This window comes from Arabidopsis lyrata (assembly GCF_000004255.2).
Source record: "Arabidopsis lyrata subsp. lyrata unplaced genomic scaffold ARALYscaffold_4, whole genome shotgun sequence".
In the NCBI taxonomy this organism is placed as follows: Eukaryota; Viridiplantae; Streptophyta; class Magnoliopsida; order Brassicales; family Brassicaceae; genus Arabidopsis; species Arabidopsis lyrata.
In genome coordinates, this window is record NW_003302552.1 from 15593862 (window position 1) to 15661923 (window position 68062).

Consider the following 68062-nt stretch of genomic DNA (forward strand, 5'->3'; position numbering starts at 1 on the left):
GTGTAGACCGTAGACTGTTATCACTAGGATTATTGTCTTAAAAACAATCTAATTATATAACTGAACTCACAAGTTAAGATTCTTTTCCATTTTTTCACTTAGGAGCTTAAACATGCTTGTAATCTTTTTTTTGTCCTTCGTCAAATTATACTTCTCTTGCTTCAAAATATAAGATGTTTTAAAAGTTTTTTTATATATATATTGTAAGATATTTGCTAATTTGTATTCAAATTGCAATAACTATCTCAATTTTGTTTAGTTGTATATGAAATGGGAGTAAGAGAGTTGTATTAATTTAATATTTGATTCTGAAGTACGACAAATTATAATAAAAAAGAAATAGAATCCAGTTTAGTCAAACCGGCTTTAGATATATTCGAGGGGCAAAAACGCAGACACGATTCGTAAACAGTTTCAAAAAAAAAGGAAATGAAAAATAAACAACAACAGGCTTTGGGACCAAGGCAAAGCTTCTTGACTCGTCGTAAACTAGAAGAAAACTAGTTGAGAGGGGCAAAATGGTCAAAACGAGTTTGATTCATGCACAAGAAATCTCCTGCATCGCAGCCAGGTAGGACCCACGTGTGGAAAAATTGGGGTAGAAGTAATGATCTGGTGGTCTTGGGAGCAGTGTAAGAGCAATGATACTACTGAATACTGACCCGTCAATATTATGCCACGTAAACAGTTCTGAAAGGTGGTGGTGATTGTCTGTGGTAACGTCCACTTCGTTACAAAGTTTTCTAGTAGTGCACGTGGGTTTTGACGCGGTTTGTTAGACCGGTTTGACCGTTTGAAAGACTTTTACGTCAAGAGTTTTCTCACTTTTTCATTTCCCTTTTTCTTCGTCACAATTCACAAAAAAAACAAGAAATTTTAAATAATAATAATGTATTAAAAAATCCAAAAACATATTAGCTCCAAGCTAATCGCATATCAAGGAGACACAACGAAACGCAACAATCGCTGCCGTTTAGTAAGCCTACGAGCCTCATTTTTAATCTATGCGAGGCTCTTTCTTCATACTTGTCTAATGAAACTGTAACAAATAGATGATGAGGATTGCATATATGCAAAATGATAAACTTCCTCTATAGAGAGACTAGAGAGGAAGCATAACTACTCATATGTACTCAGCAGAAGCAGAAGAACATGTTGGTTTCCACATTCTCGTGCAGACGTGGAAGCTCTGGAACTTTCCCGTCCTCCGATACATCTTCAAACTTAGCAAATTGAGCTGCTGCAAGATGAGCGTATCGCACTGGAGCCACTGAGCACAAAAGAGAGGACACATTGAATATTGAGTTTGTGTGTTTCTGTCTAGTAAAGAGGAGGATGCATTTTTATTATTAGAAGAGAGTTTGATTAGGGAGTGTTACCAATCGAAGTTGCAGTTGTGCTACGTTGGTTGCTGGAAGGATGATGATTCGAGACAATTAGATCTTAGTGATGGTACAGCTAAGTTAGTTTTTGTAATTGACATTAGAAAGAGAACTTACACATAGGAGAGAGAATGGATGAGATTCTGCAAGTCATCGGGGGAGAAACCAATCTCATCAAGTAATACATGGTAATGAGCCGGTCTTGAAGTTCCCTGAGAGATCGTAGAGGTAAACATTACGTAGAGTATTGTTATAAAGGTGTGAGGAGTGAAGCTTTTGAAAAAATAAACATCAGTTATTTTTGTCTAAACTTACTATTATTCCTGCATGAGCACACATGTAAAAATCGTAGTTTGTCGGGTGTACGATCTTGGTGTCCACAACAGTTCCTGACAAACGGGATTGTTTTTATGATGAAATAGTTCTGGAAAGAAATGGAATCGTAGTGTGACTGGTGAAGAATAAAAGGTATTTTTTTACCTGCAGGAACATTTTCAGGACCCTTAGCTTTAAACAACTTGGTGTGGTGGTTCTTCTGAGCCACAATGACAGTGAATTTTGGCACATCAGATTCACCAAGACGTTGATACGCCTGAGCCATGTAAAAAAGAAGCAAAACTGTTAAATAATATCTTCACTAGAATTTGAATAATAGATTGAAAACAGAATTTGATATAGAAGCCAGAACCAGCCATGGGACTTTGAAACAAGACCTTTATAATTTGGTCCACCTCGATGTTCAAGACTTGGTTGAACTGTGATTCACTCACACCATCCCTATCAAATGCCCAAGGTTTGTTTAAGGACAGAATTTTAGATATTGGAGGTTAGACAACAAAGATAAACAGTAAATGTTTTGTTAGTACCTGAAAATGATAATCTGCTTAGGCTTCCGTGACCTGCTTGTCCGGTAGAACTCTACAAATAATTCGCTGTTCGAAACCAATAATTAAACATAGAGAAGACACTTAAACATCTTGAGTATCATGAGTTGTTGAAATTGATTAAAAAAAATAAAGCTGATAAACTAGGGCTCACATACTTCATAATACCGTTATCTCCTTTCTCAGTGTTCTCGATAGGTTGGAAGAGCGAATCAATCATCTCCAGACGTGGTGACTGAGTTCTTGCAGCTGCCCTATACCTTGAGATTAAGGGCCAGCATTTTGAACCAACAACCTTGTAGCAGAGGTCGAGAGAGGAAACAGATAAAGAATCAGATCCAAAGAAAACCAAAAACAATGAACATACAAAGGACAATACATGTAATCAATACCGCTGCTACTGAAGGAACATCTGCCCGACCTGGAGACCCATGAGATACATCCATACCCAAAATCAAGGTGGGAATTTTGTTTATCAATGGAATGTTGTAAGAGTACTCTATTCCCAACAAAGAATTGATGCCTCCAAGCTATATTAAGACAAGAAAAGAAGTCAATTCACAGAGAAAAACACATAAAAAAAAAAGATATCTCAAGTGTTAGCATGGTTGGTGATATACCTTTGAATTAATCTTCAGAAGTACATTGGTGAGATATTGGTCACTGATCTTGACAGGGCAGATGCATTGTGTGTGGATCCCTTCTTCAGTGAGGCATATCTTCTTCCAGGGACCTTTATAGTTTGCAACGACCAGTTAAATGAGAGAGTTCAAACTTTAATATCCGCAGGAAAAAGGTGAGATGATACCATAGATATCAGAAGTTTTCCGTTCTGGCAGGACACAGAGGATAAAATGAGGAGGATCTGGAAATTTTAGCTTCATCTTTGCAATCATCTTTTCTACCCTTTCAACAGGAGCTGCTTTTTTATACTGTGGATCCTCTTCAACTAGTGCAAAAGGTCGATCAATTTCCTGCGAATTAACAAACCATATTCGGACTTTGTAAATAACCAGACATGAAACACTACATACCATATAAGAAAATTGAGACAGTATCTACGAAACCTACAATGCCTTTCCTCATGCCACAGCTTATAAGCTCACGGGAAATGTGACTACTGTCGCATGGAAAAGAAAAGTTGACAATAGCCCAGTTTTTAATAGCTTTTGGCTCCAGAAGCATCTGTAAAGCAAGAAACAAAGGGCAAAAATATAAGGGAAATATTGGTGCCAGGAAATCTTTGCCGACAATTACCTTGTTGTTAAAGTTCCACCGTCCGTTGCAAGGTTCAAAATCTTCATTCTTGCCAAACTTCAGCTGTATATTACAAAATGGGATAATATGGGACTATCAATTTCCATGGTAACCATAGCCATATCTTTCTATCTGCAAACAAAACATAAATAGGTTTACCATTGGGGGCTTGAGAACCCGGCCTTCAACTTGAGTCATTTGTTTTTCAATGGAGATCCCACATCCAGCCAAAAATGGGTCCTTGTCAAAGCAGTAGGTATGCATTGCCTACAATTCTAGTTAGTAACAGTATCTGCCATCCAAGATAGATAAAACATCATCCAAGGCCAGAAAACTAAGCTCACATCATTGAGTGTCTTAATTCTCTCAAGAGGTTTTTGTCTTGATTTTTCAACAAGTAGAGCTCTTTGCCTTCCGGACAATGCTTTTGTATAACGTTGCAGAGATACAAGATTACAAAACTGCAAGAAAAGGATTAGAAATTCAAACATACACACCTCCAGAAGTGGGACAAGAGACTGCAAAAAAAATAACTAAGGAAAAACTGCTGGAGATGCATACCTCCAGTGGAAGATAGTTGGGGCGATTTGGCTTGCCAACATCAAGGCATGGCAAGTACGCAGAAGAAATAGGTTCTGTGTAAGTTTGCTTGAAATAGTCATACACTGTAATATCTCTAGTCTGTCCTTCACGTTCACCATCTTTAATCTTCATCGAAAACCTGGAAACGGTGAAGAAAGTCAAGCAAAGGCTGAAAGAGAGACAATTTATATTGAAAGTACAATCATGGGGACCATACAGTTGCTGATTGCACGGTTTCTGACTTAGACCTATAATTTTAAATTCCATGTTACGGTGTGTTGCCTTTACCCTCATATGTTTAAGCATTTTCGCAGCCTGCCAAGTTTCAATGAGAAATTCAAAAGCTCAAAACAAAAGCAGCCAGGCATGTTCTCAGTTCTTGCAGTTAAAAGCCAGAACTACCTTAACCCAGTCGATTTGTCGTGGTGTCTCAACACTCTGATTGGCTTTCAGGAATTCAAGAACTGGACCCGGTTCTAAGATTATTGTTGTTGACACATCTGCAAACCATCGGAAAACAAAAACAGTTTTGCAAATTAATAAAACTATCAACAATAAAGACAAGTTTATGAAAGCTGGAGATGAGAAAGGTATACTGAAAAATACCAATGTTAAGCGAGAGTCCTCCATGGGTTGGACGAAAGCTCGAATGGAAACCTCGAATACCTTTTACACCTCCTCCAACTTCCATGGGGTGGCCATCGCTATGGAAAAAAGCCTGCCTGACCAAAAGGCATCCCCTGCATAATCAACAGTTTTCTATAGTAAGTATCTAGCATGGTCACAAAATGCAACATCTATTAAATTTACCAACAAAGTGAAAATATAATGACAAACTTTGTCCATTAGAAAAAAAAAAAAAAAACTTTGTCCATTAGAATGTAGAAAGTATCTTTTCAATGAAAATATATACTGCACAAAGCAAACAGATATAGAAAGTTGCACCTTTCAGCTGCTTGCTGCCTCAGTACAATGTCAAGCACTCTAAGTGCATCCTGAGCACTCTTATCTGCTGTATAAGATCCTCTCTGAGTGACAAGAATAGTCTTCAACGGTATTTTTGCAGCAAAGTGTATCTGAACCTTGTAACTTCTTGGCAAGAAAGAACGTTTTGATCTCTTGCAAGTACCGGAAGGACTACCACCATCAGAGACACTACAATCACTACAAACTTAATATACTGCGTTAGAAAGAACATCAACAAGATCTATCTTGCACACCTTGAAAGGATTGAATATCAATCCAGATAAGATGGACATACCGTTTTGAAAATGAACCTTCCAAGATGACTTGAAAGTCAAAGTTGTTCTGTGGCAGAGGACCAACAGTATATAAAGTCTTCTCTCCATCATATGCCAACCTTTTACCATCAAGGTCAGAAGAGTAAGTCTTGAATAGTTGGTCCATAAGCTTTCTGCTTATTCCTTTCCCATCGACAGCATCACCATTTTCTGAGGTGATACTAACCTGCAAAAAAGGTACAGATATGTCAAACATCTCACACACATACAGACACTGATGAAAGAATGCAGAAAAGTGACTAATCAATCTTACAGTGTACTGGTAAAATACTACATCCGGCTGTCTCACAGAAACATTAAAGTGATTGGTGCACAATTCTATTGGGTTGCCTGTGGTTCCAACCCCACGTCTAGTTGTGATGTCATAATCTCGATGGCTGGGCTTTTCTAGTTCTATACTTATGGGTGACAGTGGCAGAGATGAAGATTTCTCCATCCTTGCAGGGGAAAATAATCTGCAAGAGAGAAAACTGGAGGTTAGTTACAGTGTGGCAAAAACCAGCCAAAAACACAATGCTCAAGGGACTAAGGAAAAAAAAAAAAACACTAAATAAACGAGTGAAAATTCACAAATCATTACATATTACAGCGGACAAGATACCACAGTATCCATAAAACATCCCAGATTCTTATAACTGGGTTAATCCAAGGAAAGAGAAAACAATAAACTATCAAACAGGTGATAAAACAGATCAAAGATGAGTCAAAATCCTTGAAATTTCAAAGGAAACACAATAATGGCTAAAGCCTATATCCTGGATGAACCTAGAAGCAACTCACACCAAGCAGCACTTCGTGGCAGAAGTTGCAACGAAGAATACTAGACCTGGAACTGGTTCTCCCTAGACCCTGATCATCTCACTAATCCTCAGATCACTTTACTCTCTGATTTACTAGGGTTTTTTGTTCATAAACACGAGTAAGAAAGGGTTTTTGTTTGTGAACAGTATCTCGATTTGAGAAAAGAGAAGATAATCGCCATAAACATCTTCAAGAAGAAGACCACTCCCAAAGGTAAAAAAGCTAAAACCTTTACTACCATTTTCGTTCTAAGATTTTAATTCCTGGGCATATCCTGCTAAATCGCGAGGAATGGTATGAATTTATATTGGGGAACAAACTTAATCTGAAAAAAAAATGGCACCTTTAACGCGTTCAAAATTGAGAAACATTACACAAACAAAAACTCATTCAAGTGTATCATACAGTAGCATAACAATACCGTCAAGAGAGAAACCATGCAGCCAAAACCATACAATTATCAGCAGACAAATCATAGCTTCATGCAAATTCTCCGAAAGGAGAGAGAGAAAAAAAACCTAGCTTCGAATCAAGAACAATAACAACAGCGATATCTAGTGAGAATGGCGCACCTTTGAAAGAAGTAAGAAGACGATTTCTAGGGTTCCGACGAATCAAAAGAGAGGGATTTATTTAGCTCATTTCTCTTCTCCGTCACAGTCTCTTTGGGTTTCCCAGAAAAGCAAAAGGAATGGAGGGAACGTTTGGAGTGATGGGGAAATTAAAATATTTCACTTTTCAGTAATCTTTTTTATAGAAACAAAAATTGAGAATTAAAAAAAATTATTAAACCGAAGCCTTCAAAATTAAAGATGAGTTTATAGAAATCCATACTTGTTCTTTATCCGCCTAAAAAACAAGTATTTGTCGTTAGCAAACCGGATAACAAATAATACAAATTTATTACACAAATTTAGAATCAAGTCTTAAAAAAAAATCATTTAACCGGCTTGTTTGATCTATTACTTGTTTTGATACAGAAAGAGTTTTAATAAATTATTGAAGGTATATCTTTATAGTTTATAACTTACAAAAAAACCAAAATCGAAAAGATAAAAAAGATTGTAACTTTGAATGTTTTGAGAATTGTATTGTATGAAATTGATTTTATATTCAAATATTTTAGTTCAAATAGCAAGTATCTTACAAGTAATAAGCTGGATCAAGTTCTTTAGCAAGTAACAAAACATATAAAGTTACTTGCAAATAATCAGATTTTCGACGAATATCAAGTCCAAAAACCAATCACTTGAACGAGGCAAAACGGATTACATATTTTGAAAATCAGTAAGTCCTTGCCTTTGTGTCCAGCACTATTCAAAATCAATATTGGTTGGTTAAGAAATTGCAAGAGACATTTATTTTGGAAGACACGAACCAAGCATCATCGTCATTCGTCAATTAAGTGTGACAATATCACTAACCCATGAAATTTCATTGAACCGGAAACCGGACTATAAATTGAACCGTACCCGGAATTGAAGAAACGTCAGCGAGACGCGCCAAAAGAAGCGCGTAGAGAACAACGTGTAAGTATAGTAACCTCAGAAAAGAACCACCGTGGATCCCACCACACCTCAGCCTCACTCCTCCTCCTTCATCTCCGTCATTACCCCAACCACTCTTTTCTCACAAATTCCGATTTTCTCAAAACACAATCGAAGAGAAAATGGAGGAGATTTCGACGGATCCGCTTGTTCCAGCGGTGAAACCTGACCCGAGGACATCTTCAGTCGGTGAAGGTTATAATCGTAATGAAAATGATGACGGTGGAGACGGTGGTTCTGAGATTGGAGCACCGGATCTGGATAAAGACTTGCTTTGTCCGATTTGTATGCAGATTATTAAAGATGCTTTCCTCACGGCTTGTGGTCATAGTTTCTGCTATATGTGTATCATCACACATCTTAGGAACAAGAGTGATTGTCCCTGTTGTAGCCAACATCTCACCAACAATCAGCTTTACCCTAATTTCTTGCTCGATAAGGTTTCTTTTTCTATTTTTACTCATAAATTTGAGTTTGAATTGTTATTTATATGCTTTTTATGCGAAAGTTTTGGGCTTGTGGTGGCTTAGCTTTTCAATTCAAGTTCGATTGTTGCTCGTTTAAGTCTTAGTTTGTAATCAAGTTCGGTTTTTCTCTTGATTTTTCTGGAATCAAGGAAGCTGCTTAGTCTTTCATCGATGAATCTTAGCATTAGATTTTCTAAGGAGGTTTTGTTTTGTTTTTGCTGTGTAGTATTTTGGTAGGATTCTGCTTATTACAGTTGAAAGGAGCTTACTTTTTTCTCGTCTTACATGAATGCTTATAGGAATGGTTGTATATTGAAACTATCTATCTCTGGAAATGCAGCTTATTATATGAATTATCTGTACCACTTGTGTAGCTATTGAAGAAAACTTCAGCTCGGCAGGTGTCAAAAACTGCATCGCCCTTGGATCAATTTCGGGAAGCACTTCAAAGGGTCGGTTCTTAACAAGCTTTTATGTTCCATTTTTTCTCTTTAAGTTTGCTTTCTTAGATTTATTTTTGGAGTAATAAACAACTCTAAGTCATTTCCTTCAACTTCCTGCGTTCATACTTAGACAGGGTTGTGATGTGTCAATTAAGGAGGTTGATAATCTTCTGTCACTTCTTGCGGAAAGGAAGAGAAAAATGGAACAGGAAGAAGCTGAGAGGAACATGCAGATTCTGTTGGACTTTTTGCATTGTCTAAGGAAGCAAAAAGTTGATGAACTAAATGAGGTTAGTTTGTCTGAATTATGGAGCATCATACCTATTAATAGTTATTCTCGTTGCTCTTCATTCCATTAGCTTCAAAATTTTCCCTGAGCACAGTTGCTGTAAAAGGAAGAAACGAATAGTTAAGGAAGAAACCCATAAACCATGTTTATATCAATAGATCTATCCAACTATTCATGAGACATCCAATCCACGAATGTTAAATATAGAATTCTGGAATTTATGTCTTTTCTATCTTAATGTAGGTGCAAACTGATCTCCAGTATATCAAAGAGGATATAAATGCTGTTGAGAGACATAGAATAGATTTATACCGGGCTAGGGACAGATATTCTGTGAAGTTGCGGATGCTCGGAGATGATCCAAGCACAAGAAATGCATGGCCACATGAGAAGAACCAGAGTGGTTTCAACTCCAATTCTCTGAGCGTAAGAGGAGGAAATTTTTTAGGCAATTATCAAAACAAAAAGGTAGAGGGGAAGGCACAAGGAAGCTCTCATGGGCTACCAAAGAAGGATGCGCTGAGTGGGTCAGATTCGCAAAGTTTAAATCAATCAACTGTCTCAATGGCTAGAAAGAAACGGATCCATGCTCAGGTTTGTTCTTTCTTGTCTACTCAACATCTTTAACATGTCTCTTATGCTGAAATGGTACAAGGACAATGGCATTAAAGTTTCAGATATATCTCTATTAAAGAATAGGCATAATGTACAATTAGGCTCCAGTAATTGTGCTACAATTAGTACCATGCCTAGCCATTCAGCTCTTAGTAATCTGGATTGACAGCTCGAGAAATTGAAAGTGGTTGTGGGTAGAATATGAATCTTCTTACGGAATATATACCTTTGATTAAGGCCCACATTTTTGGTGGTCTGTATAAAAAGTCGATGGGCTTCAGAGAGTGATTGATTTCACATTCTTTACACGTAGAATTTGAAATAGCTTTCTGGACTTTATATCTATTGCTTAGTGATAGTAGCCGCTTCTTGTCTCTCTGGTACTATAGCAACAAAAGTCACTATGTTTTTTAGACACACTAACAGTTCTGTGAATACTATGCAATGACAATTATAGTAGTTTTCTTGAAAAATCCTGCATGGTCCTTTAATCTATCTGTAACTGCTTGTTGATATATACACTAGATTGGCTAATTCTGTTTAAGTGTCTTGTCTTGTAGTTCAATGATCTACAAGAATGTTACCTCCAAAAGCGGCGTCAGTTGGTAGACCAACCAAATAGTAAACAAGAAAATGATAAGAGTGTAGTACGGAGGGAAGGCTATAGCAATGGCCTTGCAGATTTTCAATCTGTGTTGACTACCTTCACTCGCTACAGGTAGAGTAGTGACTGTCCCTTTTCAATTGGTCTAGCCGAACATAAAGAATGTTTTCGAATTTGTTGGATTTTTAATTGCACTCTTTATTCGCAGTCGTCTAAGAGTTATAGCAGAAATCCGGCATGGGGACATATTTCATTCAGCCAACATTGTATCAAGGTGAATTTCTTTTCCTTGTTCCTTTGATCAGATAACAGATGATAAATACCAAAAGAATGTCTTTGAATATATCAAAATATTCCCTTAAGTGATCAAGTTTTGTTTAATGTATTGATAGACTCAATTATTACTATGGATTCATTGCTGTATAATTCTAAGCCAGTGAATGGTATGAAGATAAATCTGCTGACATGGTAGGGAGAAGGTTGTGTAGTCAGCAGGCCACTTAAGGAGAATTTTCTAAAAGATAGAACACTATGTTCTCCTTACCTATGTCGGAACATATAAAAGCTGTTTGCGATCTTTTGTATGAGAGTATCTCTTCTCAATGAAGGGACGAAAGATATTTTTTTCAGTTGCTCCTGGGGTCATTATCTTTTTCTCTCTGTGTGCTTTGATTTATGGTCTTCCATAGTTTACATGCTTTATGCTTTGTCTGGACCTCTAGTTTACCTGTAATTTAATGTACCATCTTACTGATTTTGCTGATGAAGAGGGTGCTGTTTCTTTTCAGCATAGAGTTTGATCGTGATGATGAGCTGTTTGCCACTGCTGGTGTTTCTAGATGTATAAAGGTTTTTGACTTCTCTTCGGTACGTTCATAAATCTTGGAGGGCATTCAGTTACATACTAATTGAATCTTCTTGTCCAACCTTATGCTTTTGTGAAACAGATCATGCATCTCAATTCTAGGAAAGCTTCATTTTTAATAAAACTAAGTTATGCTCTTGGGAAAATGTAGCTTGGATGCAAGTTTGCCATTTTACACTTTAGTATTGTGTAGAAGCATATATATCAAAGCTTCTACATAATCAAATTTTCTGTCTTATCCAGTGGACCACTCTGGACTGATTGATGATCGGCTAGTTACTTTTCAGGTTGTAAATGAACCAGCAGATATGCAGTGTCCGATTGTGGAGATGTCAACTCGGTCTAAACTTAGTTGCTTGAGTTGGAATAAGCATGAGAAAAATCACATAGCAAGCAGTGATTATGAAGGAATAGTAACAGTGTGGGATGTAACTACTAGGCAGGTGAGTACTTTGCCCAAATTATCTAACATCGCGCCTTTAAGATATTCATCTCATGAATTCTGCAACGTATCTTAAATTTTATGTAAACGGTGGCAGAGTCTTATGGAGTATGAAGAGCACGAAAAACGTGCCTGGAGTGTTGACTTTTCACGAACAGAACCATCAATGCTTGTATCTGGTAGTGACGATTGCAAGGTATGTAACTCCATTTTTTTCGTTATCACCTTTCATCTCACACTGGGCTCTGTCTCATATAAAAGAATACTACTTTAAGATATCTTCTAGCTCTTATAAATAACTTGGTCACGGATTTGTCTAATTTCTTTGACAAACTAAAGAGACATATAATGAAACAAAACTGGAGAATCTCCTGCTTGCTCATTAGTACATTGTGTACTCATGACTCTTTTCTACTACCTCTTAAACTTTTCTGTGAGATTTTCTTCCCAACTTTGGGATTGGGCATATGTAGCCCTTCCTACATTGAATGTTTGTTGGTTTCTTAAAATTTCAGCAAAGTTTTTCCCCTTAGTGTATCTGTGGTGGCTATACATTAGGAAACATACGATACTGGACACTTGTAATGTAATAAATCTTACTTCGAAATTCGTAGCTTCATCTGTCCAAGTTGAATTGGATGTTTTAAAAAAACTCTCTAGCTTATTTAGAAAATCATGTTGGATGTGATTTTGACGAAAGGAATCGGTTGTCTTCGCTGGATTTCTAATTCTGACGAAAGCATATTATACCAGTGGGCTCCTTTTAAGTCAACTCATTATTTGTTAATCCTTAACGATGCATTACTGCATCTGTTAAATCATGTCTCATAGATTAGCCAATTGTGCTCTGTGTTTGATCCAGGTTAAAGTTTGGTGCACAAGGCAGGAAGCAAGTGTGCTTAATATTGATATGAAAGCAAACATATGTTGTGTCAAGTACAATCCTGGCTCAAGCAACTACGTTGCGGTATATACTTTTAATCTGACATATATTTGCTAATCATTATTGAGCTACCACTCATGATCAGCATGACACTATCACTCGTCTCTAGATCTAATCTTTAATTAGAAAGAGAGACTTAGACGTTTAAGCCTGTTGACTTATTACAGGTCGGATCAGCTGATCATCACATCCATTATTACGATCTAAGAAATATAAGCCAACCACTTCATGTCTTCAGTGGACACAAGAAAGCAGTGTCCTATGTTAAATTTTTGTCCAACAACGAGCTCGCTTCTGCGTCCACAGATAGCACACTACGCTTATGGGATGTCAAAGACCACTTGCCAGTAAGATTACTGTCCGAGCTAATCTTGCAGATTCTATCAAAAATAAAAACAAGTTTTGACTATGTTGTTCAATATTACTTTTCAGGTTCGAACATTCAGAGGACACACTAACGAGAAGAACTTTGTGGGTCTCACAGTGAATAGCGAGTATCTCGCCTGTGGAAGCGAGACAAACGAAGTATATGTATATCACAAGGTTCCCAAATCTGAAACATCTGCTCTAAACTTTAGCATTTGCCATTCATGATTCACAGATTTTCACTCTCTCGTTGTTCATGATGTGATGCAGGAAATCACGAGACCCGTGACATCGCACAGATTTGGATCACCTGACATGGACGATGCAGAGGAAGAGGCAGGCTCATTCTTTATTAGTGCGGTTTGCTGGAAGAGCGATAGTCCCACAATGTTGACTGCGAATAGTCAAGGAACCATCAAAGTTCTGGTACTTGCCGCGTGATTCTATAAACGTTACAAAAGATTATATAGTTTCTTGAATCAATAAGCAGTAAATTTGCCATCTATGTTATTTAGTGGGAGTTATATAGAGAGGGAAAACAATATGCCAAAAGTAGGGTTCATCATTTGGAAAGCAACTTTGTATTGTTATGCTTGCCTTAAGAAGAATTTGTATCAGAAATGTAGATATACTATCTTACGGTTTCTTAGTTTCTACTTTGTATAATTAAATGTTATAATCAAAATGCAGCGATGTGAATCTATAATGAAAAGTCAAGCCTTGGCTTATATACAAAAGGTCAGACCCATGCAACAAGTCATTAGTATGAGCATGTCATTGAGGAAATTTTTCATTTTATATATAGAGTTAAATCCATTATCCATGAGAATTGACGATTTTGTGTCATGACACTTGACAGATATTATATACACTTTAATTAGTACTTAACACCTCTAAATGAACTCATAAAGATGTGTGATTGTGTGACACATTTTCATAAAATGGTAGTATCAATATTATAATAGTAATCCTTTTATATTTGGATACGCAACTAGGGATGGCATGAAGAAGTGTATATAAAAAGATGCATGCTTTGTGAAGAAGTTAAATCACATGGCCAAACATTTTAGTTTTCGTCTTTTGTTTTCATTCCTAAAAACGTTACATACTTCTTCACTTGGTCATTCTTAGTCATAATAATTAGGTTAGGTGGCTTAATAAAAGAATTGCTATTTACAGGTTTTTCTAAATTCCCTAAGTTACAAGTCATTGACTTTGTAACAACGAAAAAAATACTACTCAGTACTTTGTAACAACGAAAAAAATACTACTCAGTACAAAAGAAGTCAATAACCTCTTTTGAATGGAAAGAACGACTTTTTCGCAACGAGCGGACACATTAATGTGTTTCTTCCCTTTAAGCAACCATAGCCATCAAATCCTAGTTTTCTTTCTATTAAATAACTCCTTTAATACAACATTTCTTGTTTCTTCTTTTTTTTTTTTTTTTTTTTTTTTTGATATAAAACTTCTTTCTCTTTGATAACCACAAAATTCGGGTCCAGACCTTGTTTTCTGTAGATTCGAAATCAGTTTTTAGTCTATTTCCTTTCTTTTTCCAAAAAGGATTGAACTAGTCTTAATTTTTTACGTATTTAACTGATAATTACCTATAATATACATCTCATAAACTCAAAACCACAACTTAATTTTATTGTCATAATTAATCAGAAATTCCATAAACTAATTAGCAAGTCTTATATATGAAAATGAACTGTGGATAAGATGGTATGTATACTTTGTATATATGTTGTTAATTTCTTGAGTTTATATAGTTAACTAAATAGAACACAGAGTATCAAGTCAATGTTGTAAAGAATTAAATATTACTATATTAGCATTTTTATTTTTTAGAATAAAGTAATTAGATGGTCACATAATTGGATTTTTCTTTAGTTATGGTAGGAGGCTAGGAGCATATCGTTTCACGTTAGCCACATCACATATATATTTTCTTTCAAGTTCATATCGTATTAGAAAAAGTTATTTAATACGTTATACGTACATTATATAGGCGGAGTCACGCAAGCATATACCTATGAAATCAAAATGTGATGTATTCTTTATTTTTTTCTTCCTCACTAAACTTAAGCTTACGTCAAGTATAGAAATATTAGTACAACAATTTACTAATAATACTACTATTTATTTTATTTCTCACGAACACGAGTCGTATGAACTTTGAGAAAGAAAAATGGTAATTTCGTAGAGTTTTTTTTATAAACTCTATCGGCTGATCCAGTCAGCTCCGGTAGAAACGCACCAAAGTGCTTCAGAGTGGACTATTCCCCGAAGGGTCACCACACTGTCTGTCCCGAGTTTGGAATGCTTTCCAACTAATGCCAGAAATAGCCAGATCGCCTGTTACTGGACTATCAGGTAAACTGTTTGGACCTTTTGGCCCAAACCCAAACTTTTCGTAGAGTCAATCATAAAGAAAAATGGTAATTACCAAAAATCCGCGATTAATCATAAAAATGGTAATGTATTATTGAGAAAGAAAAAAACTCGGTAATGGATGACTTGGAGCCAACACTTTCACTACGACTTTTGTTTTATGGTATAGCACAAAGTCATATAGAGTCGAGTTTTAATTTAAAATTGTGCGTTAGAGTTTTCAATACGACAAAAGAGAAACAGTATTATACAATTTGTCGAGCTCTTTTTGAACGTTGTTAAATATAAAGTTCCATTAATTTTTTTCCCTTTACTTTTTTTTTTTTTTTTTTTTGAATAACCGCGGGTCTCTCAAAGGCTTCTTAGGCCCAAGGACTAATTCCACGAGGCTAGCAATTCCCCTATGAAACCTGCCAGTGGCCGTGCCTCGAACCCTGGTGGCGGAAATCACAGCTGTGGCGTATATTCTCTTTACTTACCCTTCAATGAATTAGCGTCGTATACTCTATACACATTTTAAGTTTCGATATTAAATATTTTTTTTCATAATATTGTTTCAAGATTTTTCATCAGATATGAAGTTTAGTGTTTGTTAATCGGAAGTTCCAAAGTATTGCCTAGTAGAACCGTCTGTTGTGGTCTCAAATGTTACATGGTAAAATTGTCAATCGTTAGTATGACGCAAACAAGAATTGTTAGTAGGAGATCCAAGTGTTGCGAGATGAGTTGCACATCATAGAATTGTTCATAGAAATAGTTCATCATAATTGCATATGTTGCATAGATCTACCAGATTAATTATCAATTTTGTTAAAACGTCTATCATGTTAATGTAACAGACGACAAAAGAAAAAAAAAATTGTTCAAAATAAATGTGGTTGTTTTAAAGAAATTAAAGGTCACTCAAATTATGGTAACAAGAACTTAACCTATAGTTATGACTCAATAGGCTATGAGAATATCCGTCGACAAAGGCTATGTAGATTTATATACATTAAGCACGTCAAAGTTGATTAGTTAAGTATCACAAAATAATAGACGTTATAAACAAACCCATAAATATAATAATTGCCTCTTGACCTAATAATCAACCATTAATGGTGGGCTTCACAATTATGAACTCTTCTTGTCTCATTTAACGGCTCTAGTTAACTTCAATAAGGTGGAAAATGGTCCTCTTCGCATATAAATTAAGTGTATGCCCTGGTTTTAGTAACAATAATTATTGACAAAATTTATGTTCTTTTTAAGTATAAAGATAAAGAAACAAAACATTGCTGATTTTTATTAAAAGCTAATTTAAAACTTTATACTCTAATAAGACCAGTTTCTGTAATATGCGAAGTGGGTTTTTGATATCTTTAATAAACAAAAGTAATAACCATAATAGAAATAGTTAAGGTTAAGTGTTTTAAATGAACCAAAATGTCAATGAATGTTATTATCTAAAAATTTATATCAAAATCGGAAAATAGCTAGTATAGATTTCAATAAATTAGAAAATTTTCTAAAATTTTATACTTAACTATAAATTTTAAACATTAAACTCTAAGTTATTTTTTTTTAAATAATTTATATCTAAACAATTTTTTTTCTTGCATTATACTTTTGAACACTAGTTAATTACTATTCTGAAACAAAATTATGTTCTTGAAGTCTTGAAGATATATAAACGAGATAATTTAACATGTAAGCGTTAATGTATTGTTAAAAACCAAGGCTTTCATCTCTTTGCCGTTGGAATATAAGAACTTATATTATTTATTTATTTTGCTAACTTAAGTTCTTCCATATCCACGAATGCCAATAGGTACACTTAGTCACTTATAAGTGGTAGTTACAAAATAAACTATAATAATTTTATATAAATTTAAACAAATTATAAAAATAAATTCAAGTATATTTCTGTTTATATAACGATAGAGGCAAAAACTGAATATCTAAGAAATTTGTTCCCTAGGGCTTGGATAAACATATATACTACGTTTCAATTTTTTTTATTTTATAAAATAAGCAGAATAATACGATTAGAGATAAGCTGCCAACGTCTCAACCTTTACAAGAACAAAAAAAACGATTCTCTCAAGTCTCAAATAATTATGTAATTCATTTGGTGGCTTTACATGGAATATTTGACCACTTGACCTAAATAATCGATTATTAATTGCTTCACTTTGTTTAATTAACTTATTTTGTTATAGACTTATGTGAAAAATTACATAAATCGATTCTCAGCCGCATGAGTAGTTTTCACTTTTTCTCTCCTGAACAGACTCCGTATATATAACTTTCCAACAAGGTATAAAATCATTATAATTTTCATTACTGAAGGATTTGAAATCAAATTCCAAAACAAAATTTTGGGACATACGAAAGAATTATGCATTTTTGTCATTTTAAGTATTTGGTGGTGGTAACTATAATTAAAATCGCAGAGTAAAAACTTAAAATATTGTTCACATCCACATAATGATTCGTTAACTAGTAGACCAACATGAATTAGTCTGAAACTTTGAAATATTGGAATTGAAAAAAAAACTGGAGGATAATATCTTTTTCTTTTACTTTTTGCCTATTGTTCCTCATCTATTAATGTATTATTAATCATATAAATATGGAAAAATCATTGCCAGCTACACGAACTATACGCCAACACATCACCACACATGCAGACTGTTTTAATGTTTCGCTAACTACACGAACTATTGGTATTACATACGGACATCCCCAAACTATCATCGGTTATGTGTGCAACACCATAACCATCATTTCCAAATAATATAAATATCTTGTTAACTACACGAAATATTTCTTTTTTTTTATCAACTACACGAAGTATTTTCATCAATTTTTTTTAAAACTAATAAGTTAAATAAAACTATATAATATATCAATGTAAATTATATATGTACATTATAACTATTCTAACTTTAAAATTTTAATGTAATAAAGACTAAACTAGTTCCATAAAAAAATATATGTGTTCATTAAAAATTTGTTAATTAACTTAAACCTATAATGAACATGTATAATTTAATTAAGTGACACTTTTAAAAATTTAGTTAAATTAATTTCATATAAAACATATATGTGCATTAAAAATTAGTTAATTAATTTAACTTAAAATAATAAGGGATACTGCATATGTAGAATTTAAACTTTAAAAGTTATAATGCATATATATATAATTGACAATAGTGTATTATTTACTTTTAGTTATTTTTCTTTTTGTAATTTAGTTTTTAAAAAATGATGGAAATATTTCGTGTAGTTAACAATACATTTATATTATCTGAAAATGATGGTTATGGTATATATAATTTACATTGATATATTACATACTTTTATTTTACTTATAGTGATGTATTATTTAACTAAGTGACTATTTTAATTGTTAACAATTTTAATATAATAAATATTAAATAGGTTAAATTAATTTAACCTAAAAATTATAATGCATTAAAAGTTATAATATATATATAATTTATAATACGTGTAATATTTCCTTTTTAGTTATTTTTTTATTTTTTAATTACTTTTTAAAAAAAAATTGATGGAAAATATTTCGTGTAGTTGACAAAAAAAAAAAAATACTTCGTGTAGTTAACAAGACATTTATATTATCTGAAAATGATGGTTATGGTGTTGCATATATAACCGATGATAGTTCGGGGATGTCCGTATGTAATACCAATAGTTCGTGTAGTTAGCGAGACATTAAAATAGTCTGCATGTGTGGTGATGTGTTGGCGTATAATTCGTGTAACTGGCAATGATTTTTCCTATAAATATTCCAAAAATCAAATAAATTCTAAAGATTCCACTATTGTTTGTGTAACTACACGTACTATATTCATCGGGCACTGTTTTAAAGTCCGGTCCAAATAGATTGATTCGACAAATTTGACCACGCTTCAGAAATAAATTTTACAGTTATAATTAATTCGTTATAATTAATTCGTTATAAGGACTGGTTTTTTTAAACTAATAGTAGTAAAATTACTTTTTTTTACTTTTCAGTCAAATATATATTTTAATAAATATGTTATTCTCAGCAATAAAGATTAGAACTTGTGCTATAGATCTATGAACGGGTCTATTTGATCTGTCAAACGAACAATTTTCAGTTACAGTCACAGTTATAAGCCTCCTAGCTATGACTATAAAAAAAACAACACCGTATATGTAGACATAGAATATATTTATTAGATATGATTTTTAGTCTGTCCTTTTGGTTTGAAGAGAGGTGGGAATGATTGGATCGGCTTCTCATCTCCTCTTCTTCAACAGTGACCAACTTGAGAACCGAAACATAATTGGAGAGATAGGAATCTTTTCTCATCAAAGTCCACTTACTTTTGTGAAGTCACTTAAGTGGAACAAACAATAATTCAAAACTTAAAATAATATTCCTCTAACCAAAACTCTTTTCATTTGACGAAATTAATCCTTAAATTAGTAATCGAGTTGGTAATCACTAATTATATATAAAATCTGACATTCACTATCCAAGTTGTTTTCCGATAAGTAGAAAGTATAGCTCGACGTTAGCTTCTGTTAATTTTATATCATTAAGAACATTTCTAACCATTTTTCATCTCCAAAATAGAGTTTAAAGTAAGATTTCATCCAACTCATCTCCATTTTTTTCCTATATTTGAAGATTTCTATTTTTAATCAACACTAAAATTTGGAGATCTCTATCTTTAACTCCAAAATGGAGTAGGGTTGGAACAAAACCCAACTCCAAAATAGAGATATAGGTTGGAGATTGTCTAAGAACAATTCATAAAATAGTATTATCCTGCACTTTACAAGTAGTTTGAATTTTAGCGATTATGTGGTTATTCAGAAAAATTTATATATTTAAAATTAGTATTAAATTCATAGTTAAACGAAAGTTGAAGATAACTTTAAAAAATATTTGACATTCCAATTGTCTTAGTGAAATAGTAGATAAAACTTATATATTAGCTGAATTTTGAATAGTGTGGTAAGTTTAGTGGGTGTAAAGAGCAGTATCAACTATCTAGTAATAACAAAAATTACATGCTGTTAACAACATTACAACAAGTTTTAAGCATCTACATAAGAATATATATATATATATATATATATATATATATATATATAAACTCACTTTTACTTGATTAAACCGGTCATGGAATCTAACTATTTACATGAGCCTAAGAGGTCTTATATTTACGTTTTATCGAAAGGACAAGGAAATATATATTTTCATGATGGTATCAATTATATGAGGTGATATGTCAATTTTCAAAATATTCCATATATACAGAATATTAATGTTCTTAATTATTAGTGATCTCCAAATTAGCGAGGAAGGGTAAAATTAGCCATTATATATATATATATATATATATGTAATATTAGTGCACCACATTTTTTCACTAAAATACTAATTAGTATTTTGCTATATGGAAATATTAATGTTTAACATATTAAATAGTAATGTAAGATTGTAACCTAATATTTTAAGCTAATATTGTTCACCATCTTAGTTCAGACTCATATAATGCATATTATTGACAAAAAAATTAGTGATATATATATATATATATACACATATTTATATATAATTTAATATAATAGTTCGCATGTTTATATAATGAAAATGAAAGTCTATTTGATAAAGTGAATGCCAACATCAAAATTACATCTTACAGAAGAAAAAAAACTTTTGTCCTATATATATATAAATATTTAAATTTAGAACATATATCAACCTATTGCTTATTATGCACAAAGGAATCTTATTGCTGTTCACATTTTCTTTTCTTTTTTGCTATTTGGTACATTAAAAAAAAAACTCAGAATTGGTTTTACACAATACACAACACAAAACTAAGTAAAACAAAAAGAGATAGTAAAATTGAAACAAAATTAGGGTTTTACTGTACATTCTTAACAGAGAAAGAAGCTCTTTACGGTAGGTGGAGCCCAGCTCAGCTCGGGACCCAAAACCTTTCCCAAATCTGAAGCATATTCCACAGAATGTACCTTTTCAATTTCCCCATTAGTGTATTTATTTATTTATTTATTTATTTTGTTGTTTCATAGATGGATCATAGAAAAGAATCAATACTTTTTCAGGAATGGGATGGTATTGTACATCATCAAATAGAGAGATGCCAACCATGAGAGCTACCAACATCCGTAGAAGTCTATTTTCTCTACATACAGAAATCGAAGCTCTTCTTTGGGCGATAAAGTGTATGATTGGTGCTGACAACCAATATGTAGCTTTCTTTACAGACTGTTCAGATTTGGTAAAGATGGTGTCTTCTCCAACCGAATGACCAGCTTTTTCAGTAAAAAGGACTTTCAAAGTGACAGAGAAGAATTTTCAAGGTTTTCTTTATCTTTAATTCCTCGTAGCGCAAATGTAAAAGCAAATAAATTGGTTCGACAAATTCGTACTGAACCGTTTCATATCACATATGTAAACAACATTTCGCAGAAATAACTCTTTTGAGTGTTTAATTTAAGCTATTGACAAAAAAAAAATATTTATTTTATTTTTTTTCTTTTCTATCTCGTTTTTTTTTATAAAAGAAATGAACAAGAAAAAAGGAAACGAAGGAACTAATATTGAAAAAAGGAAACGAAGGAACTAATATTTGCCTCTTCTAAATATACACCGAAGGAACCAATTTTAGAATATACAATAAGTAGGTTGTACAGTTTCTTATTCTGTAAATCTAAAGAATAGAAAAACATTTTTTTATTTGATTTTTACGAGTTTCGACCCTTGTTCAAAAACGCGGCCAAGGCGGCCGATTACGCGGCGACTAGTCGCTTGGCGGCAAGGGACCGCCGGAATTAGGGTAAAATCGGATCAAAAATCGGAAATCTTGAAAAACTTGATTTTTTTGTTCTTTTAAAGGTTGAAAATGATAGATACTTGATGGATCTAACATATCTAGCAAGAAACACTAAGAAAACAAAAAGAAATGATGAAAACTGAGGAAAAAATCAAGTAACGGCAGATTTAAGGTTGCAGATCTCTCATTTTCTAAAGGTAGAAGATGAGGGTATTTTGGTAATTTAATACCAATTAAACGTAAAATGAACAAAATAGACATAAATGTCACTGGAACAACTCGAACTCCCCACCCGTATAAGAGGTACCGCCCTTAAAACCACTGGACCAACTTGCGTTTTTGATTTGATTTCCATACGAATCATATATATACAATATATAAGTAAAAAATATAAAAAAGTAATCCCGATTAATCCCTGTTTAATCTCCGATTTTTCGGCTAGGCGCTAGGCCCAGCTCGAGCGCCCGACTAACGCCTAGCGATTTTTTGAACAAGGGTTTCGACGATAGAATTCAAATGGTAGACAGCAAAAGATTCTATGGTTAAAAAAAAAAAAAGATTCTGTGGTTAGTAATTTACTAGATATATCTCTATACTGTTTTAGAGTTTTTGGCTTATTCTTTCATTTATGTTCTGATTGTTGTGAAGATTGTAGAGACAAATAACGTGTCGTGGATGACACAATGACTCAAATGACTATATATAGATCATTAATAAGTCCTCAAACTATTTAGGGTTTCGTCAATAGCTTGTAGGTTGTACCGGTCAAACCAGATTTTGGCTGATTTTGTAAATCACTCCTTTATTCCCGGTTTAGGTTTATTAATAAAATTATTAGTAAGGTTAAAAAAAAAAAGTTCTCAACTATATCCAAACATTACAGTGGAAACACATATATTAGTTCAGAGATTTGAACCAAACATGAAAAGCTTTTAGTTGCGGAGTTTATTTATTTTTGGTAAACTAGCTTACTTATATAAAATGTTGCAGCAAGATGTCAAAAGTTTGAATAATATTTGATCCGTTAGAAATGGCCACAAGAATATTGATCTAATGTTAAAATTTGTTAATAGATCTAATGTAAGTTTAGACGGAAAAAAATCCTAGATAAAAATTTATTGTTGAACACTTTGCAGCATAGGTATTGGTTCGGAGCTCATGAGAGTCCATATATACAGGCATACACTCTTTTATATGTCTTGTTGTTCTACAATATATATAGATGGACTACTAAAAATAGTAGGAGCACATCAAATGCTTGAGATTACTTCTCAGATTTTTTGTTTAATGATAATTTGTTTGTTCACATATTTTTTTTTATGAATATTAACAGTCATTTACTTGCATGTTTAAAAAACAACGCTGATACAAATCACTAGACTAGAAATTTCAGTTATTTTCTATCATTACATTTTCTATATACACATAATTAATAGCAAAATAATTAGTGCTATTTTGAGAAATGTGGAAGAGGTAATTATATTAAAAGTTAACAACGTATATGTTGATGTATCTTTATTTTTATAACGGATATACATTATTTAATCAGAAAAACTCATAGTAACAATATATATATAGAAATCAGCCAAACTAGTAATACACGGAAACTAAAAATGATCATAAGTAATTATAATTAATAAGTTAATTTGAAACCAATTGAATAATTTTTTTTATCAACTAAACATGGATTAAGAAGTCCCTCCATAATTAGTAGTCCAATCTGGAGGATAAGTGTTTACAAATGAAATTTTATAAAATAAAATTTTAGAATGACGGGCTAGAATTTGCCTTAGCATTACAAGAGCGAAAAACACTAAAAAGTGAGAAGAAAAAAAACGAAACACGAAACAGACCAATCTCGTCTAGCTGATTGGAGAATACGGGTCAGTCTTCCAACATCTGCATCATCAAAACTAGTTCTACATTATTTGTCATTCTGTCTGGAACAGCCGACAATCAATCCTTTGTGAAAAAAATATTTTCATAACCATTGAATAATTTTATTTTTGAGGTGGAGATTTGTGGTTTCTGAGTTAGCTTATTATATTTGTATTTTCATAGGTTGATCCTCATCCCCCACCATGGCTGTCCTTCAATTTAATAAAGCTGTATTTTCACTTTCACTATGAGTTATTTTTTATATTGTCATTTTCCAGAAAATCGAATTTAGATTGTGCATTATATATTCTGACGAAAACAAAGATATTTTTTTTTGCATTAATTTAATAAAGAATTATTCATTGAAAACGCAAGTATCGTTCATCTCCTCCAAATGTTCTTTTTTCTTTTAATTTTGCTTTCTCTCTAAAAGTCCAACAGCGACAACATAAGTTTCTCTCTCTACAATGGCGTGTCTATATAAAGCAAGGTCGTCGATTCATAACGACCATCTCCATTACTTCTCCATAACCTATCAAGAAACAAAAACAAGATAAGATCTCTTCTGATTCAACACTCCAAGAAATTCAAGAATCCAACTCGTTTAGATTCTTTCTTAGCTCAAGAATGAAACTGATTGAGAAAACGATGAACATGACTATGGAGGAGGAGGAGAAGCAAGACGGTGGTGAGGTTTTCCATACCATCGAGGTAGCTAAAGTTGACCGGAACTACGTGTCTCCGCCGGCGGCGGCTACAGCTGCACCACTGCTAGAAGTTTCCGGCGAAGAACTTAACCTGATTCCACCGTTGAACTTTGCGATTGTTGATAATGGTATATTCCGGTCTGGATTCCCGGACATAGCGAACTTCTCCTTCATCAAGACTCTTGGCCTTCGCTCAATCATGTAAGCTTTCAAGAACTTTGATTAATTGACTCTTATATTGAAAACGTTGGAACACTTGATTTAATTAGGTTTTTGTGTTTTGTTTGTGTATGGGAAATGTGTGAAGATCTTTGTGTCCAGAGCCATATCCTGAGAACAACATGCAGTTCCTCAAATCCAATGGAATTAGTCTTTTTCAGTTTGGCATTGAAGGCTCCAAGTCCAAGGTGTGTGTCATTTTTTTTTTTTTTTTTTTTTTTCACTTTTTGCTACTCTCTGTTCATAAATGTCCATTTCTGAATTGCTTGATCCCTGGCTTAACTTGTTCTGTAATTCTGATTTTATGGCTTCAAGTTGTTGCCAAAACCTGAAAGAATTCTTACAATTGAAAGTTCATATCTTGAATTTTCAGTGTCTCCCCGGGTTAGAGAACGAGGTTTGGTTGCATATTTGGAGTTCTAAGCATCAGAAAGAGGGTTCCTATACAAATGGAAATTCGAAAACTTCGGTATTAATCAAAATACTATTTGGAGTTCTAATCACAATTTGAATTGCTTATTGTTGCCTAATTGTGCATGTCTCTCTAGTTTTATGTTTACTTAGGTGTGTTATGATTTAGATTAGAAGAATGGCATTTCATGTATGGATTTTTTGTCTTGGACTTGACCCTTTAAGAGATTATTCTAATTATCCATATTTTTTTTTATATGACCGCCCAAGAAAAGTGTACACCATTCTTTAATGCTTTATTGAAGGATGCTTTTCTTGGCTCTGTCCGTTACCATTGACTCTATGGTCCCACTGTTAGTTTGCTTGCCATTCATCAACTAATACCACTTGGTCCTCTTACTGCATATATATAAAATTTAGATAATGGGCTGCGTCAAAAAAACTTGCTTGCATACAAGTATTGTCAGATCCACTACTCAAAAGTTTTACTTTCCTTTGTGTTTATGTTGATACTGTTTTCTTGGTTCATATTAGTTGTGTGTGCACTTTGATGCATGAATGGTATCTTATGTAATCTTAAATTAGAAAAGGAAAAATAAAGTGTTTCTTGTGGTAGTACAAGTTGTAGTTGAAGTAGCTTTTTTGGGTTTTGGTGGTGAAAACTTTGTAGCTAGATAGTGACTTGTCGACAATGTGTTAATGATAAAAGTATCCACACATCAACTGGTAGGTATAGTACATAAATCAAGCTGGAATTAAGTGATAGATGGTTATATAAGTTATGTCAGTTACTGTTGTGTAAGACCTACCTACCTATTTTGCTAATGTTTTAGTGGCTCATCCGCTCATGTTTGGATAAAATGACTTTTCGTTTCGAGGAATTGTTGGTATGAGAGGGAATAACCTTAACGTAGAGTTTTGAACTAGTTATCTTGATCTCAAAGTGTATAATATGGAACTTTTTAGATTTAAATGCAGCCATAATTAAGAAAGAAATATTTTACTTTTAGTTGAACAAGTTTGTACAACTTGTGATGGGGCGGCTAGTTTGATTTGATCTAGCACATCTTTATATTCGAAAAGAGAAGGCTGAAAGTATACAATTGTGCTGATTTTCTGTTGTGGTAGTGATCGTTCTCTGTCACACATATTAAGCCTTTTGTTGTCAATTCTGTTTCATATGATTGTTTGTCAATTTTGCTTTTAGACTAAACATGAAATAAAGTAGCTTTTCTCCTTTTCTCAGAATGATTTGACTAGAAGGGTATTGGATATTCCACATTCATATAAATTTTATTATGTCTCTCTAGTTTAAATCTGCTTATTGGCTAAGATTCTTTATGTTGGGTATGACAACTCTCTAGTCTCTAGTCTTCATATGAAATCATTTTCATTATTGGCTGCTTTTGATGGACCCTCTTTGATCTTGTGTTTATATTTTTGCTGTGCTTAACTTTTTAAAAACAGGAAGATAGAATATACTCCACAGCTCTTTTACAGTACTCTAGGGAATAGCCAAAACCAATCTAGTTTTCTGATCAATTTCGATCTCTAAGAATGAATATAGCCGACACATGAAATGTCTCATCATAATTTAGATATCTTTTTTCTGGCTTGTGTGTTACTAAAGACTTACCAAGGAACTGATAATGTGATCCTCAATTTTGCAGGAGCCATTAGTAGATATCCTAGATCATAAAATCCGTGAAGCACTCAAAGTCCTTCTCGGTAAATATCATAGAAGCCCTAAACAAAGAAGTAAAGAGAAAATCATATGTTTTGGTTATACATGTCTTCTAATCTCGTTATCTTCTTTTTAATCCTCAGATGAAAAGAACCATCCACTTTTGATTCATTGCAAACGAGGCAAGGTATGTAAAATTGTAATTATCTCCTTACACGAGTTTCATTCTCTTTGTTTTGACTCAACACAATGGTTATGATCATTGCAGCACAGAACCGGGTGTCTTGTTGGATGCATGAGGAAACTCCAGAAATGGTGCATAACATCGATATTCGATGAGTACCAGCGATTCGCAGCGGCTAAAGCTAGAGTTTCGGATCAAAGGTTCATGGAGTCATTCGATGTGTCAGGCTTGAAGCACATTCCAATGTCTTTCTCTTGCTCCAATAGGTAAATTGAAAACGGAATAAAGAAGGTTAATTTGATCAATCGGTCAGCCCCTTTTTCCATAGTTAAATAACAAAATTAAAGGAGGAATTATCATACTGGTTTTTTGTTTTCTTTTCTTTTTCTCCTGAATCAAATAAAAACAATAATTAATAATTAATTGGAAGAAGAAGAAGTATATTCCTTTTCTCTTGATTCTTTTGTAAGCTAAACTAATAATGTCCTCGAGTCAGTGTGTATTTAGCTAGATAAATAATTAGATATAGAAAAACATAAACAGAAGCTTCTGAGGTTTGTCAACAAGCGAATTTTCGTTAGTTCCGAAAACTAAATTGGAAAAACATGACAATACAAAACATAACTAACTTATCCGAACGAGATAAACTGTTTAACGACAACAAAATAAAACAACAGTTTAGTTTAATACTACGAGATTTATTTAGCCAACTGCAGGATTAGTATACTCATCATGATGATAATGCGAAGCTATCACTATACATACTAAACTGAAAATTAAGACTAACTGGTATCGTAAACCGATGACACATATACGACGTCGACCAAACCTCTCCTTGATGAGTCACATCCGAGTCCAATCATTCTTCTCATCATTTCCGACAGGCCACATCAGGTTAACGTGAGTCACGACACCAGTCTGTTCAGCTTCTTCTTCAATCCCGTGATACTCACAATGTTTAAAAACCACAGTCATTGCTTCTGGTATTCGACGGCGAGGATGAAATCTCGTTGTAGCGAACGGTTCGATCTCGTCGTCCGTTGTGTATAGAAAATTCCGATTAGCTTCGTTGACTGAAGGAAACCCTCTCACGGTGACGTAACTGACACCGTGGAAAGAATCGAGTTCAATGGAACATAATCGTTGAAATATTGTTAAAAATGATGATTTAATTAGTTATATTTTTACTAAATTGATTATAATTAAAAGGGTATTTTTGGTAGTTACAGAAAACAACAAACTCGAGTTCTACAGATCTAATTAAATTACCAAATGTCGTTGGCAAGTGAACCAAAATTTTGATGTCTCACTAGTCACTTGTATCGACTGTGCATTGGTGTGTTCAATTGTTCACTGGGTTTCGTCATCAACAACTCAACAATGTTATCTAAAGTCGTTTCCATAACATTAGTTATAATTACATTCTTTACAAAATCATAAAAATGCTCTCTCTCTCATTTTTTTTATTTTGTTGTTATATCCAAAACTTACCAATTCTGAGGAAGACACACTATGAGATTTGCAAGAAGAGTGCGTGTGTGATTGCTTTCTTTCCTATATATACAACATCATTTGGCTGATTTGGGACAATCTTTCTTGGCACCTATCTATCTATACCCTAACCTATCATATACTCTGGTAAGAAAACAAATCAAAAGAATTAAGATTTTCGTGTTGACTTCTATGCAAGGTGCAATTTCCGTCTCGTTTCGTCTCCCTGCGTAAAAATGATCAAAACCCGGTGTGGGAAACGCAGGTAAGCCAAACTGATTCCGATAAGAGAAGAAACATTGATGAAATTGAGAGAAAACTTACTGTACGTTGATTGTTCTTAGCAGACATGCCATGTCTTGAGTCTATAGATTCTGATCTCGTGGTTCGTCCATGTACTCTCTGGATTAACTCTTGTATGTGATTATATGTACTGCAAAGAGAAACCAGATCAATTCCAAAAAATAGATGTCGGAAATGGTCATATAGCAAACAAAGTGTAAATGTGAGTGAGATAACACTCTACCTAAGCCGATGTCTGTTACAGGCAGCAAAGAAGGCCACAAAACCGTTCAATATACTCCTGACAGCACGAAATACCTGAAAATGAAGCAAAACAAACACATTTAGTAATGATTGAAATTGCGAGGATTCCTATTTTTTCTATTGTACTTGACATTGTTTACTGACATGAGAAAAGAGGTCGTTCCAAAGAGTACGCCACATGGAGACTTCATAAGTCTTCACAGCTGCTTGAGAATCTGATGCAAGCTGAAGTATACTGCTCATATACCTCCATAAATCTCCAATAACATCGAATATGTATGAAAAGGAAACAGCTAAACAGTTGGCCAATGCAGCAACCACTCTGATCGGTGCATATACCACTTCCCATATGATCCAGAAAAGAGGCAGTAAAACAGTATTTGCTGTAGCATCAAAAAGAAGAAAAAAGATCAGGATTATGATTATATACTTAAAAGATAAGAAAATTAAAGCTCAAGCAAACATTTGATTACTTACTGAGGTTCCAAACTAGTGAGACGATAAACCAAATGGGCAAAAGCACCAACTCTACCACATCACCAACGAGATTGCAACCAGATTCAATCACAATCCAAACCACGGAAACCAAGCTCGCCACTGTTTCCGCCAACGAATTCCATAATGGTAGGAGCAAACCAAGAACTTCTAAGAGAGGATTTACCAGAGGCATTATGCAAAAAGAAACAAATGACTGCATAGCACGTGCCATAGTCAGAGCCCACTTGACAGCTTTCTGGAAGTTGTGAAGAAACAACATCGTTCCCAAGTACTTTATCCGTGATACCATGTCCCATGTTTCAACCCAATCAAAGAGTGGCCCACATAACCGAGCTGCAGTAGCCTTCAGAACGGGGACATTTTTGTACAGGTCATAAAAACCAATCACAACAGTGATGACAGATATCATCACATATAATGCTCTGGCGAGAAGGCACATCCAGGGTCGATAAAGATGACAGAAACCGGGATAAGACTGCAGAAACAAGACCCAGGACGGGAGACCAGCTTCAAGTAAAGTAAGCAAGCGTATGTCAGCCATTATAACCTCTCGCAATTTAAAAGGAAGATCACGGTCACCACACTTAACAAGAACTAGTACATCCTTATACTGCGTTGCTTCAGTGATATTCTCACAATCAGGTACATGGCTTTCCCAGTGGTCTACCGAGTTATCTTTCCTTTTGGGTGTTTCCTCCATATAGTCAACTTCAACTCCGGTGCTGATTGCCTTAGTTACTCTTCTTCTCTTGTATGGTCCAGTCAGAGGCGGTGTGTGAGGCTCGTTTTCATCATAATCTACAGCAGCATGATTAACGTTGAAGACACTTCTGGCGCAGCAAGGAGAGTCATTTTCAACAGAACGATTGTCGCTGCTGAGGTTGTCATCATCATCAAAGGGAGAAGTTTTTGAGAATTCCATTTCAGCGTCATGAAAAACCTCTCCTGCAAGAGTTACGATACTATAAGCTTATTTAAGCTAGAAGCCCATAAAGGTGCAACGTTTAAGGATGCAATAAGATGTATCACCAACTAAAGCAAATTTGCCTGAAGAAAGGAATTTCAAAGCAAAATCAGAGCAGATGTTCTTTATGATACTATAATACCTATAGTCGAGTCGAGATATTCCCTCAAGAAAGACTTTTCAGCTTTTGATCCCGAGAACCACTGAGACATGCTTTTTACAGCTTGATCGATACTCTCAAACTCCCACCTTCGCATCAACTTAGCTTCTATAGCAAGAGATGTGTCTGTCTGCATAAAGATATAGATCAAGTAAAAAACAAGAATAACGTACAATGTCAGACCAAAACAATGGAGAGTTGCAAGGAGTACCTGTAGCTCATTTAAGTAGTTGATACCCCTCACATTAGCCCATTCAATTTCAAACACGATGAAACCATACAAGGTCTTGTGCAGTTGCTTGTTTAGATACAAAGAGCTTTGCAGTTTCTTTGCAGGTAATTTCTTCTTCGAAAATGTTGTCGCATCTATCACTGAGAACCATTTCTTAAGCTTCTTCATTTTTTTATCGTCCGGCTGGGGCTGAGAACAAGCCTCTTTAGGCTTTTTCTCCTCCTTCGGCTTCGACTTTTTCTTCTCCCCCTCCTGCTTCTGATTTTTCTTCTCCCCTCGAACTTTCGTGTTTGCGAAAGGAGAGAGTCTGGACTGCAAACAAAGATAGATGGGTCACTTCACTATATTTTATACATGAACAACAAAGAGAAATATACTTGAAGCAGCTTTTACAACCTTTGTAACCATTAATTGCCAGAAATGAGCAGATTTGGTTCCAGGATTCAACCATGGCCGGTTGTCCACCAATATGTAAATCTTTTTACTTTTATTTCCCAGGAAAATACTGAGATCAGAAAGATACGATTGCAAGTCTCTGAAACCAACCATAAAACAAAGGTTAAGCAGAGAACATCAAGCAAATAAAATGTGACAATGTAGTAAACTCTTTAAAACAAACACGCAAGTATCATCAGATTTAGAGCTCTGCATAGAAAAAGAAACCAACACGAATGAGATTTAAAACTATCACAGACGTAGAAGAGAATTTCATGAAACTGGACAAGAGAATTGCTAGAACAAATAGCTTCAACTATATTTCAAATCACATGGAGATGTGTAAGACATTAACACCAAGAACTGATACAACTTCAGATTCAGGAAAGGAATATAAAGCCCGGAATCAGAATTCTAAAGGTATTCGATTCCATTTGAATTCAAGATAATGAAAAGAAAAAAAAAATGCTTTAATTGCAGAATATAGATATAAATTGTCAAAACCAAAAGAGATCTTGTTTTGTCTGGAAGGACAACATATTTTCCATTAAAGGTTCAACAAGAACTGAAACAAGACTTATATATTAGTATATTGTACTTCTAAACAGGTCACATAATTCCATATTCATAGACAATAAATACCTGCAGAATCATTGATCCTGGCTCTGAATCATAACATTAAAAAAAAAAAAAAAAAGTGGAAGAGAGATAATTACCCGATCTGGAGACTCGTTAAGGGGAAAACACATTTAGATTCATCACCAATCCCCATCTAAATCCCAATATTGCACTCTAATTTCCAATTAAACGTCGAATTGACCTCAAAATCGCTCAAAATCACTGAAACAAATCGAAAGACATAACTCCAGATTATTCGTCATTATCATACTCGACAACAAATACATCCGAATGTTCCACAGAAATTACACAAGAGCTTCGCTTTGAGAGAAAGAGTTGATGAAGCTATTGCCGTTGAGGTTTCTAAAATTTAATGGTAGTTGGTAAAATTTTGTTAACTTAATAGAAAAGGAAACTCTTAAACCTAAGGAAGGAAAAAAAAATAGAAAACTCAAATCGTATAGAATCGAATCTACCGAGCGCCGGCGAACAAAAACAGCCGGAGAAATTGAAACCACACGGCGAAAAACGGATCAGAGAAAAATCAAAACCACCATTAATGTAGCAAACAACGACAACCGCAAATCAAAACCAGAGGTTTAGGTTTATCACCAGAGAATCAAGAAATACGGAATTTGAAATTTGAGAGAGAGAGAGAGAGAGAGAGAGAATTTGGGTTTACTTGGAATGGAAGAAGAAGAGAAGAATATTTCCAAAAAAGAAGTCTCAGGGAAAGAGAAGGGTAAAATGGTAAATTTGGAAGCCGAGGAAGACGGAGAATGGAGATTGTTGTTATGGCGCCAGGGTCTCGTCGGTTTTTAATCTTCATTCACCGGAGCACGTTGAAGAGAGAGAGAGACGAAGAAGAGAAGCTTATGGAAGATATATAAACGCGTGGGATAAGGTCCTTCTTTGGCAAGCGCGTGTAGTTTTCTATTTTCTTTAATTTACATAATGGTCCTTTAATATTTGTTTTCTCTCAGATAAGCCGCATAATAATAATGGATCTTTATTAAATGAGCAATAAATGGTATTTATTTTATCGCATCATGAAGAATTGTAAATATCGGTAATGAATAAAATTTTGCATGATTATCAAACACTACAAAAAAGAAGGGTTTTGACGTCAGTTTTAAAATGCTTTAACGTCGGTATCAGAGTGACTCTAATAATATAACGTCGGTTTTGAAAATGACTTAACAAGGGATGACGTAAATTTATGAACACATAATGGTTTTGGTTCTGTTTCCAATTTCAAGCATATTTCATTTGATTGTCGACTCATTACCGAAATCAAGCAGAATTTGCATTGATCTGTAATACAAACACAATCTTCATAAATGACTCCTTTCGGACATAGACTATTATTTTCTTCGTAAATTTTGACTTACTTACACTTGTTTTCATTGTCACCAACACATAATCGTTTATGCAAGGTTGGAACATTTAGCATATAATTCGATCTGGGCTTTGTGTTTTGAGATCGATTTCAATCTAGAAACTGACATTGGCTCCGAAAATTCAGAACTCCTAATGAAAAATCTCCAAATACAACATAACAGAGAAGAATTCCAGGCAAAGAAAAGAAACAAAGACAGAAATAAGAAGACAATTGAACTGACCTCTGCCATTGATTACCGTAATGCGTTTGTCTCCACTGCGTGAAAAGCCTGAAACCTCAAGAAAGAAGAAACAGAGAAGAAATCCTTTGAGGCTTTGACTCAGATTTGGGAAAAAAAAAGAAAAAAAGAAAAGAAATCAGAACCAGTTTAATCACTAAAACACCGGATTAAACTCATATCTCAGTATCAGACTTATCAGACTTAAAAACAGTCTTAAACTCATATCTCAGCATCATTATCAAACATTATGCAATTTGCTGTTATTCATACCTATTGTAGTTTGTCCCAACTACTGCCAATTCATCTACCTCTGTGAAGTGTAAAATGTGTCGTTGCTTTTCTTAATGAGCAAACAAAACATATCACTGCCAAAACCAGATGATAAATCAATCAAAACAAGACCAGATTGTGACTATAATCGATTCAATGATTCATTGGAACAAGTCCATATGCTTCTTCAAGATCCTCAAAGAATATACTCTCAACTTATTGAGGTAGTAGAACACAAAGACTCGAATCAGTCTTGGCTAGAATCAACTCCTTACTCTAGATCCACATTGTCTGTGCAGATTGAACAAATTAAATCATCTCTTAAACTCAGGTCAATCCGTGAATTCATCTATGGGAAGTTCCTCTATACCAATTGAGAGCATCTACTTCGAAACTCAATCACTGACATTGGAATCGAGCAACCAATTTTCTCTTAAAAGGATCGATGATTTCAAGCACTGACATTTCAATTTTCCGCAGCAAACTATCATGATTCTCCATTATCATAAGTCAATGTCCGATAACCTAACGGCGAATATCTCCGGTCATGTTCCAAGTTAGAATCAATACCTGATTTGGTGGTTTCGACGAGCTTCGATGCTCTCGTTTCGTCTCGATCTGGTTACAGAGATCATCGATTTTGGATCTGCTACTCCGCCTCTGAGCTTGAATCCAAATGGATATTGAAATCAAAGAATCAGAACTCCACCACAACGACGATAAGCTTAGATATAGAAGCTCGTAAATGGAAGAGATCATAAGCGATCGGAAAGTTTTGTTACTGGAAACAATTAGGGGATGTTATTGGTTGTATTAGTTTCTAGATAAATGAAAAAAAAATCGAAGTATTAATAAGTGACGCAAACGATTAAGTCGGTTTCTTAAGTAACGCAAAATACTTCTCTAATTGAAAGTTTAACGTCGGTTTACTAATTGACATCAATATACCGACGTTAACCGGCGTGTTTCTTGTAGTGAAAATATATGCGAAACTGTTAGATTTAGATACATGAATCTTTTTGTCGTATAGAATATGTTTTCTAGATGCGATTCTATTGACTCTATGTATTATTGTCAAATGTCTTTACATAAATGGAATAAGAAATAAATAAATTGTGGACAATAAAAATAAGATTTTAGTGAAGCAATAAATCGAGAATTAAAGACATGAAAATAGGTGTCGAGAGTGGGGAATTTGACGCATGGACAATAAAATGACATTTAAGTAGTGCTTTGAAAAGTGTATCATCGACATTTAAAGTCGAGAGAAACACGAATATCTATCGCCTACGTCGGTACATAAATTGCTTGCAGATAATTTATTCGTTTAATTTAGTTGCACGTATCTCAGAAATAATATATTATCGAAAATTGAGAATTGAATGGGAAGAAAAGTAATGTAAAAAAAAAACAAAAAGATTTTTTTGTTTCTGGAAAATGTCTAATGGCATATGCTTTTGACCAAGTATAAACCGCTAAACCGAATAAACCAGAGGGTTGGTCTGATATTTGGGTTTTATGAAAGTTATTTTAAAGGACACGCGTTCGGGCGCGTGAGGACAAGAAGTGGGCCAAGACCAAATCAAAATTTGGACGTATGTGATCGATTCTGTTTCGAATACAAAAACCACGGAAATATAGATAGACCCAGAGAGGAGCTCGTGGGTGGGTCCTTAACGCCGCTTTATGATCTACGTAATTATTGAGAAACCAACGCAAGTGATGTCTCTCAATTAATCTATATAAACCTACATATGATGGATGCATTATTGCAATTTTTCACGTTACCTGCATTATACCATATAACAACAACAAAAAATGTGTGTTGCAATAAAGATTCTATAATTTGTTCTGAGTTTTTAGTCTAGATGTTGTTGCTACCAAACAAAAAAAAACAAAGAACCGGTAGTTAATACTTGCCTCTATGATTTTGATAACAATATTAATAATTGACTTTGAAGTTTTCCTAAATACACAAACTACTCTTAAGACCAGACCGGGCTATGTAACTAGGTTGCTAAATTATGATTAGGCACAGCGGTTCTCAATTAAAGTTGTCTTAAATTCATGGTCTACCCTCTAATAGGGCTGGGATTAAATATCCGGATCCGCCAGATATCCGAATCCGGATCCGGGATCCGATCCGAAAAACCGGATATCCGGGTGTGCGGATCCGAATCCGGATCTTGATTTTTTGGATCCGGGCGGATCCGGATCCGGATAACATTAAAATATAGCAACGGATATCCGTTATCCCGCATATATACAGGGCTTAATTTTTTACCTGGGCTTAAAGTCTGATTATGGTCTAATATGTACAACATTATGGTAAAAAATAATAATCTCAACTTGGGCTTAATGTTTGACTTGGCCCAATACGTATGATGCTTAAAAAAATTCAGATTATGTCAAAAATTAGGTTTAGCTTCTTTGATTTCTTTTTCCCAAAAAAAAAGAAAAGCCAGCCACCACCACCTCTCTGCCTTATTTTCTATCTGCTTTGTCTTCTCCGACGAATCAGCTAAGCAACTACCGTCACGTCTCCTCTCCGCTTCATCTTCCAATATAAACAGCAGATATGTTCGATCCCATAGCACTCGATGCGACGCCATAAGCCTCTTCTTCGATGGATTTCGCTATGGTCCATGCTTCATCAGATTTTTGAATCTGGCCAAATTCAGAGCGAGATGACGAGATCTAGAGCGAGATGACGAGATCTAGGGCGAGTCTTGGCCGAAAGCTGGACGATTCTCTTCAACGATGGCTCAATCTAGGGTTTCGTCGACATTGAAAGAAGTTCAGACCGGATCCGGATATCCGCGGATAACCGGGTTTTTACACGGATACCCAAAACTCAGATATCCGGGGTAGCCGAATCCGGATCCGGATCCGGATATTAAAACGTTGGATCCGCCGGATACGGATCCGGATCCGGATACACCCAATTTTGCCGGATATCCGGATCCGTCTCAGAGCCACCCTCTACATACTACAATATCTAGACCATAGGAGTTATTAAGTGCAACGATTGTGCCTATGAATTTAAGCTAATCTTTTTTTTTTTAGACTTATCTTTAAATATCTTTAGATTTCTCGACTAAAACAATTCCCACATCTATGAAATATTTTAATTTTGCATGATAGCCATATGGACCATCAAAACCAGTGTTACAAAATATATACTCTTTAAGTTTCACTCAAAGATTTCAAATAGAAATAAGAAAATCTATAAAGGACACTAATGCTGATAAAACAAAACACGATCGATATTAAAAAGCTCAAGCAAACAACAAAAGCCACTGTTTAAACGCTACTCTTTTTTACAGAAGGAGGCCAAGATAGTCTCCTGTTCGAATTGTTATTACCATCTTCTTCTTCTTCTTCATTTTTATCATTGTTTTGTCTCCTTGTGTTATGAACAGCTAAGTCGTCGAAGCTTGACTCTATTCTCCCTTGAGGTGGAGTCACACAATCTGAGTCCCTATGTGTCATTTCGTTACCTCCTGGTGTTGTTGGTAAAGAAACTGCAGAGTTGCCAACTCGAATGTCTTGAAGAGTCGCGAATGATTCTCTCATCGCAGACATTGCCTCAAAGAATCTTGTGCATGACGCTAGTGCCACAGGTATTGGACGCAGCATTTCCTATGATTTTTGGGGAAAACAAAAGGTAAAGAGATTGAGATTGTAAGTTGTAAAACCAAAATCAACTGTTTTGCAACACATTACATAAAAGTAGCAATCTCTTTCTCTCTTGATACAAAGAGTTTAAAAACATAGAATTCTAATTCAAGGCCATGATGACACAACTGATCCTTCTGCAATGTATTCTATGAGCAATATACAGTTTACGCCATAGCATGACATAGTGTAACCCAGTACAGTGCTTTCTTCTTACGCTATGAACAATGTATTAGATTCGAACAGAGATGAGTAATCCAATGTATGCAACTAAACATGTGGAGTTATGTCTGAAAGATGTTAATGGAAAAAAAAACCAAGATGCATGTAAAAGAGATGAAATCATACCCCCCAGACTGAAGGAGGTTCTTTAAAGTTTTGGCTCCACTGAAAATCAGACACGGATGCTGTTAAGGCACCATAATCACTGGCGGCTTTCATTAGCAACTCTGAGAATTGTTTCTGAAAAACAAAGCAGAACAAAGCCATTAGACATAGCATCTTCGTTTTCCAGTTGTGCAACTTCAGATAATAATCAAGTTTAGGATAACTAGAGCAATACGGTTTAGTTGGTCCACAAAGTTGCAAAAAGTATCAAATGGCATGAATCACCTGATATTCTGCTTCAACTGGAATGCAATCTAGCGAATAAGGTTGTTGGAGACGAGCAATGATGCGATCCTGTTATATAAACAGAAAAGTGAAATAATAGACTTCAACAAGTGGTTCACGAACTGAATCAAAGATAAGGCAGTCTTAAGACGTCCTCAGAAGCAAATGTTTCCAAAACATCCTACGCAAGTTTCTCAATTTTCAGAACGATAGAGTAGGTACTGAATAAGAGGGATATGGCTTTAAGGCAGAAAAGATAGATAAACAAACTCGAAAGATACATAAACCATAATCCAGAAAGAAAAGAAAAAAATGAGTGTTAGAGGCAAGTAAAAAGGAGAAATTATCTACCTTGTTTTGTATAACATCTTTCAATATCTGAGTAATCCTTGACAAAGTCTCGATTTTCTTTTGCATTTCACTCACATGAGTCAAATGCGCCACATTTTTATCATCCTCAAATTCGCCAACAAAAGAAGTTATATACAAAGCATTAAACAAAAATTGTAACAGATATACCAATAAGTTATCATACAGCTTCAGGCAATGCAAATACTATGATTCATATCTTATTTTTCACTTTGAAAGAGAAACAAAACCCTGAAAAAGATACCTTCCTCCCTTGAAGCTCGACCTGCAAGTCTGCAATTTTCCTTTGAACAGCAGATAACTCTCTCAAAACCCTAATCAAATCGTCACCTTTTTCGCCATTCGAAGTCGCCAAGCTTTGTAATTCTTCCTACATTGGAAAATGATTGAGCTCATAATCTCGATTCAATATGAATACGAATTCTCACAAAATGTAGCTAATTAAACAGATAAATAACCATAAGTCTTCTCTAATTCAAGCAAAATTCTCAGATTCAATATATTAAAGCCAAGAGATCAGAGATCTAATCAAAACATATGGTCGCAAAACTCACAAGCAGCTAAAATTCCCCACTCCTCAGAAACATAATCTCCTTCAAATTACAGATCTCATACGCATTTTCCTAATAGCAAAACCTTGAGCTAAACCGGAGACGAAATTTCGATTAAGTTACATGCGACGGAGGAGGAGCGACGGCGAAACCAAGATCGGAGGCGATAGAGAGAGCATCAGACAATCCGCCGATGCGCCTGATCGGTTTCTTCCCAACCCACGTCGTGTCGCTTCCCATCGACATCTTTCCACAAAGCTTCCCGGAGATTAAATCGACGGTGGCGGATCCATAATGTTAATAACCAAATTCAAAAACAAATCCTTATGCTATGCTATAATAAACCTTTTTTTTTTTTAACTTCAATAAACTTCAATAAACCTTATGCTATACTCAGCTAAACTGTAAAATTTATACAAAACAAATGTTACCCTAATTTTTTCGTTATTCAACAAAATTATTTTACAATGACATATCAAAAATTAGGGTAACATTTGTTTTGTATAAATTTTACATTGAAATGAGATGAAGCCTAAAACAATAATTTATAAAAGTATAAGAGACATAAGACCAATATATTCATTACCAATTTGTTTTTATAGAATTCATGTTGTGGATCAAAGATAATTTGTTAAAAATATTGATCTTTTATATGTATACTCAGAGTCAGAGTCTCAGAGAGATGGTGCGTGCGTGGTTCATGGGTGATAGTTTCAAACTTTCAATGCGAATAGGAAATCTCGAGAAGGAGAGGAACGTACACGGTTTACAACAACTCGAACAGTAAGCTTAAGATAGAGTCTTATGAGCCCATGTAACTAAGGTTTTAGCCAGTAGAGATTCAAATAAATTTGTGTTTAGAACATCAATATATGGTAATTTTGAGAGTTGTCATTTGGAGAAACTCTCGTTCTCAACCTTTTATATCAAAAATTTACTAAGCTTGGTGTTTTCTAATTACTCTTTCCCTTTTTAGTTTCTTATTTACACAATAAAGTTTTGTATGAGCTACTTAAGTTTTTGTTTTTGATAAAGAAATCATGAGCTATCTAAATTCTTAGCTTATTTCTAAATTAATAAAGCTTGAATCTTTTTTTATTTAAGAGATTCCTCTCATAAGCTTCTGGCACGTTTATTAAATCTGAATTCTGAATAAAGTCGAAAAAATGTGAGACCGTCGGTGGGAGATTTATGAAAATTTTAACGTCTAGAAAGCAAAATACATATTTGATATTTCGATCTAATAAAAAGTTCCTATCTTCTCATTTCTTTCTCAGAGAAAAGTAATAAAGATAATTGATCTACTTAAAAGTTTGTTTTTTAATACTAGTATCGTAGTAAGGTGAAATAGTGTAACTTCTTTGGAGCTCGAGTTCGTCGGTGATGTGCTCAATCATTTGAAAAGAATTGAGTTTTTTTTCTTTGGAAGATGATGGGAATCACCAACGACAACATTATTAATTCCATAGATTCGGAGTTAATTGAGCGGGTTGCACGAACCACACCAGATGGCGAATAATTAAATTCATATAGTTAAAAACTTTATAAGAGTGAGATTTAACGACTGAATTATCAAAACTAAGAGACGTTTTATTTACTTTTAAAAAAATTAATTCAGTTATAAATTGTTTGTGACTCAAGCTGATAGGAAACGATCATCTTTTTCTACTAATTACATGATGAATATTTGGAAAAATATCGCTCTTGCGACTCAAGCTAGCTATTATCTTTGAAAATTAACCTTCTTTTGTCTGTCTACTGGAGAACAATTCAAAATTTTTGCTCTTGGGACTCTTAAACTGGTATCTTGTACATTCACTCCTTTCTATTTACTAATGAAAGAAAACAGAATCGAAGAAAATCTAACTCCAAATCTTAAGAAGAGGAAGACTAGGAAAACTCAAAAAAAGCTTTGGTTAAACCAACATGCATGACACAACTTATTCATATAAACCAGCAACTAACTGCTGAGTAAGAAAGGGCATGGTCGGTAATGTGTAGGTGGATCAAAGTAAGGTCGTCGAGATTTTTTTTTTTTTTTTTCCGCATTTGTAGCCATCTGATCTAACACATTTGAAACTATACTTAGCTTTTTGGAGAAGAAAAGGTTTACTGATCAACGTATGCCAAAATAGTCTTAAATAAAACAGAGAATCCATTATAAAAGTAAAATAAAAAAACATTTTAAAGGTATATCGAATAGGATTTATAATGTAAGATTTATACTATAGAATATGCAATATAGCATCAAATCAAAATTGATTTACAAAGATTAGAATAGAATACAAAATTAACTTCATTTTGTAAAAGATATAATGAAAGTGTATATAACGATATTTGTGTGAATTAACATGAAAAATAGTTAGTTTATCAACAGCTATTCGTATAGTTTAAGTGATAGTACCAGTAATGATAAACAAATAAACACATGTTCCCCGTTAACAACATAAAGTATCAAATTTGACGTCTAGCTACATGCTTAGAGGCGCTAATCACCTTTTGGTTGCTTAAGTCAAACTATTTTGACCAAGTTGTCGGTCGAGCAAGCTCGATGGTAACAAATGGTCAGGCCCACTTGAAAATGTCGGTGCTCGGAAAAATGATAAACCGCTTAATTAAACCGGTCCTCATGAAACTCCGGAAACCTGAATTACTGCGAAATTTATGGTTGTAGGAACTGCACACGTGTATGTGTCTCTTAGTGCCCATTGTCATACCCCTCAGTTTTTATTGGTGGTGGGCAAACTTATACTATTAAGATGATCCAGGTCCATCTTTAAAACCCATTTAGATCCACATAATTTTTTGAATATTTGGAGTTTTTGGTTTAGTAATGAATAGATGTGACTAAATTAATAGTCATACTCATACCCATATGGATACAAGTTTGAGTTTTAACATTTGCGATTTGTTACTTGAATCATATTATATTTTTTTAAATATGATATTATATAAATGTACTAACCGTTGTAGTTTCTAACACTGAATGCAGCCAAAACCAAGTTTTTTATTTGAGAAATTAGCTTACTATTCACGATTCTCTTGCCTAACACAGCACTACAGCAGCCTTAAGGCAATTAGGCACTTAACGACAGTACTGAATCTCTGCCTAGCAATGACGTTTGACGGTTCCGAAAATTCCTTAGTCTTCTCCGTCAAATGTTCTCCCCAATTAATTAATTCCCTAGGCACTTAACGACAATAATTAATTGAGAAGTTCTCCCCAATTAATTTATAATAATTAGTCTATTAATTAATTGGACCGTTTCATGGAAACTTGAAATATTTATGATTCCACAGAGAAACTAATTAAGAGACAAATCGTCCACATACTCATTTTAAACTGTTAGTCTGTTAGAACATGTTTAGTGTGAATCTCTCATTTGAAAGATTTTAAAAACATTTGTAAAAACTATTTGAAACATATTTCAACATAATTGATTATGAGTTTTATTTCTATTTTAAATTTTAAATAAAAATAAATTATATAAAATTTATTAAAATAATATATTTGAGAGAGTAAAAGAGATACTCACACTAACATGCTCTTACACTATGGACAACTGACTTTCTCCCTATAGTTTATAAAATTACACAAGATTGCTAAATAAGTTGAAATTATTACCACCTTTTGAAATCATTAGGAAAAGTATCATAAAACACCCTCACAATACAAATCTAAAATTTCAACAAATGTAATATATATAATTATTTTATACTTGCACTTTTAAATTAATTCGTCTACATTAGCACAACAAAAGCAATAACTAGCTGCATAAATTACGGCGATTACCACTATGTGGAAAAGGCAAAAATCTCGACATTTTCTCATGTGAAATATTTCAGATTAAAAAGAAAAGTTACCAAACAAAAAAAAAATAAAGAAGAAGAAAAATAAAAGTCACGTCATCATCTCTCTCTCACTCTTTCCTCCACCACTCCACAGAGCTTTCAAATATATCCCTCTCCTGCGAGAGCAGAGAAAATAGAGACTAGTGAGTGAGAGAGTCCATCGCTTTCTTTCTCTCTCTCTATTCATCTCCAACAGAGACTTCTTTCTAAAGAAAGAGATCTTCAAAAAATGACTGTGATGGATCACCGACACAAGCCATGCCATTTTCTCCTCCTCCTTCTCCTTCTGATCACTGTCTTCTCCGCCGTGTTGGCCGATGTTTCGTCGGAGACAGACGTCGGAAGGTTTGACTACGGTGAAGCATTGTCTAAAAGCTTACTCTACTTTGAAGCTCAGAGATCAGGGAGACTTCCGTATAACCAGCGCGTGACGTGGCGTGATCACTCTGGTCTCACCGATGGTCTTGAACAAGGGGTTTGTTTTTTTTTGTCAAAAACTCAAAATCATTTCTTTAATTGTTAATTAATTTTCTATTAGTTTCAATTTTGATAAGAGAGTTATGAAAATCTCTAACTATTTAATACAATAAAAGCTAATTAATATTGAAATTTATTGTTGATTTCCATATTGAGAAATTATTTTCTTTGGTTTGAAATGAGGACTTGAAAAGCCTTTCAAAATTTTGAAATTAATTGTTTAATTTGTTTTATATATTGATGTGTTTAATTTTAAAATTTTGGTTTTAAAGGTGGATTTAGTGGGAGGATATCACGACGCCGGTGATCATGTTAAATTTGGACTGCCCATGGCTTTCACGGTGACGATGTTATCATGGAGTGTAATAGAGTACGGTGACACACTCGCTTCCACCGGCGAGTTATCTCACGCGCTTGAAGCCATCAAGTGGGGAACAGACTACTTCATCAAGGCACATACAAGCCCAAATGTTTTATGGGCTGAAGTAGGCGACGGTGACACTGACCACTACTGTTGGCAAAGACCGGAGGACATGACGACTTCACGGCGAGCTTTCAAGATCGACGAAAACAATCCTGGTTCAGATATCGCCGGGGAAACCGCCGCGGCTATGGCGGCAGCTTCGATCGTTTTCCGTTCAACAAATCCACATTACTCTCACCTTCTCTTGCACCATGCCCAACAAGTACATACTCATTTTAAATTTAATTTAATGTTACAGTTGGAACCGACATTTTAATGTTTTTTGGGTATGACATTTATTTACTTTTAGCAATGGTTTTGGTTTTGGTTGTAGTTGTTTGGGTTTGGAGACAAGTACAGAGGAAAATACGATGAGAGTCTAAAAGTTGTGAAAAGTTATTATGCCTCGGTGAGTGGGTACATGGACGAGCTTTTATGGGGTGCCACGTGGCTTTATCGAGCCACCGACAATGAGCACTATATGAGTTATGTGGTTGACATGGCTCACCAACTAGGTGGCCTTTCTTGGGCCATGTCCGAGTTTAGCTGGGACGTCAAGTACGCCGGCGTTCAGCTCCTCGCTTCCATGGTTAGTGCTTAAATATTTTTTTTTTTTTTTTTTTTTTTTTTAACTTTAATATATTAAAACTGGGCCTTCCCAACTGGGCTTGACCTTGAATTTTACAATAGAATTCAGATACAAAAAAGAATACTCATAAAATCGGCCCAGAACTAGTAGTCGGATCTCATCCTGCTGACAGACCGAAATCAGAAACTCCGAGCAACATACACGGCGGAAACAGGATCCACGACTTTGCAATTGAACCCCAGAAACGGAAAACAGGGAGGGAAGTTTCCGGACTCCCGTCCCGTTGCCATTCCGGCGAACCACCAGTCCCATTACAGATCCTCCGAATTGCTCAAACCCCGAATTGCGGCTCCACGATGTCGGATCTCATGCCAAGCAATCCAACATGCCCAGATGTAACCCCGACTTCCAATTCTGGCGATCTCAGACTCTTCCGAGCTAGGGTTTACATGAAGTCCAGTCCCAGGAAGCAATAACGTGCCGGTTTGAGGAGTTGGATGCTCTAGCCAACACCCAAAAACCAGTGCCCCACGCAAGCCTTTTGAATCCCAAGGGATCCATTAGTTAACCTACGGGCCTGGAACAAACCCACCTTCCTCTCCAGACTTCCGCCGCAGTCACGACCTCCAATCCGATGGTTGAGCAGCGCGAAGACAGCTCGGCGAGCACACTGGCGTCCTCTACCAGGTCCCGACCACATCGTCCTCACGCCCACCAAACCGGAGCCAAAACTGCATCATAGAGGAAGAAGGAACTACACCTCCACGGTCGGAGGTGGAGCTAGCCCACAGCTGAATCTAAAGCAAAAACCAAGACCTGAAAATAAAGCACCCCCAAGCCAACCCCGAAAAACGAATCCACCACTTACTCTCCGACGAAACAACCGCAGCAGCTGGAAGGGAAAAGTCACAGATCCGGTAACAAGCTACCAGGATCCGACCCCCGAAGCTAACCCGAAGAAAAGCCGAAGCCCATAGCTCACCAAAGCCACCTAACCACCGGAGCGAACGACACAGGAAAGGAAACCCACCCAGATCTGCCAGAAATCACCACAGGAGCGGAGCCGTCCTCAAGCACCCGAACCACGATGACCCCAACAGCCACACAGAAGCTTCTTTCCGCTACACGCGCCGCCACGAACTCCGAAACCACCACCATGAGTCCAGATCTGTAACGGAGGACAGCTCCATCGGTGAAGAGATGAAACGCTGACGGGAGGGAGGCGTCACCAGAACCAACTACTGACGGAAAAGCCCTCTCCGGCACCGGAAGGGCAGGCCGGAGAGGCAAACGGCGAAAAAAGAAGAAAACCCTAGAGAGAAGGAGGAGAGAAAGGAGAGAGAAAAAAGTCGAATAGTTTTTCTCGTTGATTTTAAATTGTTAGTGCTTAAATATTGTTCAACTGTTTTTTTTGGTAAAGGGAAATATTTATAGCACTAACCTCTTATATTAGTCTAATTTAATAAGATAAGTAGAATCTTATTATTGCCTTATATGTGAAGTGATTATCAAGTTTTAACGTTCTCACGTTGAATTACCAAAAGTAAGGTATTCCCCACCCCCACGTTACATATGTACAACAACTATTCAAATATTTTCTCTTTGTATGCAACAAATTAAATGAAATACTTTGTAACTAAATATTAGTACTAGCATTTAGAAAAAAAGTTAGTTATGAAGCAGAAACAGAGCTAAAGGTCACGTGTTTTTGTTCCTATAAGCGGATACGTCTCTTTAAATGGTTCTGTTTCATGGCACGTGATTTTAAACCTACTTGATAAATCAGCTATCTTATGCATAATTTTTTTAAAAATTATGTTATGCATAAATTAGTCAACGAAATTTATTAAAGTTTAAGCACTAACACTATTATACTTCTAATTCACCAAAAAATTGAAAAGTATTTGCTGCTTTATATAAAGAAAGTAAGTTAGTTGGCTGAAGATTCAATTAAAATCAATTTAATTACTTGCTAATTAACAATATGGAGTAGGTGTTACTATTTTATTAACATATATATTTTTTTTCAAATGAACACTAACTTGTTTTCTTTTAAATATTTTTATTTTATTTTATTTATTTATGGTTTGTTGCCTCATATCTCAGTTGCTAAAAGAAGAAAAGCACAAGCAACATTCTAAAGTCCTACAACAATACAAATCAAAGGCGGATCATTACCTATGCTCAATTCTCAACAAGAATATCAACGGCACAAACGTTCAGCGAACTCCGGCTGGTTTACTCTACGTCCGGCAATGGAACAATATGCAATACGTATCCACCGCATCTTTCCTCCTAACCGTATATTCGGATCATCTCCGAAAATCAAACACCGATCTCGAGTGTCACGAAGGAACCGTAACTCCTGATGAGATGCTTGGCTTTGCGAAATCCCAAATCGATTACATTTTAGGATCGAATCCGATGGAAACAAGCTATCTTGTCGGGTACGGTCCAAAATACCCGACTAGGGTTCATCATCGAGGCGCGTCTATCGCTTCTTTTAAAGAACACAAAGGGTTTATTGGATGTACTCAAGGATATGATAATTGGTACGGACGGTCTGAGCCAAATCCGAGTGTTTTAGTCGGGGCTTTGGTCGGAGGGCCGGATGAACAGGATGAATTTGATGACCGGAGGGATAATTACGTTCAAACAGAGGCTTGTACGTACAATACTGCTCCTTTGGTCGGTGTGTTTGCGAGACTTATAGAGCTTGAGGAGCAAAAACTTGAAGAAGAAGATGTGAGCTTGGTTGCAACTTATAAGAGATAGTTTTTATTAAAAAAAATCAGTACAAAAATAGAAAATGTGGTTTTATTTTGCACCCATTTTGCCATTTCTATATTGTTAGAGTTTTTCTTCTCAACAATTTTTCGTGTGTTTAAATAAAAAAGTGTGTGTGGAAGCCCCCTTGGCCCATTGGTTGATCAAGGGTTAATTAATGCTTCTACACCAAGAGGTCTGGGGTTCGAGTCCCAGAGATTACGATTTATTAATAAATTTGCAGATTAAAGGAGGCAAGTGTACAGGAGATCTCCAGCGAAGTACAATTATAGCCGTTCGCCAGGATTCTACGCAAAGAGAGAAGTGTCGTCAGGTCGTGGATCATTGAAGGTGTCCGTCAAGAACATGGAGAAGGAAGTGTCGTCTGTCGTGGATCTAATAAGAGTCGGAAGGAATTGTCCGTTATAGAATCGTCTATGTAACAGTTCTCATAATTTGCAATAAATAATAAATCTAGACGAAAAAAAAAATAAAATAAAAAAGTGTGTATAATAGTATCAATATAGATTAAAGTTTTTTATTTTGTCGATTTTACTAGTTTAGAAGTTGGAACGGTCTCTTCTCTTTGCCTCTGTTTTTTGCAGTTTACTGTTACTTACCTTTTTTACCCTTGGCGTTTTGTGGATTAAATCACATTATACGACGTCGTCTTATACTCTAAACGACACTGTTTTAAGCAAGAAAATCATCGTCTTCTTGGAAAAAAGTACAAGTCCCGCCCAAATTGGGGACGAACACCTTCCGCCGACGACGATGGCTAATCCGATTGATCGAATCTGCGATGAACTTGAAGTATGTAGAGAAGAAGCACTCTGTTACCTCGACGGATTCCAATGGAATTTTGATTCGGCGTTAGAGGCTTGCCGCAACCAAACCTTGCCGTTGTCGTCCCTCGCAGTTGACTCTTCGCCGGTGAACAAGAAATTCGCGTCTAATACGCCGTCGACACTGCCATTAATGATCGATTCTGGTCCGAGTTGGAATCCGCCGGATGAACAATCGAGAAATCAGAGTATTGCAGGATTTTGCGAAGTGCTTGTTGGAGCTAGTGTAGAAGAGGCACGCGCTTACCTCGAGCGCAGAAATTGGAATATAAACCTAGCAGTCGACTCTTTCTTGGTCGAGCGCCGTCCACCGCCTTCTCAAAAGAAGTCGAATCCTCTACGATTAGTTTCAAAACCGCAGTTTCAAGATTACTCGAAACCACTCAAAATCGGGAGCTCTTCTTTTGAGTATGGATTGGTTTCGTATTATGTGCTTAGGGTTTTTCTTTCTGATTCGATTTCTATTCTGATGAATTTCTTGATTTAGGGTTTTTGTGTAATTTTCGTCATTTTCTTACTTTTATCAGTTCGATGGAGGTTGACTCGAGAGGAGAACATACCCCTGAAGCTGTACCTCTAATGGCGTCATCTCAAGTCAAGGTAGTGTAATCTTCTCTTTCTCTCCATTATATGGCTAGAAGTATTTCTTTGGCTTGGCCTTGTTTGTTTTCGTACGATAGTTAAAAAGAATGGAACTCAATGTTGATGCATACACTTCCTGCATTTCTCCATTCAGATTCAAAATATCCAGGAATTAAAAAGTATTTGGCCACCGGAGGAAACTTGGGTTGATCGAATCTTGCCGGAGGTTTCGGTGAGCGAGGCATCTGCTGAGGCGCCGCCTAATTTGCCAGTGCAACTATCTCAATTCAATTATGAACGCATCTCTTCATTCAGTAATGTGGTTGGTGGAGCGACTAGAGAGGAGGCAATCGATTGCCTTAAACTCTGCAATTGGGATGTAGACCGAGCCGTCGCCTTTTATATGGACAGGTTCTCAAAGGCAATCGCTATGAGTTCGAAGGATAACAGAGGGCTGCCTCTTCCATCTATCGAATTACCTTCACAATCACAGTTTCAGGCTTCACTTGGTTACTTTACAGATGGAAGCACTTCTAGGTGATTTCTTTTTCTTCTCTCTCCCTTTTTTACTTTCGATTTTGTCTCCAAGAAGCATGAAATATACCCGTAGATGTTGATTTATAGAGTATGCTTAGTATGAATCTCTCTCCTGTCCTTTCAGGATCTCTAAGCTTCCATTTCTGAATCTTTTTCCTGCCATTCGATTACTTGTACAGTTTGATGGAGGTTGATCGGACAGAGTCAGAAAGGTCACTCCAAGAGGCAGGTGAAGAAAACCCCGTATTACATGGGTTCTCAGAGCATGAAATGTCAGCAGAAATAGCTATGAGTTTGAAGGAGAACAGAGAGCTGCCTCTTCCATCCATCGAATTACCTTCACAATCGCAGTTTCAGGCTTCACTTGGTTACTTGAAAGAAGGAAGCACTTCTAGGTGATTTCCTTTTCTTCTCTATTTGCTCTCAGTTTTTAACTTGCGATTTTATCTCCAAGAAGTATGAACTAGTCCCGTAGATGCTGGTTTATAGAGTATACTTAGTATGAATCTCTCTCCTGTCTGATCGCTAAACTTCCAGTTCTGAATGTTTTTTCCGCCATTCGCTTACTTGTACAGTTTGATGGAGGTTGATCCGACCAAGTCAGAAAGGTCACTCGAAGAGGCTGGTAAAGAAAACGCCGCAGTAGCTATTCTTGGAATGGCGTCGTCTCAAGTGGATGTATGTAACCTTTTCTTCCTCTTGCTTGGTTTCTCGAACTATGTTTGTTAAAAGCTAACTCAAAACTGAAGTAGGCAATGTGGATCTTAGTTCGATATAAGGACTTAACATTCTATTATGTGTTAATGGCCTTTCTTTGGCTTGGCTTTATCTGTTTTCCTAAGATGGTTATAAAAAAAAGGGAACTCAACATTGATATACAGTTACTGGTAACATTTCTCAACTTTCTCTTCTGAGTATTTTGTTTTGACTTAACTTTAAGGGTGAGGGTGTTGAGAAAGACTCAAGCATGGAGACATTCCCTGATCATGTTGCTTACCAAGACAGGATTGTTGTGGGGCCTCAAGCTGCGGGGAGTACTATTACAATAACTATCATCTTGGCCGATGGGCGATTGGTAAATATTCCTTTTAGATCAAACCAAACCGTCAGAGACATCCGTGATGCCATTGACGAGCTAACACCAGATGACGACAAAGACTACTTTTTGCGATCAGGGGCTGAAGTAGATTACAAGGATCCGGATATTACTGTACATGAAATATCTACTGGTGATACAACTCTCCTCCAGATCTACCTGTAGCTTTGGTTTTTGCACAGTTTCCATTGATTGATGAAACATATAGAGAGAGGGAGAGATGTATATGACTTTAGAAAGGATTCTTGCCTTGTATAGAAAGGAAAAAATAGAACAGAGCAGCTTTATACTTGTTATGAGATATAGGAATGGATAAAGAGAGTTTTCTTATAGTTTTTTTTATTCTGTATAGTATGAATCGATTAATGAAACATAGAGAGATTTGAAACAGCCGTTGTTCCTTTTATCACTTTGCTGTCATTCCAATCATCTCCAAAAACCAAACACCAATCTTGAGTGTCATCAAGGAACCATAACACCCGAAATCTTGACTACAATGTAGGGCCGAATCCGATGAAAACAAGTTATCTAGTGGGGAACGGTCCAAAATATCCGACTAGGGTTCATCATAGAGGCGCGTCGATCACTCCTTTTAATGAACACAAAGGTTTCCTTTCCTTGGATGTACATGAAAAATACGATAATTGGTAAGGACGGTCCGAGCCGAGTGTTATTGAAAGGAAAGTGATTCATTCACCTGAGGCTTGCACGTACGATACTGCTTTTTTGGTCAGTGTGTTTTCGAGACTTATAGCTTGAGGAGCAGAAACTTGAAGAAGAAACTTGCAGATATGATGTGAGCTTGGTTACAACTTTTAGAGATAGTGATTTTTTACTATTATAAAAAATTCTAATACGAAACAAAAGAAAATGTGGTTTATTTGCAACTTTGGCACCCATTTTTCCATATATATTTTTGTAGTTCTCAACCTTTTTTTAATGAGTGAGAGGAGTATATAAATATTAATTATCAATATAGATTCAAAATTGGGATTTTTGCCAAATGTACCACATTTTTCAAATTCCTTAGCATCTCTACCATAATGGAGTATGGTTTAGCACTTATACCACTTGTTTGTAGTATTGTGGTAGACGATGGATAATTTTGCCCCTTATGACTCGGTAGAAAGAGAAAGAATAAATGTACTATGCATCAGAAAAAGTACAGTATGTTAAAAAAGGTGAACAACCACATTAACTGGTGACAATGATTATTAGACATTAAAATTAAAATATAATACAAAACATTAATTACTAGGTCAAGGTAGCCCTGTGACGGATCCAGATATCCGGGATTTTTGGGCTATCCGGATCCGGATCCGTATCCGGCGGATCTATGAAAATACTATCCGGATCCGGATCCGTTGCTACTGGATATCCGGATCCCGGGTATCCATCCAAAAAACCGGATATCCACGGATATCCGGATCCGCGACCACCACCTTCTTCTCCGTATCACCACCAGATATGCGTTGTCGTCTTCTTCTAGATCCGGTGATTCAACGCAGAAAATATCATCAAATTAACAGAGAAAAGAAAAGAAGCAGATCTAAAACCAAACTGGGGAATTCGAATCAAAGGAGAAAAGAGAAGAAGCTAATCTGAAAATAACGAATTGGGTTCACGAAGATCTAATTCCGGATTTTGTGTTTTATCTCCGATCTCACCCGTTTTAGGGTTCGTGGTTTCCAGATTCGTTGCTAGAACAAATAATTAGGGTTATTAGGTTGAAGAGATCGTAGGTATTCGTATTTGTGTTTGCAATTGTTTTTTTATTTAAATAATTTGTTAGATCCATTAACATTCACGAGCCCATAAGGGAATTTGTATGGCCCACTAACAAAAGTAACTAATTATATTTCATAAACTACAGGCCAGAGACTATAAAGCATTATAAATACGGATCCGGATATCCGGTGGTAAATTTTTGAACTATCCGGATCCGGATCCGAGAATTTATTATCCGGATCCAGATCCGGACACCCCGGATATCTTATTTTTTGGAGCGGATCGGAGCGGATCCCGGATCGGATCCCGGATCCCGGATAATAGTTCCCAGGCCTAGGTCAAGGCAAGTAATTAATTGATAAAAACGTTTGGGGAGATGATATGGGTAAAATTCAGGGACAACTGGATCGGGGAAACTGGATCTCTTGATTGTCCATCGCCAGATGATGTGGTTTTACCAGCCAGAGATCTAGATTTACTCGGGGACAGCTTATCTTGATTGTCCATCGCCAGATGATGTGGTTTTACCAGCCAGAGATCTGGATTTACTCGGAGACAATTTGATTTTTATTTTATTCCGCCAGAGAGCCGAAGACGAAGATCTGCATTTACTTGGGGACAATTTGTTTTACCAACCAGAGAGACGAAAACGGTTACCAATGCGCCAGAAGAGAGACAAAGGATGGCAGGAATTTCGGAGGGTCACATCAACCGCAGTTCCTTATCTCACCGGTTGGAGGGTAAAATGGTCATTTTTAAGCACAATGTGGTATGAATGCTAATTGGGCCTCTAATGTGGTAGAGGGGATAACTTTTGGGCCAAATGTGGTACCAATGCTAATTTTCTCTTCAAAGTTATTTTAGCAGATTATTTTTGCACAACCCATTTGGTCTCTCTTCTTGCATAAAGTGTTTAAATTATTGTTATTTACATATTTGCCACTCGCGTTTGTGGGTGTTATTGAATAATGAATACACGACGTCCTTTAGATTGCACTATGAAAGGACGCTGTTTGAGCAAGAAAATGATTAGGCCTGGGCATCCAAGGAGTTAATACAGGATATATGTCCATTGATGGTATTATTATCTTCTTCACCATCGCAGTTTCATGCAAAGCAAAATAACTTGAAACAAGTCAAAACCGGGAGCTCCTTTTCTAAGTAATTACTTTCCCTTCTTGTTTAGCAATTTCGTCTCCAAGAAGCATATGTTTTTATGATTCAAATTCTTTCATGGTGATGAGTTTCTTGATTCCCAAGAAAATATGGAATTTGCTGAGGTTGACGGTTTGTGTGAGAGGTAGCTTACAAAACTATAAGGTTTTTTTGTTTTCTTTGTTGAATCAATATACACCGTTCTTGTAGTCAAGCCACAAGGGCATCACAACCAATAATACTCACTTTGTCCTCGTCAAAAAAAGTCGAGCCTCCATCATCGAAAGAAAGAGACAAGGCTGACCCGCCGTTGCAAGGCACTTTGAGGAAGCTGGAAGAGCAACCGATGGATCCGAATTTGATACTTTCTGTACAATGACGCAAGAAAATTTGCAATACCTTGGAAGCGCCGTAAATCGGTGAGACTATAATTTTTATTTCGATTTATTTTACAGATTTACATGGACCTCTTTTTTTTTTATTTTGATCTATTCATCCGTTCTTTCTATTAGAGAGAAATTATTATAAAATCCAAAAATAACATAAGATAAATGCTTTCATTTAATATTTGGCAGCATATGATAATTCATTTACATGAAGAGCTTTTTGTTTTTATACTTTCGATTTTCAGGAACCAATGGTCATCTTATGTAAAACGTTGCAATGAGATGATCACGTTTCTTACCGCTGCGACTTTGCTTTTTGTACCAATTCGGTACATCATTGATGAACAAAAAAATGTGGCAGTGGACTTCACATAGCTAATTATGTGCATATATTCTTTGAAGATTGGTGTGAATGGCGTAGGACTCTTTCTAAAATCTCTGATTTAACAGGATTGTGTTATATCTAATGAATTTTATCGATCATACTTTCTTCAAATTGTCGAAGGAGATACTAGGAGTCTTGACTGACATATCTCATAAGTCTCAATTCCATTTGCATGTGTTGGTGCTCCAAAATATTTGTGCTTGGTATGTATTATGATTTTGTGATTACTTCTTACCTCATCACTTCCGAGCGTGGCACCATCAGAGGTGAGTTGCTACTTTCTTCAATGTTATTTCGTCACTTATCTTGAAAACATTACACTGAGGTAACACAATTTGTTAGTGGACTTTACCACTCGAGACACAACCTTGACAGATTCAAACATAAGATTCGTAGCTTCCTTGTTTAATACGTATTTTACTTTGGATTTATTTACCAAGTATTTTTTTATAAGTTTAAGAGAAAAATCTAAGGATAAATGTTTTTTACAACATATAATAATTAATTTTGCAACTTTTAGTAAAATCAATTTCAATACTTTTGATCTACATGAGCTGATAGTCGACTTATGTTCAAAGCGGCAATGAGATGATTGCGTTTCTCACAATTGCGACATTGGCCTACATACCAATTCATTATCTCATTGATGCACACAAAAATTTGGGGGTCGACTTTAGGTAAATGATTATCAAGATATGTTTCTTAGATTTTTTGAAGACTTCACTTTGATTGAAAGATTTATAGCTTTTCTTTGGCATATGATGCTCCCTATATATTATCTTCTATTTTTGTCCCCCGTTGCGTGGTACATTGCTTAGGCCGTAACTATTGTGTTTGGGTTTTGTACCCCTTTTAGTAATATTTTATACATTACCATTTTACATTGACTTTACTTCAATCTACTTATCTTATCTATTAGAATTCCCACGATCCGGGAATTTTGACTTGTATGAAGAGCAGAAGAACTAAGAGTTTGTTCAATGCAAGTCTCTTACCATAGTCTTTCAATTATAAAAGTAATAATAAAATAAAAGATAATATTATTTAATAATGTGAGTCTATAAAAAAATAGAGAGGGTCTTTCAGAAATTCAGCAATGGATATTGGTGTTCGTATTCTTTTCTTTTCTGAAAATTACAAAATCATATGTAACTATAATTAAACGGAATTCTCCTTGGTCCATTGGTTGACCAAGGGTTAATTAATGCTTCTACACCAAGAGGTCTGGGGTTCGAGTCCCAGATATTGCGATTTATTCATAAATTTGCAGATTAAAGGAGACAAGTGTGCAGGAGATCTCCAGCGAAGTACAATTATAGCCGTTCGCCAGGATTCTACGCAGAGAGAGAAGTGTCGTCAGGTCGTGGATCATTGAAGGTGTCCGTCAAGAGCATAGAGAAGGAAGTGTCGTCTGTCGTGGATCTAATAAGGGTCGGAAGGAATTGTCCGTTGTAGAATCGTCTATGTAACAGTTCTCATAATTTGTAATAAAATAATAAATTTAGACGTAAAAAAAAAACTATAATTAAACATATAATACCAAAACCAAAATTATTCTCTAACAATTAACATATTTTAGAATGGGAAAAATATCGTTTAATAGGTGAACTTTCAAAAAATGGCCATTTAATACGTGAACTTCTTATATGGCCAAATAAAACATGACAAAAACGTTGACCGGCCATTTTACACATACATAACCGTTGACCAGGCCAAAAACAACGCGACGTTATCTGTCGTTAACAGATCCGATAACAGTCGTTAGCACACGTTAACAATTCCGTTATTATCCAAAACGACGTCGTTTTGTGCTTAGCAAAAAAAAAAAAAAAAAATTCCCAGCAGATTATCAAAAGAAAAAAAAGATTACAGAAGCCATTGATTCGTCTTCGTCTTCTTCGTCATTGTCATCCCAGTTTTCACCAGATAAAAGATTTCCAACAAATTTCCAACAGATTCACCAAACTCTCTCTTGAAGATACCAAAAGCACGAGGTCCACAAACATCATGAGTCATAAGAACATCAACATTAACCCAAACGTTATCACCGGGAACCACTAATGATTTCTCAGAAGCTCTAGCTAGAATCTTCTCCGTCATTGTCATCCCCGTTTTCACCTGATAAAATCCAACACACAAAACCATTGAAGTAAAATCAAACGAGAGAGAAAGAAGAAGAAGAAGAAGAAGAAGAAGAAGAAGCTTATAACGATCATGTGGTTCCTGGAGGCCGATCCTTTTGGGGAGCCATAACCGAAACAATTTTCCGTGAGATCGATTTCTTTTGACATCGAATCGATGAATTGAAATCTGAGAAGATTTAGGAAACGAATAAATCCCCAAATCATTCAGCGAAATTCGAAAAAGCTATAACAAATTGAGAAAATGTGAAATCGAGAGAGAAGAGAAATGCAGGATAGATGATTAACCTTGGAGGATGATTTGCATAGAAAAGGAGAGGAAGAGATTACAGAAGCTATTGATTCGTCTTTGTCTTCTTCGTGAGGGTGCGTAGATCTGATAATCTGCTGGGAATTTTTTTTATTTTTTTGCTAAGCACAAAACGACATCGTTTTGGGTAATAACGGAATTGTTAACGTGTGCTAACGGCTGTTATCGGATCTACTAACGACAGATAACGTCGCGTTGTTTTTGGCCTGGTCAACAGTTATGTATATGTAAAATGGCCGGTCAACGTTTTTGTCATGTTTTATTTGGCCATATAAGAAGTTCACGTATTAAATGACAATTTTTTTAAAATTCACGTATTAAATGACCATTTTTTCAAAGTTCACCTATTAAACGACATTTTTCCCAATTTAGAATGGTTTCCTCTTCTTGCTTCTGTTATTGTTATTTACAGTTTTACCCCTAGCGTTTTGAAATTGTAACAGAGTTCCTCAACGTCGTTTCAAACTCTACTATAAAAAAACGGCGTCATCTTGAAAATTATCATTCTCGTCGTCGTCTTGAAAAGATTCTGAAAAAGTAGAAAGTCCCGCCCAATTTGAAGACGACGATGGCTGATCCAACGGAAGTGAACCGAATCTGCGACGAAACTGGAGCATCTCGAGAAGAAGCACTCTATTACCTCGAAGGATACGATTGGAATTTGGCTACGGCGGTGGAAGCTTGCCGCGTCAAAACCTTGCCTTCCGTCAAAGTCAAATCTTCGCCGGAGATTTCAGTTAACGAGCAATCCACGGCGGCGGAGTCTTCAGCTACTCCAGTAACGATAAATCCACCTCGGGTTTCGAATCAGGGTCCGTCAACACCGCCAAGATCGATCAATTATCCAAGTCGGAGTTCGAATCAGATTCCGCCAAGAAAAAGGATCGTTTTGAATCCGGCGAAGGAACTATCGTCTGAATCGAAGCAAGAACGCAGCAAGAACGCATCGTTTTATTCCAAGAAGTGGCTCCTGAATTGCCTCCGCAAGAAGTCCTCTCTTTGCTCGAGCGCTTCAATTGGGATGTGGAGAGAGCCGGGGACCATTACTGTAACCAGCGATATTCGCAGCAGCGTACTTCATATGCCGATGATTGGGATATTCCGGAGATTGATCAGTCGTATTTGCAGCAGTTTCAAGAGGGTTATATGCCACCGATGATTGGGGTTTCGAATTTGGAAGGATTCTCACAAGATGAAACATCCACGGCGTTGGCTATGGATTTGATGGACCATAGTGCTCCGCCTCTTCCATCATTAGATTTACCTTCACTATCTCAGTTTCATGCTTCTCTTGGCTATCAAATCGGCAACTCTTCTTCCTCTGAGTAATTTCCTTTACTTTTCTTGTGATTTTGTCTCCAAGAATTCGATTTCTGGTGAGTTATTGATTTAGGGTTTAGTTGATTCCTGATAAAATGTTTTTGTACAGTTTGATGAACGTTGATGTGGATGAGATGGGAGATTTACACGATGTACCTATAATGTCTTCCTCTCAAGAACAGGTAAGTAATCTTCTCTTTCTCTCTGTATTTCAGTGAAGAATGGGAATCTTAGTTGGCTTTGTTGTTCTCTGTTTTCTTAAGAATGTTTTTATAAAGAAGGGAACGCTATGTTGATTGATGCACACAGCTTTGTGTTCTATGATGAAGGAACTTTAGAGAAAATGAAAGTTGATTCTTTATCCATGTGTTAATCACACAAAACTGTTTGCATTTTCTACATTCAGATTCAGGGAAGTAGCACTTCTGCTGAAAACAAGGAAGACCACCCTCCGCCATATAATCTTGATAGAATCTGCAGTGAAACTGGAGTGTGTCGAAATGAAGCACTCTATTACCTCGAATCCTTCGATTCTGATTTGGCTACGGCGATTGAGGCTTGCCGCAGTAAAACCTTGCCTCCCCTCAAGGTTAGATCTTTGCCAGTGGTTTCGGTGAATGATATATCCGCGGTACCAGAGTGGGAGTCACCAACAGCGAGGCCACTGGTAATGAACTCACGTCGGATTTCGAATGAGATGCGGATTCAGCCAGAGCAACTTCCGCCAAAGATAGAGGAACAATCGTCTGGATCCAATGCTGTAAAAATCAAGGACTTCTGTGATATTGTTGGAGCGCATCCAGATGTCGCAGTCGCTTACCTCGATCGCTGCAAATGGCATGTACAAGAGGCCATCAACTATTTCATGGACGAGGGTATACGTCCAACAACTGGGTTCTCAGAGGATGTAACATCCAATCCGCCTGTTCCATTGATAGGATTACCTTCACAATCACAGTTTCAGGCTTTCAGGAGCTCTTCTTCTAGGTGACTTCCTGATGATACTTAGTATGAATCTCTCTGCTCTTCTTTCAAGATCTCTGAACATCCTTATCTGAATCTTTTTTTCTCACCTACTTGTACAGTTTGATGAACATAGACCCGACCGAGACAGAAGAGTCACTCAGAGAAAGTAGCGATGAAAGTGTCACCATACCTAATCTTCCAATGGTGTCGTCTCAAGTGAATGTAACTTTCTTTCTATTCCTATGCACTATTTACTATGGTCTTGCTCTTTTCTCGAAATGTGTTTGCTTGAAAGCTTAGCTTAAAACATAACCTGGCAATGAAGAATTGGAATCTTAGTTTTACGTTAGGAGTTAGCAACCTATTGATGGTCTTTTTTTGGATTTGGCCTTTTTTTTTTTGTTTTCTCTATTTTCCCTTTTGAGCATTGAGTTTTGTTTTCATAATATGTCAGAACAAATTGAAGGGTAAGGCTGCTGAGGAAGATTCAAGCATGGAAACATTTCATGATCCTCTGACCATCCAAGACAGGACAAGTGTGGAGCATCAAGTTGCACCGACTACTATTACACTAACTATCTACTTGCACGATGGGGGGTCTGTGATACCGGTAGATATTCCTTTTAGATCAGACCAAACCGTCAGAGACATCCGCAATGCCATTGACGAGCGAACACCAGATAACGACAGAGATTACTATTTGCAATCAGTGGGTGGAGAAGATGATTGCAAGGATATGAATGCAACTGTAGGAAAAATTTGTAAGAGTGGTTTTACAACTCTCCACCAGGTCTTACATGATTGATAAAACAGAGAGAAAGAGAGAAAGAGAGATGTATATGACTTTAGAAATGATTCTTGCCTTGTATAGAAAGGAAAAAAGTAGAACAGAGCAGGTGCAGTTGTTACTGCGATTTATGAAACATAGAATGGATTAGGAGAAAGTTCTTATTATCTTACAGCTTTTTTTTCTGTACAGTTGGTACTACGATTTATGATACATAGAGACAACTGAAACGACTGTTGTTCCTTTTTATCACTTTGCTTTGCTTTTTCCTCTCATCTACTCTGTTTCTTCATTATATACTTTACGAAACAGAGTAACTTGTTACTTTTCTGGGACAGAGGAATTGGAGAAGAAGCGATGATGAGTCAAAACCTAGTTTTCCCTTCCCACATGTCATCATTTTTCTCATTCCTTCTATCTTATAAGATTTATCCAACTTTCAGCATTTTTACTTTATTGAAAAGGAAATAGAACAAAGTTTCACATGAAGATACAAATAAACATAAGGAACCACTACATAACAAAACCAGCAAGGTTTTGATATAGACATTCAAAGATCACACGTAAAACCAAGTCAATCCTCTAACGGTGTTTGCGCTTTTCAGGACCAATAATTTTGACGAGCCACTCTGGCTTGTATGAAGCAATGAGTTTTGCTATTGCCAATCCAAACAACACTCCAGGAGCATATCCTATAGCCACTGCTTTCCAGTTCAACACCTCTCCTTTGTCTTCTTCTTCGTCTTCTTGCTTTGGTTGTATCGCTGGCACACTAGAGCGGAAGCAACTTTGTTCTAGAGGAAGACCACAAAGCCCTGCATTCCCTTCAAAGGAGGATTTAGATTGCCCAGTGATTTGTGTTCCTTGTGGTATTTCACCTTTGAGTTGGTTATGAGATACATTTATGTACGCCAAAAACGAGAGAGTCTTGAGGCCACTGGGAATAGTCCCAGAGAGTTGGTTTCTTGACAGGTCTAGTGACTCGAGGTCTGTAACATTGACCAAAGAAAGAGGAATATGGCCTGTGAATCCGTTGTTCGATAAGTTGAGCGCAATCAAAGTCTTCAAGAGACCAATGGATTCAGGAATCAATCCTTCAAATCTGTTTCCAGAAAAATCAATGGCGCTGTAGAAAGTAAGGACCTTGCCCTGTTCCATGAATAGACCTTTGTATTGCAAATCTATAGTATCTTCGTAAGTATAGTAACCATCTTTGGAAGTTTTCTTTTTGTATCCCATATATAAACTCCCATCTTCATTCCTCTCAAGTGAAGTTGCTTTCCAATTAACAAAGTAACTTGGTGGAAAGCTTCCAGTAAAGTTGTTATCTGATATTTCAAGTACTCGCAGCTCAGGAAATGCGAGAGGACCATGATCAGGAGAAGATATAGGACCATAGAATTTGTTTGACCGTAGGGTAAGGACTTGCAAATTGGATAACGCCTTGAGCCAGAAAGGAAATGTGTCTTTGATTCGGTTGTGGTCTACACTTAAGAACTGTAGAGATGAACAATTTAGTAGAGACCTTGGAAGTTTTTTGGTTAGTCGATTGTAGCCAACATCAAGTGCGCGCAGAGAGGCACCAGCATAGAACATGTCCGGAAGATTTCCTTCCAAGTTGTTCTTCCGGAGATTCACGTCCCTGAAGTTACTCAGGCATTGAGGAACTGGACCGGTGAAGTTGTTGTAGGATAGATCAAGAACAATGAGAGAGGGCTGTTGCAGATTGAAAGTGGTATGTCCCCTGTGAAACTATTGTTCCTTGCAGACAACACGTTGATAGAGAGTGGTAGACTAGGAAATGCTCCTTCAAAACGGTTGAAAGGCAACACTAATATCTGCACTGATGAATTTACTAAAACCTTTGTCGATCCTTGGAACCCATCAAAAGAATTGTAACCAAGATTCAGGAAACTCAGACGAGGAAGGTTCCATAACCACTGGGGGATTTTCCCTTCAATTCTATTTCTTGAAATCTCTATATGCTCCAATTTCTTAAAGGTTCTTAAGATGTTTGGGAACTCACTGAGGCCGCAGCGTGACAAGAGCAAAACATCCAAGTTCATTGTGATGTTGGAATATGAACTTATACTAGTAGCCATTATACTATTACCGGAAAGATCAAGTCTCAACAAAGATTTGAGAGTGAAGAAGAGCCTTAAGTCAATTGGGTAGCTTATGTTTAGAAAAGAAAGGTCGAGATATTTGAGGGTGGTGAACTTTGAGATAGGCTTTAGGATTTTTCCTTCAAAACGGTTATTCCCAAGGAACAGAGTTTCAAGCCGAGATGAAGCAGAGGAGTTGGGAAGTTTAAGAGGATCTGTGAAATGGTTTCCACGGAGATTTAGATATGACAAGGAAGGCATAGTGAGAAGAGAAGAAGGTATGGCTCCGGAGAAGTTATTACTGGAAAGGTCCAAAATCGAGAGGTTGGCTAGATTCCATACAAGTGGGAAACTACCGGTCAGCTCGTTCTTGTCAAGGTATAACAAGGTTAGCATGCTTAGGTTACTAAATGAGGAAGGAACTTGGCCGATGAAGCCGTTAGAGGAAAGACCCAAGATCTCTAAATTGTTGAGATTGCCTAATCTGGAAGGAAGTGAAGACGAAGTGAAACTGTTCAAAGAGAGATCAAGGTAACGAAGGTGGTGCAAGCCAAAAAGGCTACTGTTGGGTTTAAGAGTTGAGAAGCGATTATTGGAAAGGTCTAAAAGTAAGAGTTTGGTTAGATTCCGTATAAGTGGGAAACTACCAGTGAGCTCCTTTCCGGAAAGTTCTAAAAAGGAAAGCAGGCTTAGGTTATTAAATGAGGAAGGAACTTGACCTATAAAGCCATTAGAGGAAAGACGCAAGACCTCTAATTTGTTGAGATTGCCAAACTCGGAAGGGAGTGAAGAGGAGGCAAAGTTGTTTTTAGAGAGATCAAGATAACGAAGTTGATGAAACTTGAAGAGGCTGCTGTTGGGCTTCAGGGTTCCACTGAGACAACCACTTGGTAACTGTAGCTTAGTGACCTCACCTGTCGTGTTATCGCACCGGACGCCATTGAATATGGTTTGGACGGCAAGCAACAAGACCAACAACAGGATCTTCTAAAGTAAAGATGCTTGACACTGAGACTCGACAGAGTAAGAGTACACCGAGAGAAAACTCAAAAGCAGATGTGTACTCGACATTATGGCAAAGAGATGTAGAGATGGTTTGGCAATTGGCAATGGAGCTGTCACTTATCTTATAGTTACATGCATGTTTACCGATGAGTCGTTAAGTCTTGGCGTCTTGGTAGTGCGCGTTTACTAAGTCTTTCTATTGATATCTTGACTTGGAGGTTTGCTAAGTCTTTCTAGTGATATCTTGACTTGGAGTAAATTACTAAAGAACTAAAAAGTTTTTCTAGTGGGATCCAAACGCCGGTCGACGTTAATATCTCTAAAGGTAAAATTTGGAATTGGGAAAGGGTCAAATTCCGAAGTGATGACGCTTATTTTGATGTTTTAAAAAGAAAGATCATTAAAACGGTGTATATGGTGTTTGCCCAAAACACACTACAAAATAATAATCGGGAATGCCAATATTTGTAATCCTGCTGGAAGTTACAGGGATGTTTATTATTATTATAACGTTTGAGTAAAGATTGGTGGTCTCAACAAGAAGTCAGCAAAGGAAACTGATTCAGTAGCCCTTTAGAGTTTCAACACACTCTTCTCCTTCAAGGTGGATAGATATCAAAACCAAAAGTAGAGCCAAGAAAAGAACTAACACGGATGTGCTTATTTAGCAGCTTCAAGTGCAGAAGCTCCAGAGATAATCTCGATAAGCTCTGTTGTAATGGAAGCTTGACGAGTCCTGTTGTAAGTGAGGGTGAGACGGTCAAGCATTTCTCCTGCGTTTCTGCTTGAGCTGTCCATGGCAGACATTCTTGCTCCCATCTCACTACATGCATTCTCCAAAACCGCATTGAACATCACCTAGAAGAGTTTAAGTTTACAGCCAAAATGTTATGTTTTTTTTCTATGCTGAAATACCATAAATCCAGTTAAAGCTCTTGGTTACTTACACAAGAGAATTGGAACTCGGCCAGATTCTGCAATATTTCTCCCTTTGTTTCACCACCTTCAATCTCATACGAGTCGAGCTCGCCAAGTTTTCCTCCAATTTCAGACTCTTTCTCAATAATCTTTCCATGCAAAAAAACACAGATATACAATTCTGTTTATAGTTACGCAGAATGTGAAATATTAAGTAAAAATTGAGACGTTCGACAGTTATGACTTACCTCGGGTGACAAAACAGTGGAGACAGTTGGTAGAAATGCAACAACTGAATGGAACTTGTTGTAGACAATGCGCAAAGCATCAAATTCAACGTTCTTCAGGATGTCATCAGCTAGAACTGAGACCTGAAGCAGCAAGTAGACAAAAGAAACGCTAAAGACAACAATACATAGCTCGAGAACAAATGGATTAGGGAGAGTAAATAATGCTCTTAACTATTAGCAATTATGACCTACCTGAGCATAATTGAGTGGGTTCTTATTCAGCTCTGTTACAGAGAGGACAATGTCGTTCTTCGAGTCACGAAACATTATAGCCTTTGCTTTCTCTCCGACAATAACAAACTGAACTTCTTTCTCAGGACCTGCAATGATATAAGAATAAAAAACGGATATGACAATTCAGGAAAACTAAACCACGGAACCATCGATAGTGTTTTCAAACTTACCAGAATTCAATTTGTACAGAGCCCTGCTCACTTTAACAACAGTGGAGTTAATTCCACCACAGAGACCCTTGTCAGAAGAGAGAGTGACCACGACGCTCTTCTTAACATCAATGCCTGGTTTTCACATCAAGTAACGCTAGAAATCAAAAACACATCCAAAAGAACAACAGAGAGATAGCAAGAGGATGGATATCTCAGAATATAGTAAGAGCAAAGGTTGTTCGTCATCATCAATATTCAATACCAATGCAAGCAATGAGATGATCATTGATACTAGCATAAAGTGATTAAAAAAGAACTACTCTTTATTGCCAACCATACTGGGATTATCTCCTAGAAGTGCGGTAAATGGCTGCCAAAGTCCACGGGAGTTCTCAGCTCTGCCTTGAACTGCTCTAAGCTTGGAAGCAGCAACCATCTTCATAGCCTTTGTGATCTTTTGGATGTTCTTAACACTCTTCATGCGGTTACGCACTGCACAGAGAATACATGTAAAGCAATTCATGGAGATTAGAACATCTTAGCTTTCTTTGAACACAATCCTAACTAGGTAAAATAAATGTCATATTATCAGCTTTGACTTACCCACTTGAGTTGAGATAGATCGAACTCCAAGAAGTCCCTCCTCCCTACAAATCAAAAACAGGTTAGTCCTCATCAACACAATGACACACAAAACAAAAACAAACTGATAGATATAAATTAAACAGGTTAGTCCTCATCAGGTGGAAGCTGATTAAATGTGACAAGCTTAGACAACATATCACAAAGTTTCTTCTACAAAGCAAATCAAATTCGTCTTGCAATAGGAAAACGAGATTCAACGAAACGAGCTTTACACAACATTTCTGAGTCTCAAAAACACCTCAATCAATAGCATCTCCCGAGTCAAACAACACAATTCGATTAATTCTCGTCAATTCGAATTTTGAATGAAATGAAAACAACAACGACTCAATCACACCAAACGATTTCAAATTCAGAAAAGCACCACAGAGGAATATCGAAATGATGTGCTTATACGCAAGGATAAGAATGAAACAGAAAGAGATCTCACTGGTCAGAAGAGAGAGGAGATCGGATAGCAGCGATTGGGCGAGCAGCGATTGAAGGGAGGAGACGCCTCCCTTCACGACGGAAAACAGCCATTGCCATTGATTAAAGGATTGATCGATCGATAAACAACGAAACCTAGCTCCGGCGAAATTTCTCAGATCGGATTATAGAGAGATTCGAGAGAAATGACTGCTTAATGGCCAAATCAAGGGCTTCTTTATTTCTCAGTCTACACAGTAGTTTTGCACGACGTCGTTTTAACTTTATTACCAAAATTTCCCCTGAAATTAATCGGGCCGAATAGAGGCTAGTACTAATACTTCTTCGGCCCATTTTGAAAGGCCCAAAGGTTGACGTAGCATTGGATCTCCTCAGTTTCTCACGTCACCACTTCTTGTCCACCGAAAATTTTGACCATGTCTTCTTCTCCAATCGATAAACAAGTTAATGCTACTTGTTTTGTTTTGTATTGTAACGCAACAAATTCATAATAAATGTAATATCAGAAAATTCCAGGAGAAGATAACATTTCACCAAACTATTAATTGTTGAAAGGCCCACTTAAATTATTTTTCTGTATCTGTAAACTAAAATTCATTAAGTACTAGAGAAGATATTAAACAGAATAGAATAGTCATCATCATATTAATGTGCGTTCTTTTGATCCAATGCGAGTAGTCTTTTGTATGTTGATTTCTTCTCTTGTTGCTGAAATTAGTGTGAACATACTTGCATGTATGTAATTCTAATCAGATATTGAAGCCATCGTAAAGAGTCAAATTTAAGTTGAAATTATAGAGATGCCCACGTGGAATTACTTCATGAACTATGTGACTCGTAGATATTTCACGTGCCATTAGACCCCCACACATTTATTAAAGGGGGCTTATAAAATAACATATATATACCAAATCTTTGATATCTTTGATATCTCTTTTTTGGTTCAATCATTTCCTCAACTTGTTGGTTCAATCACAATTCACAAACACCATGCGTTTGCATTTTCGCTCGTTAGTCTTCTTACTCTACTGTATCGTCTTCGCTTCAAGCTTCTTGATGATCAGTGCTCTTCGTACTTGTCGTCCTGACCAGATCCAGGTTCTAATGCAATTCAAGAACGAGTTTGAATCTGACGGTTGCAACCGCAGTGACTACTTAAACGGAGTCCAGTGTGATAACGCGACTGGTGCGGTCACGAAGCTTCAGCTCCCAAGTGGTTGCTTCACTGGACCTCTCAAACCAAATAGTAGCCTCTTCGAGTTGCATCAGCTTCGTTACCTTAATCTCTCTCACAACAACTTCACTTCCTCCTCACTCCCTTCTGAATTCAGCAATCTCAACAGATTAGAGGTTTTGTCTCTTGCCTCTAGTAGCTTTACTGGTCAATTTCCTTCCTCAATTAGTAACCTTATCTTGCTTACACACTTAAACCTTTCCCATAATGAGCTCACTGGTAGTTTCCCACTTGTAAGAAACCTAACAAAGCTTTCGTTTCTAGACCTTTCTTACAATCAGTTCTCAGGAGCCGTACCTTCTGATTTACTACCCACTTTGCCTTTCTTGTCTTATCTTGATTTGAAAAAGAATCATCTTACTGGTTCTATTGATGTTCCCAACTCTTCTTCTTCATCTAAGCTAGTGCGTTTGTCCCTTGGGTATAACCAATTCGAAGGACAAATCCTAGAGCCTATCTCCAAGCTCATCAACCTCAACTATCTTGAACTTGCTTCCCTAAACATAAGTTACCCAATTGACTTACGGGTCTTCTCTCCTCTCAAATCTTTGTTGGTCTTTGATATTCGTAAAAATAGGTTATTACCAGCCAGTTTAAGTTCAGATTCAGAGATTCTATTGAGCTTAGTAAGCCTGATTTTGGTGCAGTGCGACATGATCGAGTTTCCAAACATCTTAAAGACCCTTCAAAACTTAGAGCATATAGACATTTCCAACAATCTAATCAAAGGGAAAGTACCTGAGTGGTTTTGGAAGCTTCCTCGTCTTAGCATAGCGAATCTTGTTAACAATTCTTTTACCGGTTTCGAAGGTTCTTCAGAAGTGTTACTTAACTCATCAGTGCAGTTACTAGATTTTGCCTATAACTCTATGACAGGAGCGTTTCCTATTCCACCACTCAATTCCATCTACTTGTCTGCGTGGAACAATAGTTTCACAGGGAACATACCTCTCTCAATCTGCAACCGAAGCTCTCTCGTCGTCCTTGATCTATCCTACAACAACTTCACCGGTCCAATTCCTCAATGTCTAAGTAACTTAAAAGTAGTGAATCTGAGGAAGAACAGCTTGGAAGGAAGTATACCTGACAAGTTCTATAGAGGTGCTTTGACACAGACGCTTGACGTTGGTTACAATCGACTAACCGGGAAGATTCCAAAATCACTTTTAAATTGCTCCTTTCTGAAGTTTCTGAGTGTTGACAACAACAGAATTGAAGACACGTTTCCTTTCTGGCTGAAGGCGCTACCCAATTTGCATGTCTTTACTCTCCGTTCAAACAGATTCTTCGGCCATCTCTCTCCTCCTGATCGAGGTCCTCTCGCATTTCCTGAGCTGCGGATACTTGAATTGTCGGATAACAGCTTTACCGGAAGCTTGCCACCAAGTTTCTTTGTTAACTGGAAAGCATCATCAGTCAAGATAAATGAAGATGGGCGTATGTATATGGGAGACTACAAAAATGCTTATTATATCTATGAAGACACTTTGGATTTGCAATACAAAG

At 36.2% G+C, this 68062-nt stretch overlaps 12 protein-coding genes across 19 annotated transcripts in view; 6 read left to right on the forward strand and 6 right to left on the reverse strand.

Moving 5' to 3' along the window:
- Window positions 1-1133: 1133 nt before the first annotated feature.
- LOC9317321 (protein argonaute 6) lies at window positions 1134-7056 on the reverse strand. The gene is made up of 23 exons (XM_002881208.2): window positions 6780-7056; window positions 5660-5861; window positions 5367-5572; window positions 5051-5269; window positions 4712-4845; window positions 4508-4605; window positions 4323-4420; window positions 4085-4244; window positions 3868-3984; window positions 3683-3790; window positions 3524-3586; window positions 3338-3451; window positions 3075-3240; window positions 2887-2999; window positions 2659-2796; window positions 2425-2561; window positions 2249-2314; window positions 2096-2159; window positions 1863-1974; window positions 1698-1771; window positions 1500-1594; window positions 1380-1411; window positions 1134-1270 (listed from the first exon to the last, which is right to left on the reverse strand). Exons 2-23 carry the CDS (start codon window positions 5840-5842, stop codon window positions 1134-1136), a joined length of 2634 nt encoding a protein of 877 aa, XP_002881254.1. The 5' UTR covers window positions 5843-5861; window positions 6780-7056.
- Window positions 7057-7774: 718 nt separating this feature from the next.
- LOC9317322 (E3 ubiquitin-protein ligase COP1) lies at window positions 7775-13502 on the forward strand. Its single transcript, XM_002879379.2, has 13 exons — window positions 7775-8194; window positions 8596-8673; window positions 8799-8954; window positions 9197-9547; window positions 10129-10286; window positions 10381-10446; window positions 10961-11039; window positions 11325-11480; window positions 11577-11675; window positions 12342-12446; window positions 12590-12769; window positions 12855-12965; window positions 13059-13502. The coding sequence occupies exons 1-13, from the start codon at window positions 7877-7879 to the stop codon at window positions 13227-13229; spliced, it is 2028 nt and encodes a 675-aa protein (XP_002879425.1). The 5' UTR covers window positions 7775-7876; the 3' UTR covers window positions 13230-13502.
- Window positions 13503-24226: 10724 nt separating this feature from the next.
- Window positions 24227-27599, forward strand: LOC9315493 (probable tyrosine-protein phosphatase At1g05000). 2 transcript variants are annotated; one of them, XM_021028203.1, is made up of 6 exons: window positions 24227-24816; window positions 24923-25022; window positions 25208-25303; window positions 26916-26973; window positions 27073-27116; window positions 27198-27599. In XM_021028203.1, exons 1-6 carry the CDS (start codon window positions 24536-24538, stop codon window positions 27381-27383), a joined length of 765 nt encoding a protein of 254 aa, XP_020883862.1. In that variant the 5' UTR covers window positions 24227-24535; the 3' UTR covers window positions 27384-27599. The 2 variants fall into 2 exon arrangements, with proteins under 2 accessions (XP_020883862.1, XP_020883863.1); XM_021028204.1 differs by having other exon boundaries at window positions 24317-24816; window positions 27203-27360.
- An 872-nt stretch (window positions 27600-28471) lies between these two features.
- LOC9315494 lies at window positions 28472-34755 on the reverse strand. 6 transcript variants are annotated; one of them, XM_021028197.1, is made up of 12 exons: window positions 34520-34755; window positions 33950-34044; window positions 33680-33727; window positions 32156-32279; window positions 31401-31539; window positions 30984-31316; window positions 30755-30902; window positions 29628-30593; window positions 29295-29533; window positions 29131-29204; window positions 28929-29037; window positions 28472-28830 (listed from the first exon to the last, which is right to left on the reverse strand). In XM_021028197.1, exons 4-12 carry the CDS (start codon window positions 32209-32211, stop codon window positions 28795-28797), a joined length of 2100 nt encoding a protein of 699 aa, XP_020883856.1. In that variant the 5' UTR covers window positions 32212-32279; window positions 33680-33727; window positions 33950-34044; window positions 34520-34755; the 3' UTR covers window positions 28472-28794. The 6 variants fall into 6 exon arrangements, with proteins under 6 accessions (XP_020883856.1, XP_020883857.1, XP_020883859.1 ...); XM_021028198.1 differs by having other exon boundaries at window positions 33680-33734; XM_021028200.1 differs by lacking the exon at window positions 33950-34044.
- A 2308-nt stretch (window positions 34756-37063) lies between these two features.
- Window positions 37064-39517, reverse strand: LOC9317323 (AUGMIN subunit 2). The gene is made up of 6 exons (XM_002881210.2): window positions 39283-39517; window positions 38853-38978; window positions 38591-38695; window positions 38240-38308; window positions 37976-38089; window positions 37064-37591 (listed from the first exon to the last, which is right to left on the reverse strand). Exons 1-6 carry the CDS (start codon window positions 39403-39405, stop codon window positions 37253-37255), a joined length of 876 nt encoding a protein of 291 aa, XP_002881256.1. The 5' UTR covers window positions 39406-39517; the 3' UTR covers window positions 37064-37252.
- A 3603-nt stretch (window positions 39518-43120) lies between these two features.
- LOC9317324 (endoglucanase 11) lies at window positions 43121-47429 on the forward strand. Of its 2 annotated transcripts, none has more exons than XM_021028598.1 (4): window positions 43121-43486; window positions 43761-44174; window positions 44286-44540; window positions 44642-46083. In XM_021028598.1, the coding sequence occupies exons 1-4, from the start codon at window positions 43241-43243 to the stop codon at window positions 45014-45016; spliced, it is 1290 nt and encodes a 429-aa protein (XP_020884257.1). In that variant the 5' UTR covers window positions 43121-43240; the 3' UTR covers window positions 45017-46083. The 2 variants fall into 2 exon arrangements, with proteins under 2 accessions (XP_020884257.1, XP_020884256.1); XM_021028597.1 differs by lacking the exon at window positions 44642-46083 and adding an exon at window positions 46647-47429 and having other exon boundaries at window positions 43139-43486.
- Window positions 47350-50753, forward strand: LOC110229290. Its single transcript, XM_021029062.1, has 7 exons — window positions 47350-47364; window positions 47871-48559; window positions 48679-48751; window positions 48888-49270; window positions 49450-49665; window positions 49846-49948; window positions 50211-50753. Exons 1-7 carry the CDS (start codon window positions 47350-47352, stop codon window positions 50529-50531), a joined length of 1800 nt encoding a protein of 599 aa, XP_020884721.1. The 3' UTR covers window positions 50532-50753.
- Window positions 50754-55868: 5115 nt separating this feature from the next.
- LOC9315495 lies at window positions 55869-56554 on the reverse strand. Its single transcript, XM_002881211.2, has 2 exons — window positions 56231-56554; window positions 55869-56138 (listed from the first exon to the last, which is right to left on the reverse strand). The coding sequence occupies exons 1-2, from the start codon at window positions 56366-56368 to the stop codon at window positions 55887-55889; spliced, it is 390 nt and encodes a 129-aa protein (XP_002881257.2). The 5' UTR covers window positions 56369-56554; the 3' UTR covers window positions 55869-55886.
- A 356-nt stretch (window positions 56555-56910) lies between these two features.
- Window positions 56911-59811, forward strand: LOC9317325. Its single transcript, XM_021027739.1, is given in 6 exon segments — window positions 56911-57396; window positions 57399-57796; window positions 57901-57973; window positions 58198-58778; window positions 58877-58979; window positions 59212-59811. Coding segments are annotated over 6 exon segments (1863 nt in total). The 5' UTR covers window positions 56911-57039; the 3' UTR covers window positions 59563-59811.
- Window positions 59812-59971: 160 nt separating this feature from the next.
- Window positions 59972-62792, reverse strand: LOC110229291 (receptor-like protein 12). The gene is given in 3 exon segments (XM_021029063.1): window positions 59972-61262; window positions 61265-62636; window positions 62787-62792. Coding segments are annotated over 3 exon segments (2514 nt in total). The 3' UTR covers window positions 59972-60126.
- A 277-nt stretch (window positions 62793-63069) lies between these two features.
- Window positions 63070-65555, reverse strand: LOC9315496 (ATP synthase subunit gamma, mitochondrial). The gene is made up of 8 exons (XM_002881212.2): window positions 65324-65555; window positions 64852-64895; window positions 64588-64740; window positions 64267-64380; window positions 64055-64182; window positions 63821-63943; window positions 63602-63721; window positions 63070-63512 (listed from the first exon to the last, which is right to left on the reverse strand). The coding sequence occupies exons 1-8, from the start codon at window positions 65419-65421 to the stop codon at window positions 63315-63317; spliced, it is 978 nt and encodes a 325-aa protein (XP_002881258.1). The 5' UTR covers window positions 65422-65555; the 3' UTR covers window positions 63070-63314.
- A 684-nt stretch (window positions 65556-66239) lies between these two features.
- LOC9317326 (receptor-like protein 12) overlaps window positions 66240-68062 on the forward strand; it is a 2587-nt gene continuing 764 nt past the window's right edge. The window contains exon 1 of the mRNA XM_021028317.1: window positions 66240-68062. This exon is cut by the window's right edge and continues 764 nt beyond it. Coding sequence (XP_020883976.1) covers window positions 66313-68062 — 1750 coding nt within the window. The 5' untranslated portion in view covers window positions 66240-66312.

Bases quoted from the DNA above. Each gene is read 5' to 3' on its own strand.
- LOC9317323 (XM_002881210.2), bottom strand. From the start codon at position 39,405: ATGTCGATGGGAAGCGACACGACGTGGGTTGGGAAGAAACCGATCAGG. The intron at 38,979-39,282 runs GTAACTTAATCG...TTTCCAATGTAG, and splicing joins TCGCTCCTCCTCCGTCGCAT to GAAGAATTACAAAGCTTGGC. The intron at 37,592-37,975 runs GTATGATTTCAT...CAAAAATCATAG, and splicing joins AACCTCCTTCAGTCTGGGGG to GAAATGCTGCGTCCAATACC.
- LOC9317322 (XM_002879379.2), top strand. From the start codon at position 7,877: ATGGAGGAGATTTCGACGGATCCGCTTGTTCCAGCGGTGAAACCTGAC. The intron at 8,195-8,595 runs GTTTCTTTTTCT...CCACTTGTGTAG, and splicing joins CTAATTTCTTGCTCGATAAG to CTATTGAAGAAAACTTCAGC. The intron at 12,966-13,058 runs GTTCCCAAATCT...GATGTGATGCAG, and splicing joins AAGTATATGTATATCACAAG to GAAATCACGAGACCCGTGAC.
- LOC9315495 (XM_002881211.2), bottom strand. From the start codon at position 56,368: ATGATTTGGGGATTTATTCGTTTCCTAAATCTTCTCAGATTTCAATTC. The intron at 56,139-56,230 runs GTTATAAGCTTC...GGATTTTATCAG, and splicing joins CCTCCAGGAACCACATGATC to GTGAAAACGGGGATGACAAT.
- LOC9317324 (XM_021028597.1), top strand. From the start codon at position 43,241: ATGACTGTGATGGATCACCGACACAAGCCATGCCATTTTCTCCTCCTC. The intron at 43,487-43,760 runs GTTTGTTTTTTT...TTGGTTTTAAAG, and splicing joins CCGATGGTCTTGAACAAGGG to GTGGATTTAGTGGGAGGATA. The intron at 44,541-46,646 runs GTTAGTGCTTAA...CTCATATCTCAG, and splicing joins TTCAGCTCCTCGCTTCCATG to TTGCTAAAAGAAGAAAAGCA.
- LOC9315493 (XM_021028203.1), top strand. From the start codon at position 24,536: ATGAAACTGATTGAGAAAACGATGAACATGACTATGGAGGAGGAGGAG. The intron at 25,304-26,915 runs GTATTAATCAAA...TCAATTTTGCAG, and splicing joins ATGGAAATTCGAAAACTTCG to GAGCCATTAGTAGATATCCT. The intron at 27,117-27,197 runs GTATGTAAAATT...TGATCATTGCAG, and splicing joins TTCATTGCAAACGAGGCAAG to CACAGAACCGGGTGTCTTGT.
- LOC9317321 (XM_002881208.2), bottom strand. From the start codon at position 5,842: ATGGAGAAATCTTCATCTCTGCCACTGTCACCCATAAGTATAGAACTA. The intron at 5,270-5,366 runs GTATGTCCATCT...TTAAGTTTGTAG, and splicing joins GAAGGTTCATTTTCAAAACG to TGATTGTAGTGTCTCTGATG. The intron at 1,975-2,095 runs GTCTTGTTTCAA...TACATGGCTCAG, and splicing joins AGGTGGACCAAATTATAAAG to GCGTATCAACGTCTTGGTGA.
- LOC9315494 (XM_021028200.1), bottom strand. From the start codon at position 32,211: ATGGGGATTGGTGATGAATCTAAATGTGTTTTCCCCTTAACGAGTCTC. The intron at 31,317-31,400 runs GTTGTAAAAGCT...CTTTGTTTGCAG, and splicing joins GGCAATTAATGGTTACAAAG to TCCAGACTCTCTCCTTTCGC. The intron at 29,205-29,294 runs GTCAGTAAACAA...CTTCATTTTCAG, and splicing joins GGAACGACCTCTTTTCTCAT to GTATTTCGTGCTGTCAGGAG.
- LOC110229290 (XM_021029062.1), top strand. The intron at 49,666-49,845 runs GTGATTTCCTTT...TTACTTGTACAG, and splicing joins AAAGAAGGAAGCACTTCTAG to TTTGATGGAGGTTGATCCGA. The intron at 49,949-50,210 runs GTATGTAACCTT...CTTAACTTTAAG, and splicing joins TGGCGTCGTCTCAAGTGGAT to GGTGAGGGTGTTGAGAAAGA.
- LOC9315496 (XM_002881212.2), bottom strand. From the start codon at position 65,421: ATGGCAATGGCTGTTTTCCGTCGTGAAGGGAGGCGTCTCCTCCCTTCA. The intron at 64,896-65,323 runs GTGAGATCTCTT...TTTGATTTGTAG, and splicing joins TCTCCTCTCTCTTCTGACCA to GGAGGAGGGACTTCTTGGAG. The intron at 64,183-64,266 runs GTAAGTTTGAAA...ATATCATTGCAG, and splicing joins TCTGTACAAATTGAATTCTG to GTCCTGAGAAAGAAGTTCAG.